Source organism: Ananas comosus, linkage group 24 (assembly GCF_001540865.1).
Source record: "Ananas comosus cultivar F153 linkage group 24, ASM154086v1, whole genome shotgun sequence".
Taxonomy (NCBI): domain Eukaryota; kingdom Viridiplantae; phylum Streptophyta; class Magnoliopsida; order Poales; family Bromeliaceae; genus Ananas; species Ananas comosus.
In genome coordinates, this window is record NC_033644.1 from 2,994,479 (window position 1) to 3,048,441 (window position 53,963).

General features: G+C 38.9%; 2 protein-coding genes and 4 long non-coding RNA genes across 7 annotated transcripts; all 6 read right to left on the reverse strand.

Moving 5' to 3' along the window:
* Positions 3,491–3,711, reverse strand: LOC109728556. The gene is made up of 2 exons (XR_002220995.1): positions 3,658–3,711; positions 3,491–3,575 (listed from the first exon to the last, which is right to left on the reverse strand). It is a non-coding gene; the product is annotated as an uncharacterized LOC109728556 (long non-coding RNA).
* On the reverse strand, positions 8,830–9,435 carry LOC109728523 (translation initiation factor IF-2-like). The gene has a single exon (XM_020258940.1). The coding sequence runs from the start codon at positions 9,433–9,435 to the stop codon at positions 8,830–8,832; it is 606 nt and encodes a 201-aa protein (XP_020114529.1).
* LOC109728848 lies at positions 22,283–24,554 on the reverse strand. 2 transcript variants are annotated; one of them, XR_002221137.1, is made up of 3 exons: positions 24,514–24,554; positions 22,505–23,242; positions 22,283–22,334 (listed from the first exon to the last, which is right to left on the reverse strand). It is a non-coding gene; the product is annotated as an uncharacterized LOC109728848 (long non-coding RNA). The 2 variants fall into 2 exon arrangements; XR_002221138.1 differs by lacking the exon at positions 22,283–22,334 and having other exon boundaries at positions 22,452–22,625; positions 22,729–23,242.
* Positions 24,580–25,770, reverse strand: LOC109728863. The gene is made up of 3 exons (XR_002221149.1): positions 25,704–25,770; positions 25,530–25,629; positions 24,580–24,619 (listed from the first exon to the last, which is right to left on the reverse strand). It is a non-coding gene; the product is annotated as an uncharacterized LOC109728863 (long non-coding RNA).
* On the reverse strand, positions 25,768–26,107 carry LOC109728864. The gene is made up of 3 exons (XR_002221150.1): positions 26,066–26,107; positions 25,889–25,969; positions 25,768–25,807 (listed from the first exon to the last, which is right to left on the reverse strand). It is a non-coding gene; the product is annotated as an uncharacterized LOC109728864 (long non-coding RNA).
* LOC109728741 (transketolase, chloroplastic-like) lies at positions 28,438–31,682 on the reverse strand. The gene is made up of 6 exons (XM_020259251.1): positions 31,528–31,682; positions 31,312–31,417; positions 30,891–31,173; positions 30,398–30,546; positions 30,153–30,306; positions 28,438–29,755 (listed from the first exon to the last, which is right to left on the reverse strand). Exons 3-6 carry the CDS (start codon positions 31,143–31,145, stop codon positions 28,799–28,801), a joined length of 1,515 nt encoding a protein of 504 aa, XP_020114840.1. The 5' UTR covers positions 31,146–31,173; positions 31,312–31,417; positions 31,528–31,682; the 3' UTR covers positions 28,438–28,798.

Here is a 53,963-nt window from a genome sequence, read left to right on the forward strand (position 1 = left end):
TGTTGTGTAGCTATTTCTGTTCATATATGGGATTAGGGACTATATGGTTCGCGTAGCTGCTTTATGTTTTTTCCCGTCTTATTTTTCTGCAGGCTGGAGTTTGAAGGCATTTTTTTTTTTTTAGCTTTCATTGCTTATTAAATCTTGAGCCGTTATATTTTTTTCCCCTGCCTTTTTTTCCTAACTGTTTTTTTGGGTTTTAACAGTATATACCATTACGTTGTTGTATGATTGAACTTGAACTCAATAATTTGAATTTGGATGTTGCAACTCTTAACCTATCATTTTGTGCCTGATTTTTTTACTCAATGATGCCTCCTTTTGTTTGACCAAAAAACATGCCAAAGCCAGTAATTGCCTTCATAATCTTCTATTAATAAATCTTCGGTCGTTGGAATACAGAAACCTTTTTAGAGTTCATGATATTATGCAAAGCTTGGAATGCACTAGGAATCAAAAACCATATTCATTCTGTTCTTCATAAATACTAACTAAAAAGCGGGCCTGTTGTTATAAGTATTCTTTTGTTTGACCAAATTCTTTTAGGTGTCAATATAGGTGGCATTTTTTATAGATTTTGATATGTAAAAGTTTGTTTGTAAGACGGTAGTTCTTAACTTTATAAGACAACCATCCAACTCTTCTTTGGTTTTTCTGCCGTTTATAATGATGAAAAAATAGTAGCTACCAGATCGCACAGCCTTACTCCGCTCATCTTAGCAATGCTTCTTACACACCTGGGAAAAAAAAGGTCCTGTTTTGATTGTTGAAAATAATTTTGTGGCCTTATTCTTGTTATAGGTACTCTATAGTGCATCAAGTTTGTCGACAACGTTTGGGACAAATTACCTGTGTTTTGGTGGAAATTGTTATCAGTGTGTTCATAAATAGAAACTTTTAGATTATAATGCTGAGTAAATATTGATGACAAGACCTTTAAATAAACCGAATATTTGAAGTCCTTTCTATGATATTTAACCAAGTAGAAAGTCAGTACCTGTCAGACTTTATAAGTTGTAGGCGTGTTTCTTGATGTTTGTTTTATTATTCTACAATTGAGTTGTGTTATGAAATTGTAAAAACCTCAATGGTTTCCTGCATTCAACCTTTAATTAATCATCGGAATAGTTTGTATTATGATCTTACTGCTATCATCTTTTGGATATTCGCACTTGTGTCGAATGTAGAAATGGTTTTTGTTATGGATATTATAGAATTTTTGTTCTATCATTTGATTTTTTTTAGCTAAAGCAAGCTGAGTATATCTGTGATTTTTATCTGAAGCTATTTTAAAAACAACTGAAACTGAACTATATCTTGACAATCTTATGAGTTAAGTTTGGGTACTGAAAGCGTGGAAACTTCCACTTCTTTTATCTTTTGTTTTGTCAGCCTAAAATTATTATCATTTTTTTTTCTGCCTAATGGAATGCAGAATACTTCTTTGTATTATGTTTGCGCCTTTCTTTTAGGTTGTCTTCATTCTTTGTGAGTTTATCAATCGGTTTTAGTTTGTGGTTAATTAAATGTATTTTATAATTTTTAAAACTAAGTGGCATCATAAACAATATAATGTTTGACAGTATTGTCTGTGCAATAGAATGTGAAATGTTTGATGTATTATCCGTTGCATCTTTACCTTTTAGGTTGCGCGGTCTTTTGAGTTTTATCTCGACTATCGTTTCGTGATTTTTTTTTTTTTGTTTTTTTCTTTTGTGGGCTATAATTAAACTTGCCAGTATTATTACATAAGTTTCCTACTTTTGTAGACATAAGGTGTGTAAGTAATATATCATTAGGTCATCTTTGATACTCTTTAAGTACGGGAACGGTATCCAATTTCTTACAAATATGGATTGCAGCACCTACACTGCGTTTTTTTTTGGCAATCAAATTGTTAATATTCTTATCTTTTTACATTGAATAGTGAACCTAAAGGTGCATCCCTTATTATTTATTTTTTTGTTTTGAGAGAGAGTCCCTTTATTTAATTGATGAATCTCAACTTTTTTTACTTTTTTTTTTAATGTTAATTCTTAAATTTTTTGCAATCCAAATATTTAAAATTACAGATAATTGCTTGGTTAGTATCCGCCTGTATTGCGCGGGTCCCATAAACTAGTAACGCATGATATTTTTGTAAATTAAACAGCTTATTGTTTGCTTGTTTCTTTTGCTTTATAAGCCTAGGAGAAGGCTCACCAAGTTCTTAGATAAAAGACGTAACCTTCTTTTTTTAATTAATGATTAGGGACGGTGTTTGATCCTGAAAAATCGTGAACAGAACAATATTTTTTAGAAAAGTAGTTTTCATGAGAAAAAATCTTATTACAACCTTTCTATAGAGCTCTGAATTTTTATTTTGTTTTCAGAACTACACATTCTCAGAACGAAATAGAGGAAAAATACTTTTCCAAACCAAAATTATTTTCAGAAATATTTTTCCCGGAATGAAACCCCCTTGATTAAAAAGTCACATAGTAGCTAGTAACACATTAATAAAAAAAATAAAAAAAAAAAAATTGTAATTCAAAGAATTGATGTTTCTGTTAACAAATTTTTAAAAGACCAATGACTACTGGTGGTGTAAGAGTCCTACAATTCTACAAAACTTAATTATTATAATCTCTTAATTATGTGTAAAAATGGTTAGTTACTTAACAGTTAATTAATTTATTACAGTTAAAAATTAATTTATAAGAGATATTCACCCGGTTTCTTCGAAAGTAACGGCAATGCTATCCATTTGATACGCGTTCTTACAATGCACATTCAAAGCTTCTGGGCAGCTGAGAGCATATTTCCCAAGTTCTGGCCAGCGTGAAAGCATATATCCCGAAAGTATTAAAAAAAAAAAAAAAAAAGAGACAGTAATGAAAGATACAGGGTGTGAACTGGTACAAGAGGGTGTGAACTGGTATAAGAGGATTCCTTGACATAATGGTGCGACGATGGCCGCGGCGCAGCAGTCACCGATGATCGGGCTGGCGACCAGCGACGGTGCAGGCAACAAGCGGCCGTTGGTCGGTCGGTCGGTCGTGAGAACCACGGGCATCATCCTTCTCTGATCTCAATCTGTTTTATTACAATAAATAAAAAATATATATATTCCGCAATTCAAAGTTAGTGTCGCGACAATTTTATAAAATAATATAAATACATTCGGATTAGTCGAATTAAAATAAAAAACAACATAACACCAATCCAGAACACAATAAATACCAGAACTAATGCTACCAAAACAACAGAATAAAAAAAAGAAAAAGAAAAAGAAGCATAAGCAGTTATAAAAGAGAAAAAAGAAAAACAGTCATCATCAAAGCGATTTCGCAATATCTTTCGCAGCTTCAGATGCACGGGAGGCCCTTTCTTTATCACAATCGCACCAACTGCGGCAGCCGACAAGCAGACATTCGTAACAAGCGTAACTTTTAGAATTACGTCTGCAGATTTTTATTTTCCCTCTCAATTGCTCGATTTTTTTTTTTTCTTCTCGTTGCTCGCTACTAAACTCTCAAGATCTTTACTAAGCTGATTTAGTTCTTCGGAGTCAGATTCGTGCTGCTCAATCTCGTCTGAAATAATAAGTAAATTAAGTAAGTAAGAAAGAGCCGAATTAGATAGAAAAAAAAAATTACAAATTACAATAAAAAATACCAGAATCAACGGAGGAATTCATTATCGATCGATCGAGTCTAAAACAAAAAATAAAGACAAGAGTAAAGATAAGTCAAAAAATATATATAAAGCCAAAAGAGTAGTAGAGAAATTAAAAAAATAGCATAATAATATTCCTCTTCTTGAGATTGGAGAGAAGCACGCCCAAGCACGCCCGCTGAGAGTTGGATTGGGAGAGCGGCTGAAGTTAGGATATTGGGAGAGGCGTGGGCGAGGAGGGTTAAAAGAATAGAGTTGGGATGGAGAGGAGGGGAGGAGGGGTTAAAGAATAAAGGAGGAGGATTTGAATTTATAGACAAGGAAATTAAAAAAAAAAAAAAAAAAAAAAATCTGCAAAAGTTTGCTGGCGGTCAACGTGAGTTGGTGAAAGGTGCCGTGTTGCCATTTCTTGCCCAGGACAGTGTTGTGTGCACCCGCAAGAGTTAAAAACATATTTTCCTTATATCAGGGGTAAAAATGTAATCTTATACTATCGCTACATCTTGTACCCTATTTATTTATAATAATCTATATAATCTCTGTGGCACACTGTTGTTTATGCTGGTGCAGGGGAGAGCTCAATCTCTTATTTGTTGAGCCTTTTGTATCTGTTCTTGGCTTGGATTACCGTGTTCAGTGCATGTTATATTACGCGATTCGCTTATATTGTATATTTTCTTTAATAAGTATATCTGATAATTAGGTAGGAGCCTTTTTTTTTTTTTCTTCTTTTGTTAAAGGAAAAGCTAAATACTATATTCTTGTATGTCGATTGTTTGTGCTTGAGAGTGATCGGATATTATAAAATTTGTGCTTGTGGAGATGCTAGGGTTGCCTGTACCGATTTGCTGATTGCAAGGAAAAGAGAACGTGTGAGTGGTTAGGATATGCATTAGTTTGCAAATTTTTTAAAAAAGATATGTTTAAATTTAAAAACAAATGATAGAATTCTATAATTTTGAAATAGTATGTTTAAATTAAAAAAAATTGATAGGACATTCTGTAATTTTTTACTCTAATCCCACATACGCTAAGCATGTTGCTGAATGGATTTAAATCAAGCCGAGTCAACTGAGCTGGCTTCTGAGTAGAGTCAGTGAGTTGCATGCAGAATAGGGTGGCAATCTAGCCCGTTGTTCGCCGGAGCCAGCTCGTGTTCGCTCGAAATGAGCTCGAGATCGGCTCGCTCGTTTAGTAAATAAGCCGAACCACGAGCTGAATTTTTCAGCTCGTTTAATAAATGATCCGAACACGATCTGGGGTAACTCGCTCGTGTTCGGCTCCGATAACAGCTCGAATACATATATTTTATATTTATATAATATTTAATTATATTTCATATATAAATAAATAATTATATATAATATATTTTTTTATTATTTATTTTAACAAATAAAAATATAATGCGAGTTTAATTATAAAAATACTATTTTATATAAAGTTTCAACTATTAGATCAAAGTCTAATGGATAAAATTTTATAAATTTATTTTTTATATATATTTAATCATTTTTTTTAATTTATTATTCATTAGTCAGCTTGTGAGCCAACTCATGTTCGGCTCGTTAATAAACGAGCCGAACACGAGCTGAATTTTTCGGCTCGATACTTTAAGAGCCAGCTCGTATTCAACTCGTTTATAAACGAGCCGACTCCAGCTCGCGCCGTGTTCGGCTCGTTTACACCCCTATGCACGAATATGTACTTACATGCACAATATGTATCACTAATGTGGGGAGGACAGATAATATAAGATAGTATTAACATCTAATTCATTCATGATTTATTAATATGTTATATTCTAATTACACTTGGTACAAACAAACTATGATTTATTCTAATTACACTTGAGTACAAACAAAACTATTCTCTTCATCAGTGAAAATACTGGTATATAACCGCTAGCAATAATAATTTGTGGCCCAAAATCACCGGCAAAATATTTAAATCTAATTATTATGTCTAATTCAATAAGCTTATATAATTTCATAACTAGGCATAACTATCTAATATAGGCTATTAAGGTTTAGATCCCCATCTTAAATTTGACCTCTCAACTATCTTTTTTATTTTTTATATTGGTATTCACCGCAACCATTTTACTATGTCTTCATGCAATATTATATATTTTATAGTTGATCTGAAACTCATCATAAGTTAACTGCTACATGAGATTGTTAATCCTATATATCGTCTTGTTAGCTAAGAAGGTACTATCTAGGCCTTAAATTCGATAGAATACTACTATTAAATTGCAGTCTAAGCTTTAAATAAGATCAAGTTAAAATGATTAATTAAAAGTTTAGAAATTGTTCAACCGGAAACTAAGTTTAAGGGCTCTATTAAATGGGCCTATAGTTGTGGAGATATCCGTACATTTTTTTCTGCTTAAACAAATGCCAAAGTTGTTTCAAATAAACAAAAGCTTTTCATTCATTTATTTTTGCAAACTATTTGTTATTTTCATCTTTTCTTATTTATTTATTTTGTAAAATATTATTTTCTGGTGGTTTTTTTTAGAATTTTTTAAAAATTTATTTCGCAAATATTTTTTAGAGTTTAATTAACATTTAATATTAGCATTTTATTTTAAAATATTGAAATATAAATTTAATTTAATATTTTTAATTTAAGGTTAATTTTAAATTTATATTCAAATATAGTTCTAAATCTTAATTTTTAATTCTAAATTTTAAGGTTTGAAAATTCTTTAAATTCAAATTTTAAAATTAAAATATAAAATTTGGATCCAAATTGAGTTTAAATTTTAATTTTAAATTTCAAATCTTAAAATTCAAAATGAAAGTTAAATTTCAATTTTTAAATTTTGAAATGTAAAAATTTTAATATTTTAAAACTCAAAAAGATTACAATTATACATCTTAATTTACAATTGCAAATTTAATTTTTTGCAATTCAACATTTAATTCTTTATTCAATTTGAATTTTGACTGTCGAATTTAGATCTTAAAATTAAAATTAAATTTCAAATAATAAAATTTCAAATTTTAAATTATAAATCCTAGTAATAAATAAATATTAGACATTAATTTGTAAATATAAACTAAATATTAAATTTCTAATTAAAAATTTAAATTTAGTTTTAAAATCTTAAAAATGTGCGAGTTCTCTAGAAATAATCACTTGAAAATGACTTTTAAAAACATTTCACATCACTTTTATTTTCTTGGGAGTTGGGCACTTCCGAAAATGAAAAAAGACAAGACTCTTCTCTCCCTTTTTATTGATCAATGTATGCAAGGCCTCATAGCAGCCAACCCACTTGACAACATTGCAACCAACCAACCTCACATTTATATACTAAAAACTAAATATACATCTTATTTTAAATTAAAAATATTAAAAAATTGAAAGTCTTATACATGGATAAATTTAGAGAAAAATTTTAATTAATAGGTTACACAGAGTACTTGTGACATTTTCGATTTTTTCCTTTCTAGAAACACTAAATCAAGTTTTTTTTCTAATGCTTTGGATTCTTATTGTCACGCCCGGAGTTACACGGTTCTCGGGCACCCGACAAATCCGCCGTATACAAAAAAAATTTTTCTTGTATACGAAGCGGTAGCTGTACCTGTAAATATACAATACTACAACAGTAGTATAAAGTTGCTAGAAGAGGCCAGTACAAAAAACAAACCGAGTTCCATATACATACGCCAAATCCGCAGATACAAAACTACTCGCCCTGGCGAGTTAAACGTGTATGTATATGAACTCCATAAAAACAACTACCTGGGTGTAGAGGGCACCTCTAACTCGGCTCGTCTAGTAGGGCTCTAACTCGCGACGCCTGTGTCTCGATCCAGATCGGCCACGCAGCAGCCGAAACATGACTCTGCAAAAACGGGATAACAACAGGGTCGTGAGAAACTACTGTAAAACAAGTATCCTCAGCGGTGCCTGCCCTCACATCATCGGTTAACCCACTAAGTCTACAGAAGGGAGCGAAGATAGTAATAAATGCTGTGAATAAAATCTACAGCTACGAGTTATTACACTATCATGCTCTAAACTAATCTACTGTATAAATGCACATCCTGACCCAATCTCTTAGGACTGTAAACATACCCGTCCCAGGGATGTGAATACACCCGTCCCGCGCTGTTGGGACTATCCAGCTACCTCCACACTAACATCCGTGAAGATAAGTCCAACCGTTAATGAACGACACCAACGCGGGAAGCACAACGCCTCTCCGAGTGGCACTCGTGGGAGCTACCCAACCGAGTATGCAGCGTATCTCTGTCGAGCTCAATCAGGCTCTTAACAAGCCAAAGTCAAGTTGTAAGGACTGAGTTTTTACAGTGCAACTAAACTCTCTGTTGACGAGTTTTGTGTGTAATTTTAATTACATGAAGCACTCGTCAAGTTTCAGGAGAAAATGAGCTAAAACGGAGAAGTTACAGATTTTTAGTTTTCACTTAGTGAATAGTAACTCCGATTTCCGGAGAAGCCACGCAGTAGAGTTGGCTTCTGTCGTGCGTATCGACCGCGTTCATAGCAGTCCAATAGCTCGTTTCGAAGGATGCAGGTATTCTGGAACTAATGGCGCGGCGCGATTTTGTTTTGACACATCGGATTTCGACAAAATCTGAAATACATGTTTCTTATGTAATTGTGCGTCATTGTGGCCTTTTGGAAAGAGAATGGATTTCGTCGCGAATCTATGGTCGATCGAGGTGAAAAAAAATCGTAGCTTTGCTATCTCCGAGGTGCTGATCGCACTGGTGTGATCCGTTCGAAATCGATGGACGGATCTGCGGAGATCGACGTTGATCGAAGAAGGTCGGTGTTGGCAAAATTGTAATTTCGCAAAGATGCGATATTTTAATGTGCCGTTTTGCATGGGATCGTACATGAGAGGGTTTCTCCGTGCTGTACACGCGCTGTGGAGGACTCGTTATGAAATTTTGAGTTTGGAGGACTTACTTGCAATTTGTCTCTAGTATAAGGCTAAAAGAGTTAGGGTTTTCATGTGAAACCCTAACCCTACACCATTCGAAAACCCTAGCTCCTAACCGCTTCACCTCCTCCTGCCACCCCATGCGCGCACCTTGCCGCCGCAAGCCGCTGCGGTCGCCGGAGGGACCTCCCCGGCTTCCCCCTCTACTTTCTATCTCCCTCCATCTCTATCCTCTCTCCTCTCTCTTATCTCGGTTGTGAGGAAGCCGAGACTTGCGCACCTCCAGACCCTCCGCCGGTGTCGCTCCTGGCTCCGGCGAGCATTCCCGCCGACCGCCGCGTCGCAAGCGCCGCGCGGCCGCTGCTGCACCGGCTGCTGCTAGGCGAGCTTAGTCGAGGATGACTCGCGGCCTCCCCGCGCAGCCACGCTGCACCGTTCGGCGCCATCCCGGACCTCGGCACCACCCGGCGGGTCGCCGGCGCTCCTGCGGCGCCGCCGCGCCGCGGCCACCCTGCGGCCATCCCAGGTCTGCTCGGACCGAGCAGACTTGGTAACTCCACCCCAGCGCCGCAGCGCCTTGGTCCACACCCGCGGCCTTCTCCTGTGTCCCACCGACTTTCGGGGGTCGCCGCCGCCTTCGATCGCCGCCGCCGCCCTGAACCTTGGGCGGCCGCCGCTAGGCCTGCAGACAAGCCTAGCTCGAGTGGCAACGCCCGAGCCGCGGGGCCGCCGCCGCTGTCGCCCGCCGCCTTCCTCCTCCTTCCTGGCCTCTGTGACTGCCACCGTCGTCCCCGACTGCCCCCCGGCCGTGGCGCAACACCCCCGGACCGTGCCCTAGCTCGTGCGGGCATGCCTTGCTCCGCCGACGCGCCGCCGCCACCCCGCCGCCAACGGAGGTGAGCATCGTGTTCCTCACTCCCCCGCACCCATCCCTGGCCCCACGCGCGCCGCCGTGCCGCCGGAGGCCGGCCGGAGCAACCTTGCTCCGGCCAAGCCGAAATAGGGCTTATTTGGGATGGTTTACTGTTCGGAGCTTCCTCGAGCCTCCCCGATCTCTGCGAAAGGGAGCACGATGATCGTAGAAAATTGCTGATCATCGTGCTCACCTTAGATTCTGCGGGGAGACTCCGCTCCGCTGTTTCGGCAGTGTCGACCCTGTCGAGCCTGTTTGGCTGCTGTTTTGGGTTGCGCACGCTATCCGGCGATCCGAGGCTGTCCTGATGCCTCCGGAGGTGAGCACAGTGATCGTGGGTCAGTTCTGATCACAGTGCTCACCTCACTTTGGATCAACAGTGTCCGGTTAGCCCTGTTTTGAGCAATCTTCCCGACTGCGCGCTGTTCGCTGAACCTTCGGGTTGCTCCGCCGCTCCCCACAGTGACCTGTTGCGCCTCCAGACCGTGAGCACGGCCTCCGGTACGTCGAGACCTATCAGTATGTGTCTCAGCAGAACTTAGAAGTCCTCGGTTTGCGTGTACGGGCTATGTTATCGCCCGATTACATAAAATATTGGGATTTTATGTAAATTCAGGGGCTTTTGTGCAATTGTGAGCCTTGTGCTACTGTGGACAGTGTGTAGAATGTGTGGTGTCCTCTGGACTGATTGTCCATGATCCGTTAGCTTTTGCAGAAATCGAAGAGTCGATTTCGATGCGTTTTTCGGCGAAATTCGCCGAAAGAACGCGGTTTTCGGTTCGGATTTCTTCCGACGTCGTTTGGTTGCTCTCTGTGAGTGTCGCTAAGCCTTGTTGGCTGGTCACTATCATCACTTTGTGGGTTCGTGTGAGCGGCGTGAGCGACGGTGGGTTCCGGTGTCGAATTTGACATTCCGGGAACCCGTGTTTGTAAATTATCCGGCGATATTGTGTAGTGGTTTATCTTGTGTTTGCTGCAAAACATCCAAATTGGAGTGTTTTAGGCAGTAGGTGACTCGTGACAAGAGTCGGTGAGTTGCGGGACACTTAGTGGCCCGACGGCGTCCGGTGTGGTTTTCGGACTTCCGGCGTATTACGACGATCGGTTTGGGGAACCGATTCTCGTGGGTTTATTTGTGGGTTTATGCTTTTAGGGTTTCTTAGCTATGGGTTAGACACTAACCAGTGGACCCTCCTTAGGTCCTGTTGACGTTCTTTTGAAGTCAGGAGACAGGCGCGACAGTTGTACAGGTGGGTAGTTCGATCCGACGTCGGTACAGTGTGCACGCTCGGTGATGGTTTCTTACCCTTGCTCCTTTGTTATTATCCATGCATATGTTATATGTTGAGCTTTGCACCTCTATTGATTACATTACACCCACGTTGTTTGATTATACTATACTCGTTGTTTGCATGCTTAGTATCCTGAGTAGGAGTAGAGTGGTTCTATCCGCATCCGTATCTGTTGACCTAGTTGGTCTGTTGTGCATTCTGTATCTGTTGACCTAGTTTGGTCTGTTCTGCATTCCTCTACTCAGTTATTTCCATGTTGATATCATACTTAGGAGTAGAGTTGACTTATCTGTCACTATATCTTGATTTGGTTGGGCGTTCCCCTATTGTGATATCTATGACCTATTCGGTCGAGTTGCTACAGTTCTATCTTGACTTACGTAGTCGATTAGTTGCTGATGGCTATACGGTCGGCGTGCCCTGAGGGGCTGATGATCGGCTAGTTGCGCGATGGATGATCTTGAGCATACTACATTGATCGCCACTACAGTACGCATTCACGAACCGACCAGCGGTCTGATCCACCGCAAGAGGGTGTTCTTTTCCGAAAAGTGGTTGGATTGCCAACCGTAAGCCCAGGGCTTTTATTGCGAGGGTATATGCTTCTGACCCAGGGGCTTCATTGCGAGGTCAGGTACTATGCTTATGACCCAGGGGCTTCATTGCGAGGGTCAGGTGCAAGTTGAGCAGTGTGGCATGGGCTGAGGTTTTCGGACAATAGGGCAGCGAGATTGGGTACTTTTGAGCTTATCGTCAGTTGGGGCTGCATACAGTAGTGTAGTGTTTATTTCCAGTACATCCTTATCTGTTTATTGTACGTACTGTTTTATTTACCTGCATCTATACTTGTCAGCTTCTTCATATCTCTTTCGTTTATTGTTTTTGCTACTATATTTCCACTGACCGTGTTGTTGTATAGCTCTTCCTGATCTGGTGAGTACTCCTCGCCTTCATCGGCTTGCGGTACCACTGGGGAGGGAGACATGTTTACATGTTCTCACTCCCCACCATTTTTCAGGTATCGGGGGCGGTGAGGGTTGAGACGAGGCGTGAGGTACGCGTGTAGCGTCGATAGAGCTTCCGACCGAGCGTTATTTCGGTTTAGTTTCTTACCCTTCTTACTTCGGTTGATGTATAGTTTAGTTGGTTCATGTGGTTCAGTGTTTATTTACATTTGAAAATGTGAATTCTGGATTTTGTAAATAAATTTTCTACCCCTCGTGGTAGCGTTTTTAAAGATAAAGGTTTCCGTGTAGGAAACAGTTTTCAAAAGAATTTTTCGTGGATTTCTATTTAAACATGAATGTAAAACTGTGATGTGAATGGTGAATGTATGAATGTATAGGTATTTTTATATTCATTTGTTGTGGTTGTGGTTGTTTCCTGGCTATACTCTTATACTGTGTTGACGCCGTGCAAATACAGGGGAGACTCTGTCCGCGTGAGCAGTGGATTCCCTGTATTTGTGGCGGATCTGGCATACCGGGTCAGGTTTCCAAAAAAAAAAAAAAAAAAAAAAAATTCTGCTGTGTTTTAACACTAAAAAGGGACCCCGGGGCATGACACAAGTAACTAGGGTCAAACATGTCTAGAAACCAAACCACGTGCCTCAGCACAATCTGAGACCAAAAATAAGTATCTGGGTCCACTGTCCACCCGACAGCACCCAACAATCCGAAACAGCCTAGATTTCTACTGTAAAATATGCTAGGCATCCCAACACGAGCGTAACTGAATTCTAAACTACCTGGGGTATCCATCACACCAATACTGCGATGATTACAAATTTATAACGGTCCTAGAGCTAAATCAGGTAGTGTAAACAGGTGACAAGTCCAAATCGCCGGTTTTCTCCTAATTTCATTTCAAGTCCAACATGTATAGTTTAACTAGATTCTATACATGCTTCAAATCAGATTTCAGCCACTATGTACTCAATGAATTTAAGCTAGTACGGAGTATAAACAATCGGAAACTATACATGTTTACTAAATCTTACTTAGGAGTAAACCGATGAAAACTCACCTCACAGGCTAATCCGCGCAGCGAAGAGGGTCACCGGAGTCCTTGCTAAGCTCGACTGCAACTCACCGAACCACAAATAACAACACTCCAAGAATCTAGACATAGAAACCCACAATAAATACAAATTCTACTCAAAACAATATCAGCAGAGAGAAATAGAGTTTCGACCAAGCTAACCTTCACCAAAATCAGCAATCTGGACTTCGTGGATTCCTCTCGAAGTCCTAAATCACACGAACCAAGTTTCGTCGTAATCCGACACTCCTACGTCGCGTACGAGCCGCAACCACGACGGTCGACTGTGGAAATTCTGCAAAACAACATCTTTGAGCTTGAAGTAGTAAGGACTTGCAACGGTTGAAGGAATTGATGAACACCTCAGCTCAACCTCTATCGAACTCCGGCGCGACGTCGAGAACAGTTGAAAATCCACACTAGCCCTGCCTCCTCGCAGCACTAAACAACGAAGACACGCCGACAGGCTCCACGGCGCGACGTTGGCGAAACTCAAACTCCACCGAGGCTCCTCTACAATCGGACCAAGCTAGAGAGAGAGAGGAGAAGAAGCCAGAGAAAACTCTCACTCTCTCTGCTCTACACGTCTAAATAGAGAGGAAGGGAAAGGGTGACACGAACGAGTAGAAAAAGCAAAACACCCTCTCACCTACCCTGGTGTACCGGTACACGGGCCTGTGTACCGGTACAAAGGCAACCCGAGAGCAGTCTGCGTACAGCCCTGTGTAGTGTACCAGTACACCATACTGGCTGTACCGGTACAGCAAGCAGAGAAAACTGCTATTTGCAGATTTTCTTGCCAAAGGCTGCTCTCGCATCGCGCAGAGTCCGTTTTGCGTCTATTTCGCGCCAACGAGACTCAGACTCGTCCGACACTCTCCAGAGCTGTCGACAAGCCTTTACCGCCAAACACCAGGAATTCACATATCTCTCCACTACAAAAAGTTTCGTCCGCGAAACTTAAGTATACCTCAGGCTCTAGGCATCGAACAAATAGTGATCTATATTATATACATGTATATATACATACATAGTCTGTATACATACATGTCTGTATATATAATGTATATAATAGTATATATATAATATTATATATATATATATATAATATATATATATATATATAATATGTATTATATGATAATATGTTATATATGCTATATATAACATGTATACATGTATATACAATGTATATATACATGTATTATAATATACATATATGTAATATATAACATGTATATATACATATATGTATATATTATATATATACATGTTATATACGATATATGTATATATACATGTATATATACATGTATATATACATATATATATATATATATATATATATATATACATGTATATATGTATATATACATGTATATAATATGTATATATATGTATGTGTATATATGCATTATGGTGCTTGTAAAAGCACAAAGAATTTGATACTTATAAATTTTTTACCGTTAGATATATCCCTTCGATTATTTTTATATAATACGGTTATGGTGCTTGTAAAAGTATCAAGCACTTGGTGCTTGTAAGTTTCCTACCGTTAAATCTACCCCTTTGATCATTTTCAGCCATTAAATCATACTTTTTAACTAACCAACCACCCACTCAACCCTAAGGTCCTATGTTATCCTAACAGCACATCCCTTAATCCAAATGCCAAAATCCATAAATACCAATAACTTGGTATTTTTAAAAGGACAAGAGCTCAATTCTATATATATTTTAAATATGGTATTTTATTTTTAATATAAATATATAATATTTTATTTATAAATATTATTTATAAATATCTAGTAATTTATTTTATAGTATTAAATATGTACTATTATATATTATATTACATATTTAATTTTTGCATAATATATTTTAAATATATTTCATTTATAAATATAAACTATAATACTAATATATGTAATATAATAATTATTATATATTAATAATATAAAATATATAAAATAAAAAAATATATAATAATTTTTATTTATAATTTTTTCCTTTCAACTAAATAATTAAAAATTAATTTTTTTCCTATAAATTAATATTAAATAATGTAAAATTTTTTTCACTAAAAATATTTTTTCTATGCCGACCATCCCTAGAGTAAGTCGCAAAGGGCTTGCTGATTGGTACTCAAGATCCGAGTTTGAATTCTATTTGATTCACATTTTCAGCTAAATTTATTTTTAAATGAAATAAATAAATTGGGTAGCGTGCTACCTATCTCTAAATAACAAAAGAATTCTATAATTTTATGTGTATCCGAACGCATCCTTAGCACGAAGATCTAATTAGATGCAACACTATATTAAAGAGGGGAAAAAGAGCTTTTTTTATATTTAGCCTCCTGATAAATTTTTATTTTAAAAATAGCTCTGTCAAAATTTAATTTGCAAAAATAGTTCTGGGCCTACCACGCAGGCGCCACGTCAGCACCACGCGGGCAGGGCCGTGTGTTAAGTTGAATACGGTGAACCATTCACCGTGTTTGAATATAGTGAATGGTTTACCGTGTTTAGTACGTATTTTTTGTATATTGAAAAGAGGAATAGGGAGTAGGGATGTCAATAGATATGGATATCCGAAATATTATCCGAATCCAAATCCGAATAAATTATGTATATGTACATAATTTATTTTTATTTATTTATACAATATATAAAATATTTAATAATTTTTATTTCTTAGATCTTCATCCAACGGTATAGGTTTTTAAAACTCACTGGGTTCAGGTTCAGGTTTCAAGTTTTTGGTCAGATATGGATATATTTATATATTGTATAAATAAATAAAAATAAATTATGTATATATATATAATTTATTCGGATTTGGATTCGGATAATATTTCGGATATCCATACCTATTGACATCCCTACTCCTTATTGCTCTTTTCAATATACAAAAAATACGTACTAAACACGGTGAACCATTTACCGTGTTTAGACACGGTGAACCATTTACCGTGTTTAGACACGGTGAATCATTCACCGTGTTCAACTTAAATATCCTGGCCCCAGCCCTGCCCGCGTGGCGCTGATATAGCGCCTGCGTGGCAGGAATAGGATTATTTTTATAATTTTAATTTTGATAGAGTTATTTTAAAATAAAAATTGCTCAAGGGGTATTTGCAAAAAAAAGAAAAATCGGGGAAAAATTTTATGGACACAGTGTCCATAAAGAGCAATTTAGGGATGCCCGCTGTGGGCGCCGCGTGGCACGTGCCTCGTGAGGGGAGCAGCTTTAGTTTTTTTGGGTGCAGATGGTGCACTACGTTTTGCTTTAATATTTTTTTTACTTTTTAAATCATAATTTGACATAGTATATTTTAAAAATATATATAAACAATTAAGAGTTTACGATTTAAAATTAATTTTAAATAATATTTTTAAAATATATCATAAATATATCTCTATTATATTATTAAATTATAATTAAAAAATAAAAATAAAATTTAAAGCAAAAGATGGTGCACCGGGTGCACCGAAATAACCCCACTGTTCTCCCAAAAAGCAGAGTAGTGGGGGTGACACGGCGCCCATCTGGAGCGTCTGGATGCCACGCGGCACTCATCCAAGTCGTCCTCAAATTAAATTTTACAGACACTGTGTCTGTACAATTTTTGCCCGATTAGGGCAAAGACGTGTTGTTTTGTTTCCCGAAGAATCTGTAGCACAGTGCATAAAACACGTTTTGTTAATTTGGAAATCACGTGTTTTTTCACAGGTTTTCCCCAGGGCGAGTCACAGTTTCCAACAAGGCAACAAACATCACATCACATTTATGATGGAACAGAGCTATTTATTCTTGACGGCGACGAAAAAGTGGGCCCCACTGGAACAGCGCAATTTATTGTTGATGGCGACGAAAAAGTGAGCCCACTCGTTTTTTTTTTTTTTTTTTTTTTTTTGAGAGATAGATAGAACGCTATCCGCTTCGTTTATTTCATTAAGAAATAAACTTAGCTGGAAATGTGAATCAACTAGGATTCGAACTTAGGATCTCTGGTACCAACCATCAAGCCCTTCGCCACTTGCTTTAGGGACGGTTGGTAGCCCACTCGTTGATGGTCCAACGTTCACGAAATTCGAAGGTACACACCACCCACCCCATCCGATTATAAAACTGGACAACATGTAATTCTACATCTATTTTATTAAAAACTTTATGAAAATTTTAATTATTTTATTATTTATGCAGTATAATGTATGTTTAAATTTTAAATTTTGAACATTCAAATTTTTAAATTTTCAAATTTTAGATTTTTAGCTTCAAATTTAATATAAAATTTTAAATTTTAAATTAAAATTAGATTTTAAGAAATGGCTTTTTTCTATTTCTGAATTTAGGTATTGAAAATTAGAAAACTTATTAAATATAACAATTCAGGTCTACGAAAAATAATAATTCGTTGGGTCCAAACCACTGACCTAAAATACTTAAGTCCAGTTATAATGACTAGTGGCTAGGTCTCTTATATATCCAGTGACAACCCTAGTTAGTTAATTCGCGAATTATTCGCGAATTATTAAAAATCCGAATTAAACGGTCCGTTTATAAATTTTTTTCCAAAGAAAGAGAATTATTCGCTAATTTTTATGCTAGCCGAATTATTCACGAATTATTAAAAATATGAATAAAAAATTTATAATTTTTATTTTTAAATATAAATTATCTTATATTTTATATTTTGTATTTCATATTTTATACCGAATTCGCTTTTTAAGCCGAATTTTTCAACAAATTTAAAAATTAAAAAACGAATTTTATACATATTATATTCGTGCCGAATTTTTGTCGAATCCGAATTAACTAATTATGGTGACAACTCAATTCCCATTCGATGGATGTCATATACGTCCCCCGTTTAGAGCCTCGCTCTCCCCGCTATATAACATGTCTCAGTTGAAATTTATCTCACATTTCGTCTACTATCAATAATAATTTGCCGGGTCCAAGCCACTAGCTCAAAATGTTTAAGCCCAATTTTCATTATTAGTAACTAGATTCTTATATATCCAATCATAAACTCAATTGGATGTCATATTATAAAATTTAGAATCAAATTTCGAAAATGAGATTACTAAATGCTATATCAATGACCTGGTTGGTTTAAATTCTGGAAATGTGATTTGTCATGTAACTGATTTTCAATTGTAAAATTGATTTTGATTAAAGCTCTAAACCGATTGGCTGAGTTTAGATAAAAAGAAAGTTTTCTGAATTCTACAGTTTAAAAATTTAGAATTTATAAATTGAAAATTAAAAATTATAGATTAAGTTTTAAAATTTTAAATTTTAAATTTTAAAAATTAATTATTTTAAAAATTGATATGACGTGCATACAAGATTAATTTTTAAAAGTAATTATTTTTTAACTTTAATGCATTAGTGCTTATGGATTGTTGGCCAATAAAAAAGATCTTTTAAAAAAGAATATTAGAAAATTTTGCTTTGTTTTTCTTAAATGGGTACTATGTGTAGGACGGCAGGACGCACACTTGGTGACGGATATTTTGTATTTCAACCAATTAATATATACATATTAATTAAAATTTTAAACTTATAAAATTATAACTTTAAAAATTATAGCTAAAGAAAAATAATATTTTTGAAGGAGCTTTGTACACTACATTAATAATTTTATAATACTAGTTCATTTGGAGTATGGTGGCATGATAAATACTACTTACCGAAATGTCTTGGTTTCAAATACCACCGTTAACGAGAAAATTTTTTTGTTCATTTATTTTTGCAAATTATTTTGTTTCTTTGGTTTTTTTCTTATTTGTTTATTTTGCAAAAAAAAAAAAAAATTTTTCCGGAGCTTTTCTTAGAATTCTGTTTATAAATTTATTTTGCAGAATATTTTTTAAGAGTTTAATTGACAGTATAATGCATTTATTTTTCAAAATATTTTAAATTTATAAAATTTAAAATATTTACTAGGATGCCTACCCTCCTAGTCCTAGGTTTTGGGAATCTCTGGAAGGAATCACATGAATGCATGTATCATTTACTCGTTTTATATATAGCCCGTTTGTTGTAACTTTACCAACTGACACACCCAGTTTGCACTTTTGCACCACTTCAAAATAAAATAAAATAAAAAAAAGAAAAAAAAAGAAAAAGAAGGTGGGGGAAAGAGAAGAGACCCGTTTGATCAGTCCTAGTTCAGATCAAAGGGACAAAATTGACTAAAGAGATCCCTGGATTTGGTAAGATATTTCACTGTCTCACAGGATTCGATCAGTGAGCCATCCCCTGTATTTATTATTGTTCTCTTTTTCCATGGTAAATGCTTTGGATCTCCCAACAAATTAAAGAGCCACCCCCTTGTACAATGTTAAATGTGTTGATAAACTACCTTACTCGTGTTTCGAGGCAGATACATAAATAAACCAAAATAATTAGGACATGCACAATAGCACATTAGCAAGCGCCCTGGACATTCAATAGATAGATTAGCTTCTTCGATCTCAACAATATTTCAGAATAAATGATCTAATTCAACTGTCACATCAAACACATAAAATACTTAATTAGAGACTTTGTTTTGTGACGATGGGAAACCAGTTAAAAGAGCTGAGTACTTTCCATTGTTTGGTTGGATGATTGATTTCTCAAAGCTGTCTATTTATTTCTACGAGGATAGTTTGGCTGGGTTGTTTGGGGCCCATCTTTCTCCCTATATAAAAGGGATGAAACCTTCCACTCCATTTATCCCATCACTCCGAACCCTTCCACTCCATTTATCCCATCACTCCAAACCGCTCCATTTATTTTATTTCCACTCCACTCCGAGCCCTTCTCTTTCTACTACTATATTTATCCTCTTTCGTCGATTACTAATGGGACTTTTCTCCTGTTTTTCATGTGGAAAACAAGGAAATTTTTTTATTTTCTTTTTTCTCTCTCCTTTTTTTTTTTTGATATATTTTTGTTTATTTAATTTATTATTGTTTCATGCAGGAAAAATTAACGAACAAAGAGCTAGAACCAAAAAGGAAAAAGCTAAACTGAAAGAACGACGCGATGAACTGACGGGGCGATATCGGGCCGAGGAAATAAAGTCCGAAGTTCTACAAAATTCCGAAGATTTTTTCACGGTGGAAAATGCAAGGAAGCGCAAGGAGAATGCAACAAACTACTCTGTTCAAGCGGGAAAAATTGCTACTGCAATTGCAGCTCTAAAACGATATTTAAAATAAATTATACTTAATTATGTTTAAATATTTTTATTTAGTTTGGAGACTATAAATTTATCTTGTTGTTTTCGTAATTTAGGTAATTTAATTTTTTTGGCAACTAAACTTAGTTACGCTTTTTGTATAAATTATTTTGGCCGTCTTATGTGAGATTTATCCCGTCGTTGATGCTGTTGATTTGGCGCGTTTACTTTTGTTCACGTCTTCGTCGCCGCCCATTCCAAGCTCGAAAGGAGGGACTTTTCCAACGAGGAAGACAAGGACTTGGAGCTATTCACTAACGGGGACGATGATGTGCTCAGCGAAACCTCGCCCTTTGCCGAGGCCTCCTCACCCCAACATCTTCTTAATNTAATTTTTTTTCTTTTTCTTTCTTTAATTCTAGTTTGCCTTTCCTCTTGTAGATTTGGATTTGTAGGAAGTGCCCCGGATTTTTTTCTTCTTTTTCCTCACTTTTTTTTTAGACGAATTTTCTTCCTGTGATTGTTCTTGCTTGCTACTCGCTCGAGATTTTGGTGGGAGTGTGGAGTGGGGGCATTAGAGAGGAACTTGATCAGCAGCTATGTTAATTCAAGGGGTTTCTGTTGTCTAGTGTTTATTATTATGATAAGATTTCCGAAAGGGCTTTATTGTCGAGTCCGCAGGAAGAAGATGAATTTGAAGAAGAAATGGCCTTCTTGTTTATATCGTAGGATCGATGAGGAAAAACGTAAACAGGAAGAATGATGTAACATTTCGGTTTTGAGAAATAATATTTATATATATGTGTGATATTAGATGCTAATTTGATTGGAATATTTCATCTCAAATTTCTTCCTTTTTTGTGCTTCATTCTTTGCTTGCTGGATTGCAGATGAATATGAACTGATGCAGTACTCTGTTCCGCGCGCGTATAACATTTGTTTCCTCAGCATCAATCACATTGGTCTTAATGCTGCTTGTAATTAAAAAAGCTCAGTGAACTACTACTGCATGTTGAACTCCCACCAATGTCTATGTATATTCAAAAATGCCCTGCTTTTTAATCTCTGCCTTAACAGGACGGACAATTAATGAAACAGTTTGCCAAATCCACTGTATGTTGTTGAACTACTGCTTCTTAATCTCTGCATTTTTCCACTTCTTCATGTTTTCTTCCCCCATTCACTCTTCTTCCAATGGCTTGGTATTATTAATAACTAATTTTTGACCCGTGCGTAGGGGTGGAACTGGGCCCGGGCCTAAACAAGGCCCGCCCCGATGGGCCATGTTTGGGCCGGACTTTGGGTATTAAAAATACAACTTTGGGTTTGGGCCGGGTTTAAAAATTTAGGCCTGAATAAATTTTGGGCCTATTTGGGCATGTCCAAGCCCGACCTGAGCCCGACCCAAAAACCCGATATATTAATTATCAAAATAAAATATTTAATTATACATATTATTTATCTATAGTATATCATATATAGTATATATTGTTATTAATGATATGTACTTATATATATGAGGATATATTATATATTAACAAAATATTTAGTTCTATATTATGATATATTTGATGTTAGATATTAATTTCTTTGATGTGATAAAACTAAAAATAGGTATTTTATTTTAATTTTATACAAATAAAAGTATTTATGTATTATATGATAAATGCATAAAATAGGCCTCCACAAAGGCCGATGGGTATTGGGCATTGGGTTTGGGCTTGGGCCGGGCCTTAATTTTTTTAAAAAATTGGCTAAAAGCCCGACCCGAAGCCCAACATTTTTTTTGGGCCGGGCTTGGGCATAGTAATACCCGACCCAAGCCCGGCCCAGTTCCACCCCTACCGTGCGATGCACGGATAATATAATAATATAAAATAAAAAAAGTTATTATGTGATGATAAAAAAAATATTCTAATTAATATTATATTTTTTTAACAAATAAAGAAATATACTATCAATCTTAATTATAGTACATATTAAAGTACAAAAGTTAGAGAAAAAAATTATGGACCAAAGTAAATACTCAAGTAAAAAGCAAAATTCAACCCTACTCTATTATCTATAAATTGGTGTGCAAAATAATTCACATTTACATATTGATGTGCAAAACAAAATGATAACTAAAATTGATATGAAAAATTACTAATGACATTAATATTTAAGCATATAATGAGATCAACTAAATTTTCATATTTGACACAAATTAGAGTAAGCACATGTATATGAGAGACATACCAACTTTCAAGATTCAAAAATATATAGATGTTGGTCTTCAAGAAAATATAAAGAAAAAAAACTTTGTTGCATGAAGATGGAAAGTATCTGCTCCAATAACAATATGGATAAATTGTTAGATAAGTGAAATGATAAATATCATAATATTAGTGAATTTTTTTTAGAAAAATATCTAAATTTATTTAAAAAATAAAATGACAGAGTTCAATTGTAAATTATAAATTTTGAAATAATATGAAGAAAAATAAACCGCTCACCTATTTATAATTATGAGCACCTACTTGTCATCCTCAAGTAGTATCGTAATCTTTTTTGTTTCCTTACCGTCCTTACAACTTTCTTCCATTCTACTAATTTCAGAAAGCTTCCCAATGACATCTGATAAATTAGAAAAATGAAATGTAAGAATCAATATAATAGGTACACATATTAAAAATTGAATTTTAAAAATCAAATATTTGATGCATGTAACAACTCTTACCTACTAAATATTTGTCATCAGCGACATTAGCAAGTATTTCATCAAAAGGGATAAATATAAATCTATACTTTGATATTGTCAAAACATTTTCCATCTCACGTGCAACCGTAGAATATTGAAAATTGATTTTGTAAGGATGTATAGTGGTCCTGTAGGAGGCATTGCTCTGCCCCACTCCAAACTGGTTGATCACATAAACTTTTCTTTCCGTAAAAAGGCCTTTAAATTTGTTCAGGAAAGCTTTTCTTATCGTTGCATGTATCCTATCTCCCTAAAATAGAAAATAAACAAATTATGTAGTACCTTTTAGTAAAAACAAAGCAAACGTATGTTCAATTTGAAAATGAAAGTCGTATCTTATATTTTGATCAGAAAAAACTAACTCTAGGCTATTCACAACTTCTGGACGATGAAATTCAGGTATAGTATACAGACAAATCACTCTGACTTTGATCTTCCATTTGTCTCTAAGAGGAGTGATGTCATGTATAGAATCATACTCAAGTGCCATATCCTGAGAACAATAAGACATCCAAGAAAAAAAATTAAGACTTGCTTCGTTCTTAAATAATAAAATAAAAATATATTTTAAAGCATCGACATCTAAGAACTAAGAAAATTACAGGAGTGATAGTAGGGAAAAAAAATTACGAAGTGAAAATTACAGAAGGAGTGATAGTATGGAAGTGACATGCAATATCTATAATATTTATAAAAGCGTGAGTTTTGAATTTTTTCCTCTTTCCAAAAATGTCTCTATCCTTTTTTACTAATATTTTTATGTTCAGTAATTTTCAACCAATTATTTCAAATAATTAACTAAGTAATAATTTATTCTCAAATAAATATATTAATTTTTTGCCATTAGATCTTATCTAATGATTGAAAATAAAAGTATCTGTCACTTTTTGTGACAATAATACCCTCGCATTTATATCATATTTTCTATCTACGCGTTTCTCAATTTTTTTCCTTCTCACACTGCCAATTCTTTCGCAACGTAATATCCGTGAATTTCTCAAATATCTCATTAATCCACCTACCATACACATCCACCACCTACATAATATCCAGTTAACCTTTCTCATACGTAATATGACCTATCATAATTTTGAATTAAACATATCATCGCATTTGAATTTAAATATTAAAATGATTCAAAATTAAATTTTAAATCAAATATGAATTTTATTGCGAAAATATCTTTATCTTTTTAACTAATTTTTTCATGTCCAAAAATTTTGAACCATTCATCTCAAATAATCCATTAAATTTTAACGCATTTGAATTTAAATCTTAAAATAGATCAAAATTAAATTTTGAATTTTGAATTAGTATTTATGGTTTAAGATTTAGATAATTGTTTAATTGGTATAATTTGACTTAATTTGAACTAATTTGAATTAATTTTATTTAATTTGGTTTTAATATAATAATTAACTAAGTAATAATTTATTCTCAAATAAAAATATTAATTTTTTGCCATTAGATCTTATCTAATGATTGAAAATAAAAGTATCTGTCACTTTTTGTGTCACGCCCCGGATTACACTTTCCCCGGGCACGCCGACAAATCCGCCGTATACAAAGGAATTTTCCCTATATACGAAGCGATAGCTGTACCTGTAAATCAAACACTACTACGAACAGTAGTAGAGAGCTGCTAGAGTAATCAGAAGCAAAAGAAACTAAGTTTCATATACATAGTCCAAATCCAGAATACAAAACTACTCGCACTGGCGAGTTGAGTCTACTATGTACATAAACTCGAAACAAAATATCTACCTGCAGTAGGGTGCCTTTAACTCTGTCAGTCGGGTAGGGCTCTAACTCGCGACGCCCTTGCCTCGATCCTGATCCGCGGAAGGCGCAGCAGCCGAAACCTGTGGCTCTGCAAAACAGGAGTAACAACTGGGCGTGAGAACTACTGTAAAAACAAGTAGTCCTCAGTGGGTACCGCCAAAACAACATCGGTCCACCCACTAAGTCTACAGAAGGGAGCAAGAATAGTAGGAAAAGCAGGAAGTACACTCTACCGCTATCAATCACTACACTATCATGCTCTACACTAACCAACTGTAGGAAAAGTCAAGTCTGACCCAATCCAAATCGGACTGTAAGCATACCCGTCCCCGGGACTGTGAATACACCCGTCCCTACCCCGTTGCGACTATCAAGCTCTATCCACACTAACTGGTCCATGGAGAGCAAGTCCAACTGGCATGAGCGACACCAACGCGAAAGCACAAGCCTGACTCCGGAGTGGCACTCGTGGGCGCTACCCAACCGAGTATGCAGCGTATCTCTGTCGAGCTCAAACAGGCTCCAACTAGCCAAAGTCAAGTGACCAGGGTCAAAACAGGTCTACAAACCAAACCCACGTGCCCTCGGCACAATCTGTGACCACAACAGGAATCTGGGTCCACCGCTAACCCGAACGGCACCCAATGACCCGAAACAGCCTATACTTTGCTGAAAAATAAGCTCGGCACCTCAGCACGAGCGTAAATGCCATCTAAACTACCCCAGGTATTCATCGCAACGATATTGCAACGATACAATCGAACCACGGCTCCTAGAGCTAAATCTGGTAGTTTAAGCATATGACGGGTCAACACGCAGGTTTTCTCCTAAGTCAAAATCCAAGTCCAACATGTATAATTAAAATATTCATTTCAGCATTCTTCTACATTCATATTGCAGTCAAGACGCTAATCGATGAATTAAAGCATGATATACAAGAACCGAACTATACACGTCGACTAAACATGCACTTAGGAGCGAAACCGATGATAACCCACCTCTAATGAAATTCCTGGCAGCACGGAACTTCCTCGGCTGCGGCACAACCTGCTGGATCGACTGAAAATGTCCAAGTCTCAAAATCAAGCTATCTCCAAGCTATCAACATCAAAATCCACAATTCAGTCCAAATACACAGCAGTAGAGAAGAGAAGGGTTTCGACCAAGCTAACCTTCACCAAAATCCACAAGTAAGGATTTCGTGGATTCCTCTCGCAGTCCCGAAACTAACGAATCAAGTTTCGTCGAAATCCGATGCTCCTACGTCGAGTATGAGCTGAAATACTAACAGTCGACGATGAATTTCAGCAAAACAGCATTTAAGCTTAAATATCTCAATTCCAATGTCAAAACTCACCAAACGAACTCCAAATCAGGTGGAGAGGATCCCAATTCCAGTACTGGGTGATAGGGAAAATGACTCAACTCCACAAAGCCCCTGCTTCCCAAGTTCACCCCAAGAAAACATCAAAAATTGGCAAATTCTGTACAAAGCAACAGCAGCAGAGGAAAACCTGAGTTCGACTGAGCTAACCTTCACCAAATCTGGCAAATGAGGGCTTCGTGGATTCCCCTCGAAGTCCCGAATCCAACGAACCAAGCATCGTCGCGATCCGACGTTCCTACGCGGAGAACGAGCTGAAATACGAACAGTCGACGGCGGATTTCAGCAAAACAACTACTAACCGAGTAGAAATAGTAACACTTGCCCAGAAAAGACGCCGAATCACCCACCTCGACAGCGTCGAATCTCGGCGCGATGTCAAGAACAGTGAAGACGCTCTCTTGCCCGGCCTCCTCGCAAAGCTCCGGCAGCAAGTGCGCTCGAACGGCTCGCGGCGCGACGTCGGCAACGAAAGCTCCAACCGAGATCCACCTATTCGTTCAATGCTAGAGAGAGAGAGAAGGAGAAGAGTAGCAATTAGCTCTCCTTATCTCTGCTCCTACACGTATAAAGCAAGGGATGGAATAGGTGATACAAACAAGGCAAGGTGAAATTACTAAAAAAATCCTCACCTACTCAAGTGTACCGGTACACGGGCCTCTGTACCGGTACACATGCCAACCCGAGAGCAATCTGCGCGCAACCTGCTGAAGTGTACCGGTACACCTTGATGGCTGTACCGGTACAACAAGCAGAAAAACTGCTATTTTGCAGATTTCTTCGCTGAAAGCTGCCATCGCGTCGCACGGAGTCCGTTTTGCGTCTATTTGGCGCCAACGCGACTCAGACTTGTCTCGACACTCTACAGAGCTGTCGACAAGCCTCCACAGCTGAACACCAGGGATCTCACATTTTGTGACAATAATACCCTCGCATTTATATCATATTTTCTATCTATGCGTTTCTCAAATATTTTTCTTCTCACGTGTAATATCCGCACCCGCCAATTCTTTCACAACGTAATATCCGTAAATTTCTCAAATATCTCATTAATTCACCAACCATATACATCCACCATCTACATAATATATATACAGTTAACCTTTCTCATACGTAATATGACCTATCATAATTTTGAATTGAACATATCATTATATTTGAATTTAAATATTAAAATGTTTCAAAATTAAATTTTAAATCAAATATGAATTTTATTGCAAAAATATCTTTATCTTTTTAACTAATTTCTCATACATAATATGACCTATCATAATTTTGAATTAAACATATCATCGTATTTGAATTTAAATATTAGCGTAATATCCGCACCCGTCAATTTTTTCGCAACGTAATATCCATGAATTTCTTAAATATCTCATCATTAACCACCTACCATACACATCCACCACCTATATAACTCATCATTAATCCACCTACCATACACATCCACCACCTACATAATATCCGGTTAATCTTTCTTATACGTAATATGACCTATCATAATTTTGAATTAAACATATCATCGTATTTGAATTTAAATATTAAAATGATTCAAAATTAAATTTTAAATCAAATATGAATTTTATTGCGAAAATATCTTTATCTTTTTAACTAATTTTTTCATGTCCAAAAATTTTGAACCATTCATCTCAAATAATCCATTAAATTTTGACGCATTTGAATTTAAATCTTAAAATAGATAAAAATTAAATTTTAAATTTTGAATTTGATTTAATTTGATTTTTAATAATATAGTAAAAGAATAGAATTTGACACGTGGCAAGCATATAAAAAGCCATGTGTCAAATTCTCACAAAGGATTTATAAAGGGTTCTACTTCAGTATGTAGTAATAGAAAGAATAGATATTCCAGACTAGTTCTATATATATATATATATATATATATAATTCGTTAAGCATAGTTTTCAATTGAATAATTTATTCTGACATCCAAATAGAAATTTACTTTTAGTATTCATAAATAACAAACATTATAAAGTAAAATACAAGGGGTATGGCCAATATGTATAAGTTCCTTCTCACAGAGAAATAAAATTCAATACAGCTTAAAAGTTCTACTTGCAAAAACATTCAATTACGACACATGCAGAAGAGCTAAATAAGCCACATAATAATTCAAAAGAAAGCACATTTTGGAGATATATACACTATGAATTTCACAGCATATCTCGTTATTATCTGCATCAAGCATGCAAAAATTTAAAAACCAACAGAAGAAAAAGAGTCCGATGAAAACATAAGTAGTATTTATCCAAAGATTAAGCAAATCTTCACAAGTAATAAAACGGAATATCAAGTAGAGAATTGAATGACATGTGATAGCTTTAATTAAAGCAGTAACAATGTTCCAAATACTAGTTCGAAACACTGGAGCAAATAAGCTTAAACCAGGACAAGCATATAGAAGTGCAGAGAAAATTTTATTTATATGCGTCAAAGAAGCAGAGCAGAATATAAAGTTTAAAAAATGAGTAAAGGAAACAGAATAGAGAAAACAAAGATCACATGCAAACTGAATCAAACTGATCACACTTATGCAGCATAAATTCAATACAAACTGATCACACTTGCGCAGTATAAAATTCCATGCCCCTCTCAGAATGTTATTCTAAACTATTGCAAAAAAAATTGAGACTTCAAACAGAAAAAAGAGTTTCACACAAGCGCGACTAGTAATCCTCTCATAAATCAGGTACAACTCAGCGACACATACAAAAAGAAATTGCAAGTGGAAAACTCAATGACATAGGGCATCCTTTATTACAGGAAATAGAACGGTCCGGACTCTTTTATGTTAACTTCTCCCGTACTAACTTTCCCTCATTAAGCAGGAGAGGGGCAGGGCATTTAAATGATTTAATCTTATAAGCTTTTCGCAGCTGCGATGACGTTTTCCGCAGTTATTCCGAATTCTTTGTATATTCTCCCGGCAGGAGCGCTCGCTCCGAACCGATCAATCCCTATGGCCTTCCCCTTCTCACCCACATACTTCTGCCACCCAAGAGTTACCCCCGCTTCGATGCTAACCCTAGCGGTCACAGAAGCAGGTAGCACACTCTCCTTGTATTCGTCCGGTTGCTCGTCAAATAACTCCCAGCAAACAAGCGACACAACGCGAACCGCCTTCCCCTCCTTCCTCAGCTCGTTAGCTGCCTTGGCTGCAATTTCCAGCTCCGACCCAGTCCCGATGAGAATGAGATCAGGCTTATTTCCGGATGAATTATCTGAGATAATGTAACCTCCCTTCTCGACCCCTTCAACAGACGTTCCAGGAAGTTGTTGAAGCTTCTGCCGGGAGAGCGCTAGTACCGATGGCCTCTTCCTGTTGAGGACAGCGACCTTGTAGGCCCCGGCAGTCTCGTTACCATCAGCCGGCCGGAGCATCAAAATGCTGGGCATGGCGCGGAAGCTGATCAGATGCTCGATGGGCTGGTGGGTCGGGCCATCTTCTCCGAGCCCAATAGAATCGTGGGTCATTACATAAATGACGCCAGCCTCAGACAGTGCCGAGATCCGCATGGCTGCCCGCATGTAGTCGGTGAAGACAAAGAAGGTAGCACAGTAGGGGATGAGGCCAGGGCTGTGGAGGGCGATTCCGTTGCATATAGCGCCCATCCCGTGTTCGCGGACTCCAAAGCGGACGTTCCGTTCTTCAGGTGTGTCCTTTTGGAAGTTCCCGTACATTTTAAGTAGCGTCATGTTGGAGGACGCGAGATCGGCACTGCCTCCGAGAAGACCAGGGAGGACTTTAGCGAGCGCATTCAGACACTGCTGGGAGAGGTTGCGAGTTGCGTCGGCTGGACTCTCGGGTGTGTATTTCTGGATGGAAGGAAAATAGAGCGCCACTCAATACGTTTTATGCATAAAGCTACTAGAACATAAATGAATTGAAGGGATTGGAAAGGACTGAGGATTATCTTTTGTAAAACCAGTCCAGCTTTTTTCGCAACTTCTGTTCAAAATATTCACTTTTGCACCTCCTAACAAAAATATCTTCTAGTGGATAGAAATGCCCCTGACTGAGAAACCTAGTGCAGAAATGCATCTTGTGTCAGCAGGGGCACTCCAGTCCAGGAAAAGAGGTTCTGACCAACAATGACGAAAGCCGAAAATAATGGGATGAACTAGCAAAATTGACAAAAGTCGACTTCTTTGTTTGTTTGTTTTTTTTTTTTTGGTCAAAAACACATAAGATGAAGATAAGAGATAGATTTACCGGAAGTGCGTCAGCCCATCCAGCAGGCAGTTCTCCCGAAATGATACTCTTCAACACTGCTGCATCCTCCTTGTACTTCTTCTCATACTCTGCGAATTTGGCATTCCATTCCGCTTCGAGAGCAGCGCCTTGAGGGATATGGCGGCTCCAGTGCCTGAGATGGTTCGTGTGAGCGATAAATTATCTCAATATGATTCAGTTTGCTCTCGCAAGTAAGATTTAAGTGCTATAAAGTTTTAACAGACCTCTTCACATCCTCAGGCAGATGGAATGGCTCATAGGGCCACCCAAGGTTCTGCCTAGTTGCATCAACTTCCTTCGCACCCAAGGCGCTCCCATGTACACTATAGCTGTTTGCCTTGTTCGGTGATCCATACCCGATGGTGGTTGTTACCTAAGGAACAGCCAATTAGCAAACTTTTAGCACTCCAAAAGACTCGTAAGCATGGTAGAAGGCTCGGCGCATGAATGAGCGTGATAGAGTAAAATCAAACACACACTTGAAGTATATAAAACACCATGGTTCTGAATACCACCCTGACGTCGCCGTTATGGTTGTTTACAAGAAACTAATGATTAAAATATCGTGCTCAATCTCAGCAATATTAGCACAACAAAAGGCAACATCAGGAGTGGCAAAGTGCTACATTCTGAACCACTGTATGCTGAATGAGAAATCAGGCTATACAGCAGAGGGCTACGTGAGCTTCTTGCAAAGTAACATCCGATTAAACTAACCTTGATTAACGTTGGCTTGTCCTTGACAGCCTTTGCTTCCTTAATCGCAGTGCGGATCTCATCGTATCCTGTGTTACCATTCTTGACCCAGATCGTGTGCCACCCGAGAGCCTCAAAGCGCGCAAGCACATCTTCGGTGAACGCAATTTCTGTGTCTCCGTCGATAGAGATGTGATTATCATCGTAAAAGGCAATCAATTTTCCCAAACCCCAGTGGCCAGCAAGTGAGCACGCTTCGTTCGAAACGCCTTCCATTTGGCAACCATCACCAAGTATGGCATACCTGTAAACGAACAGAAATCCATCTTACAGTTCAGTGATAGGAAATATCCACGAGGACCAGACAAGGAGTTGGTTAACAAAGGAATAATAATAACAATAACAATAGAGCACAGAGAATATGTTTAAAGAAATTCTTTACGTGTAATGGTCGATGATCTCGTTGTCGGGTTTATTGAAACGGGCCGCTAAGTGTTTCTCAGCAAGTGCTAAGCCGACAGCATTAGCGATACCCTGACCAAGAGGACCTGCCCCATTCGACAAGAAGAGGGAAAAGCAACAAAAATAAAAAATTTGTTAACAAGTCACTCTCCATTATACTAGAAATGGTTCATTATCTTAGTTTCAAGAAGAATACCGGTAGTAACTTCGATCCCAGGGGTTTCGAAATTCTCTGGATGACCAGGAGTTCTGCTTCCCCATTGCCTGAAGGCCCGCAAGTCTTCTTCCTACAAGACCGAAAGAGAATCATTTTTTTCTTTTCTTTTTTTTTTTTTAAGACAAAGAAAATTCAACATAACAGAGAAGACTGTTTTTTCTAATGTTCTTCCAAGATGATCAAATCAGATCTATCAAACCTCAATGGTTATAGATCAAGTGATGCTGGTGACAAACTGACATAATAGAAGAAGTTCCGCCCAAGCTCTACGAGAGCTCCCACTTGAAGCTTCTTCAAATACTTGATGGCAAATGAGAAATATCCATCCAACAAATTCCTAGAGCTCCAAGGGAAGTGGAATTTTGGCTTTACCATCTCTCTCGAAACAATTTTATTTATCCAAATGGATGGATATATTTCTTTGTTTTTACTGAATTGAATTGAATTCAATTCAATTCAATTCTTCAGAGCTGAAATCAATTGAAGCATAACTACGATTCGATTCCAAATAATTATTTAAGAGTTATCTCTCAGTTTCTTTCTTTCTTTCTTTCTTTTTTTTTTTTTTTCAAAAAACTTTTATATATATTGGGCCGGTCAATAACAGGCTTACTACGGTGACACACATTCTGATTTCTGCCCCAACCAAAACTGGAAAGGGCAATAATAATAGCAATAATACTAAACATAAAGCAACTTTTTGCGTGAAAAGCAGGGAAAAGCTACGAATTAGGAGCCAATCAAATTCTTTCTTTCTATTTTCGTTGAGCTGATATATATATATATATATATATATATATATATATATATATATATATATATAGAGAGAGAGAGAGAGAGAGAGAGAGAGAGAGGGTGTTCGAAGTAACCTTTGACGGCTGTCGTAGTGCCGCGAGTGTGAGTAGGGCGTAGTGAGCATGCAGCCGTGCCGCGGAGAGGACGTAAGCGGATCGCGGTTTGAACCAGAAAGGCGGTGTCTGGTTGACACCGCATCACCTCGTCGAACACGCACGTGCCCCGTCGGCGCCAGCACGCCATCGGGAAGCCCCGGGTGCCCGAATTCGCTCGCCCCATCCGGCGTCGATAGCGCCACGAAGCGCTGATCGTGTTCACCGACTCTCATCCCGTGACTCCGACGCTGATCCGCCGCCGCGCCTGCCGCGCCACAAGCCTGACTCCGCACGCCGAGCCGACAGCCGTACGCGAGGCTTGAAGCCTCGCACTCCGCCGAGCGCGGCCGGCGCGGGGCTGCGCGGAGGGGGCGCGCGGAGTAGCGATGGCTGCGGGCGCGGGACGATGCGCCCGGCGGGGCAGGCGCGGCGCGGCCGGGGCCGGGATGCGCGACGGGCTCGGCGGCAGGACGCGACAGGTTACGGCGTGCGGCGGCGGCGGTGGGCCATGGCTTGATTCGTCGCCGACGTTGACGGCTCCTCTCTCTCTCTCTCTCTCTCTCTCTCTCTCGGGGGCTTAGCAGGCCTTTTGACCGAGGGAGGAGCTAACGAGGAGGAGGAGGAGGAGGGGAAATGGGACGGGGGTGTTGAAATACCAGGGAGAGTACCCTTTAATATATATATATAATATAATAATAATAATATATAGAATATAATATAAATAAAAAAATTAATTACATCAGGCGGTAGGTACGAGGAGGAGTGGAAGAGCGCGAGAGGCCGTTGGATTGGATTAGATCGGGAAGGCCGAATCGTGGCCGTTGGAGGGCGCCTGCCTAAAATTTGTTCCAACTTTGACGAGTTGAGTTGAGTTGAGCTGAGCGTGAGCTCATCCTGATCGGATCGGCCGGTGATCCAACCGCGCTCTCTTCTCTCCATTACAAGTATACAACAACATCACCGTTCGAACGACAGTTGTTGTTGTGGCGTACCAGTAATTTTCTTTTTTCAGGAGAAATTTGGGTGGTTCCTTTTTTAAGTTTCGTTTATTTAAAACTTTTTAATTCAATAAATATAATTTTTGTTTTTTAAAAAATAGTTCTTTTTAATTTTTTTTTAAAAAAATATCAATCAATTATATAAAATTTGGAAAACGGATGGGAAGATTTTCATTCTATTATTTATTATTATTATTAATTAATTAATTAATATAGCTAGTTAGCCCAGTTTTAATTAAAAAGGCCAATTTGCATAAAAAATCCACTTATTTTGGGCTTTTGCAAAATCGGGCCACCTTTTTCGTTTTTGCAGATTCGGTCCACTTTTTCAGCAAACTGACCAAAATACCCTTTTTACTTTTTCTCTTTCCTCTTTCTCTCTCCTCTTCGTTTCTCTCGTTTTTTTTTTTTCTCGCCGGTAGAGCGGAGGCGGAAACGGTCCGTCTCGCCTCTCACCCTCATTCTCTAGCCCTCGCCCTCGCCCTCGCCCTTGCCCTCGTCCACGCACCCCCAACCTTCCTCGCCTCCAACCCCGCCAAGGCCGCGCCGCGACTTTTTTTTTTTTTGCTTTTTTCTTTTCTTTTCTTCTCCGACTCTTCTCCACCGTCTCCGACGACGATGCCTCTCTCGTCCTTCTCGTCCTTCCCCGCCCTTCTCATCTCTCCCTCTCCCTCATTCTCTGCCGCCTCCGACGACGATGCATCTTCGCCGGCGCCGACGTCGACACCGTGGAGGTCACTGCGGCGCTACAGGCTCGGAGCGGGGGTCCTTAGCGGTGTCGTCGCCGGCACCGTGGCTGTTGGCAGAGAAGGTGACAAAAAAAAATTATAGAAAAAAAAAAAAAAAAAAAAATAAAGATAAAAAATTATATAAAAAGAAGGATGAACATCAAATTGTATCGTTAACTGCAAAAAAAATTATAAGTTGCACTATTTAAGATGTAAACTGCAGCTTTAAGATGAAAACTACACTCTTTAAACGAAAATTACACTCTTTGAGAAATATTTACACTGTTTCTCTTCTTATTACACTCTTTCAGATGTAAACTGCATCCATTAAGATGAAAGTTACACTCTTTAAACAAAAGTTGCACTGTTTCTCCTCTTGTTGCACCATTTCTCCTCTTGTTACACTATTTTTTATCTTAAACTGCACCCTTTTAAGAGATATTTATACTGTTTCTCCTCTTGTTGCACCATTTCTGTGTAAATAAGAGGAGAAATAGTGCAACAAGAGGAGAAACAGTGCAAGAAGAGAAGAAACTGCACTGTTTTAAGAGATATATATACTGTTTCTCCTCTTGTTGCACCATTTCTGTGTAAACAAGAGGAGAAATAGTGCAACAAGAGGAGAAACTGCACTGTTTTAAGAGATATATCTACTGTTTCTTCTCTTGTTGCACTGTTTCTCCTCTTGTTGCACCATTTCTGTGTAAACAATAGGAGAAATAGTGCAACAAGAGGAGAAACAATGCAATAAGAGGAGAAACTGCACCCTTTTAAGAGATATTTATACTGTTTCTTCTCTTGTTGTACTGTTTCTTCTCTTGTTGCACCATTTCTGTGTAAATAAGAGGAGAAATAGTGCAACAACAGGAGAAACAGTGCAACAAGAGAAGAAACAGTATAAATATCACTTAAAAGGATACAGTTTAAGATAAAAAATAGTATAATTTTCGTTCAAAGAGTATAATTTTTATCTTAAAGCAGCAGTTTACATTTTAAATAGTGTAACTTATAATTTTTTTTGTAATTAACGATATAATTTCATCTTCATCCTTCTTTTTATATAATTTTTTATCTTTATTTTTTTTTCTGTTTTTTCTATAATTTTTTTGTCACCTTGTCTGCCAACAGCTACGGCGCCGGTGACGGCGCCGGTGACGGCGCCGCTAAGGACCCCCCGCTCCGAGGCTGTAGCGTCGCAGGGACCTCTACGGTGTCGACGTCGGCGCCGACGCCGGCGAAGATAAATCGTCGTCGGAGGCGGCAGAAAATGAGGGAGAGGGAGAGGGAGAAATGAGAAGGGCGGGGAAGGGCGAGAGGCGTCGTCGTCAGAGACGGTGGAGAAGAGTCGGAGAAGAAAAGAAAAGAAAAAAGCAAAAAAAAAAAAGTCGCGGGGCGGCCTTAACGGGGCCGGAGGCGAGGAAGGTGGGGGGTGCATGGACGAGGGCAAGGGCGAGGGCGAGAGTATGAGGGTGAGAGGCGAGACAGACCGTTTTTGCCTCCGCTCCGCCTCCGCTCTACCGGCGAGAAAAAAAAAAATAATGAGAGAAACGAAGAAGAGAGAGAAAGAGGAAAGAGAAAAAGTAATAAGGGTATTTTGGTCAGTTTGCTGAAAAAGCGGACCGAATCTGCAAAAATGAAAAAGGTGGCCCGATTTTGTAAAAGCCCAAAATAAGTGGATTTTTTATGCAAATTGGCCAATTAAAAATATAAAAGAAGAAGTAACGTTACCAAACTAGACCTAAATTAAAAAAGTTTTTTTTTCTCCCAAGTACTTGGATTACTCTTATTAAATTACTTTAAATTAAGGGTGCGTTTGGTTCGCATTATGAAAAATTACTAGGAATAAAAGATATTCGAGAATCTTACTCCTATTCATCCTATTATTAAGGATGTGGAATTCCTGTATTTGGTTCGCACGGTAATATTAATTAGCCATGTTATTTAATATTACAAAAAATATACAATTAATTAATTAATTAATTAATTTAATTTTAAATAATGTTATTAAAAGTTTCAATATTTTTTTTGAAAAAAGGGAGAGAGAGTATAAGTTAGAGAGAGAGAGTATAATTAAAAAAATAAAAAGAAAAATATAGTCAAAATTAGAGGGAGTGAGAGAGTTGAAATTTTAGAAAGAGAGAGAGAGAGAGAAAGCTTAGTTTAGAGAGAGAAANGTTGTGGAGGTGATGAGAGTGGGAGAAGAAAAAATGAACGAAAGAAAAAAAAAAAAGAGCGAGAAAAAAACAGAGTATTTTGATTAATTTACTAAAAATTTGGAATGAATTTATAAATTTAAAATAGTGACTTATTTTTATAAAAACACAAAACTAATGAATTTTTTATGTAAATTAGATGTTTTAGTACAAAAAAAAAGCGCTCCTATCTTTTACCATTCGTCTTTTTTATTCTATATAAATATATGAATTCTCAGTTGGGATCCATGTGACAGCAAGGGGCGGAGGCACTGGGGAGAGCAAGGGCGCAAGCGGGTGCGAGCGCGTGTAGGGTGGGCTTGGTGTCGGTGGGGCCCAACCGGGGAAGGGGAGAGGGAGGGGAAGCTTTTTTTTTCCTTTTTTTTTTCCCTCTCTATTAAATTTTTTTCACTTTTCATATACGAGGAAAAAGATTTGTAATAGTTTTTTAAAATCCAATCTAATTTTTTATTATAAAAATTTAAAAATATATAAATAATTTTTAAATAATTTAGATTATTTGTATTAAATATAAATTTTAATTTTATAATATTGAGCATTTAGATACACATTGTACAATAAAAAATAAAAAAAAGATTTATGGGATTTAAATTAATTTTTTATTTTACAAAATGTAATAACTGAGATTTTTTGATTTATTGAATAAACCCTTTTGTTTGACGATGTTCTTGTGTGTAATATAATTATATGTGTACTCGTCAAATTTCAGGAGAAAACGAGTTAAAACGGAGAAGTTACGCGACCCGGAAGTCTGACTTAAGTGAATAGTAACTCCGGTTTTCCGGAGAGGCCGCGGAGTAAAGTGGACTTTCGACGCGTATCGGACTCCGAATATAGCCTTCCAATAGCTCGTTTTCAACCGCTCGACTATCCTGGACCCTTTGGCACTGACAGAATTGAATTTGGAGGCACGGATTTCGAGAAAAAGGGGTTTAGTGGGTTTGTGCATATAGTTGTCTATATGTGGTTTTTGGTGGAACCTAGGAGGGAAGGTTTTGTCGCAAATCGGGAATCTTTTCGGGCGAAACGAGATGCTAGATTCGATGCCTCTGTCGTGCTGATCGCGCTGGTGCGATCCGATCGGAAATCCGACGGACGGATCTTCGGGAATCGCAAAAAGTCCGCGAAGGGGCTGATTTGAATAATCGGATTATTCGCGAAAAGGCACTATATTTTATGCGTCGAATGGCGAGTTTTCGAACTTAGAGGGACTATCGCGCTTTGTGCGACTGCTGGTTGAGAGCTGGGATTAATTCGACTCCTTTCGAGGGGGGTTTTCCGCAAGTTTTTCATACCTATATATAGGATGACTTAGGGTTTCTTGAGCTAACCCTAACCCTAGAACCCCCCCAGCTGACCCAGCCGCCCCTGTCACCACAGCACCTCCCTGCCCTGCCCGTGCTCACGTTCCGGCCGCCACCGAGCAGCCCCGGCCGCCGGAAACTGCTTGCGACCAGCCTTCCTCCTCTCCTCGGCCATCTCCTAGACCGAGGGTTTGTGGGAGGGTCTCCACCGCCTCTGGAAGCAAGCCCCGACCTCCTTCCACCTCAGGTGTACCTCTCCCCTAGCTCCGGCCGCCCCCGAGCGTCGTCGGAGCCGCCGGAAGAGACGGTAGCCAGCCGGGTCTGCCCTGAACCGAGCCAGGCCGAGCTCAGGTTGCAGGCTTCGGGACCGCACCTCCCCTGCGGCCAAGCCCCCCTGTCGACCCCGGCGACCTCCAGCAACCCGGCGCGCGCGCCCCCGGCCGTCCCCGCGCCCCGCCGGCCGCCGCCAAGGTCTCCCGCCGCCGCTGGGGTCCTGTGCGGGCCGACCTGGGAGCCGCGCCGCTCCCGAGCGCCGCCGTTACCCCCTGAGGTGGGCACCACCACCTCCTCGGTCTCCGGTACCGGTTAATCGCCGCCCCGACCTCCCCCGGTCGCCGCCTCGCCGCCGGCAAGCTCCAACCCGAGGGGAAGTCAGCGGGCCCGTTCTCCGCCGCCGCGCCACCGGCTGATGCTCGCCGCCGGCCAGCACCTCCCCCGGACCTCCCCGACCTGCTGCTCCCATCACCGGCCGGAGTGCCCGCCGTCCGATCGCCGGCGGCCATCCCTAGCTCCCACAGCTCCGGTGAGTAGTTTACTTTGGTTCCAGCACTGCTGTTTTGCGTTCCGGTCACTTGTCCGGTGATCCGATGACTCCCTGGCACCTCGGGAGGTGAGCACGGTGATCGTGGGCTCGTGCTGAACACGATGCTCACCTCCATTTAGGTTAGCGGTGCCCTGGTTAGTGAGAAAAGGATGTTTTCCACAGTGTGCGCACTGATTCGCTGAGGTTCGCGTCGCTCGTGCGCGCGTGGTTGCTGCCGGCAGTGCTCCGAAAGGTGAGCACGGCCTCAGGCATGCTGAAACCTTGCAGCAAGTGCGATGGCAACCTCCGTAGATCCCTGGTTTGCTGGTACGACCCGTTAGAGCCATGAAATCACATAAAATAATGTGATTTCATGGGCCATTAGGGATCCGTTTGCGTTTCGCTTCGTCGTGGCTGCTGTTGGCAGCAGGTAAAGGCTTAAGATAACCTCTGGACTGATCGTCCAAGGCCCCAAGCCTTTGCGGAAATCTATCGGTCATTTCCGGAGCGTTTTTCGGCGAAATCCGCCGATAGAACGCGCGTTCGACTCGGAATTCATCCGACGGTGCCTCGTGGTTGACTGTAGCGTCGCTGAGCCTTGTTGGCTGGTCACCCGTGTCGTCTCGAGGGTTCAGAAACGACGGGTGAGCGACGGTGGAGTTCCGGTACGGTTTTCGGGACTTCCGGCTGGTTCGGAAGTTGCGTTTGAGAAACCGATTTCAGTGGGGTTATGATTTTGGGATTTGTGTGAGAATGGTCGTGTTATTGTGTTCGTGGGTTAGACTCTAACCCGGTGGACCCTTCGTAGGTCCGGTCGCTTCGTCTCCGCCTTAGCGAGACCATTTCAGCTTTATACAGGTGGGTACTTCGATCCGAAGTCGGTACAGCGGTGCACGCTCGGTGATGTCTTCCTTTACCCTATCTTTTACATCGTCTATTCATATTGTTTACTCGTTACATATTGAGCCTTGCACCATACTGTCTTTATTTACTCTGCCCGGTTGTCCTATGCGTAGTATTCTGTGTAGGGGTAGAGTAGATGGCATTAGTATATACTATACATGTGACCTGATTGGTCGGTTCTCCTGTTGCATCGGTGACCTATTTGGTCGTTCACTACTTTACGTACTTTGACCTATCTCGGTCGGTTCACTTTGTACTTGATGACCTATACGGTCGGTGTCGGCTGGTTGCCGACGGTTGGCTATTGAGCATATCAGCATCGATCGTCACCACTCGTTCGCATTTCACGAACACCAGCGGTCTGATCCACCGCAGGGGGTGTTCTTTTCCGGAAAAGTGGTTGGGTTTGCCCACCCGTGAGCTCAGAGGTTACGACTGGGTATATGCAGGTTGAGTGATTGTGGCATTAGCCTGAGGTCTCCGGACCAACAAGGCAGGTTTAGATTGGGTATCCTTGGACTATCCACCAGTTGATGCATACATACAGTAGCAGTAGTTCATTACTTGTACATCAGTTCCTTACTTGTACTTTCTGTTCTTATATCATAGTAGCTACTGTAGTTGTTTACCTTTACTGTTGCTTAGCCTCCTTTGCTGGTGCGTACCCTCGCCCTCGTCGGCTTGCGGTACCCACTGGGAGGGGAGACATGTTTACATGTTCTCACCCCCCGCCCCCATTACAGGTGACGTCGCAGGTCCGAGTGGGACGGCAGGTGAGGAGCGAGTCTAGCGCGCGTTAGAGCTCCGTCCCGTTTGGTTATCTCTCTTCCCTTGCTTGAATAAATAGTAAACTTTCATTACGGTTCAGTTTCATTCGGTACTTGAATATTCAGTTTTCTGCTGGGTTTTCGTAATAAAAAGAGATTTATGAGCTTTTCAAGTAAAATGGTTTTCTACCCCTCGTGGTAGCGCTTGTTTTAAAAAGAAAAAGGATTTTCATATTCAATACAGTTTTCGATGGTTTTCTACCCCTCGTGGTAGCGTTTTAAAAGATAAAGGTTTCTGTGTGGGAAACATTTCAAATGATAGTTCTGGATTTATGTTTAAAACTTGGAATACTGTCGCGTTGTGAATGGTGAATGTATGAACGTCTGCATGTACAGTTGTGATTGTGTGTTCATATGGTTGTGGTTGTATTATGGTTGTACTCTGATTGCGTATCTGTACTTGTGCGATGCCGTGCAAATACAGGGGAGACTCTGTCCGTGTGAACAGTGGATTCCCTGTATTTGTGGCGGATCTGACATACTCTGGGGTCAGGTGTTTCAAAAAAAAAATTTTAGTCGTTTCCGCTGTTTTTCCAAACTAAAAAGGGACCCCGGGGCGTGACATTATGTTATAAAAAATATATTATATTCTTAGAGGGAGAGAGAGAAAAAATAGGTGACGAATGGTTGGTTAAATGTGCTCTCACTTTTTTAGTCGAAAATTACACATAGTTTTGGCCCCTATTTCATTTTACCCCACCAGTACACGGGATGGAATTGAATTGGTTTGTTACATTATATATTTCTAAAAAAAAATTGTTTGAACTTTGAACAACTTTTTTTTTTTTTTTAAAAAAAACAACAGTAATCCTAATATCCTCTTTTGAACAAATATCTCACTTTTACAAATTTCCTTAGCAAGATCAAATATTATGTGTTGGTTTGATGATAAATATAAATATATATATAGAAAAACACTACTTACCCATCTCTTGTTGAGGATATAATATATATATATATATATATATATATATATATATAAATATATATATATTATATATATATACTTTAATAGGCAATTTCTTACAAGATTCTAAGGCGTAGACAATTTCTTTTAAAATTTTAATAATGAAATAAAAAAAATAGAATGATAAGACTAGTCTAAAAAAAAAAAAAAACAATTAGATGGTGATACTTCAAAATGCACATCAAAAAAATACTGTACATGTAGCATTCTTCAGTTACATAATATGTTTAAACAATATGTTAGAACTAATTAAAGTTTTACATAATTTAAGGAATACTGTTTATTATCTATTTTTTTAACTATTGGATCAATCCAAGATATCCCAAAGCTAAAATATTGAAACTAATAGGTGTTCATCCTATTTCGATACCCTTCTAACATTGATAATTCACGAATGTCTTCCAATATATAAAAAATTATTATAAATATCCCGCCATTTAAAGTTTGAGAGTTAAAGTTTCAAAATATCATTTTTTCCTTTCATCTCTTCTCAATAGTAGGGATACTAATAGGTGTTTCAAAACAATTTTTGCAAATCTAAATCTGACTATTGAATATCCTAAATATTAAATTAAATTATTAATATATATTAATTATTAAAAAATATAAAAAATTGTATTATATATATATAGTATGTTTTTATATGGTTGTGGTTTTATTTCTAGTTTCGATTCCGGTTCATGTCCAATTTGGGTATAGACTAAAACCGTAATCATATTTGAATTCGTTGGATTTTTTTTTTTTCCTTATACCTATGACTGGAACCATCCATATTAGCAATCAGTTAAACTCACCCTATTCAAAATCGAGTTCAGATAAAATTATGGATACCTATATTCACCCTATTCAAAATCGGGTTCAGATAAAATTATGAATACCTATATCCATTCACATTCCTAATCAATAATAGTAATTTTGAAATAAATGAATGATTTAATTATTTTATTCTATTTAATCCAAAATAAATAACATAACTATATACATATTTTTTTGTCGAATGAAAAAAAGAAGAGAGTATATATTGTATTTTAATTTTTTTTAGGTATTTAAGACAGATAAGAATATTGAGAATGATTTGGTTTAAAAAAAAGTTGTTAAGCTTTAAAAATTAAAGAAAGATCGGAAAAGTCCTTAACTTTTTTTTTCATTTAAATTTGTATACATAGTTATTTATTTGCTAAAAAATAAATAGAGCCATTATATTTGATGAAATCGTCAACAAATTTGATAAAATTATCATTTTTTATACATTAAAATTAGTTACTGTTTAGAAAAACTAAAAATTAATGGGATGTCAATTAAAAAAATGAAAGTTGAGGGAGAGCTGTTTAAAAATGGCATATAGTTGAGGGGATCTTCATACATATTTAACATAAGAGATAGCTGAGGGTAAGCTAGTCATTTTAAAAGTTAACTCATCTTTAGCCATATGGTAAATCTAACGTCAACTAAACTAACGGTAGAAATATTGGTAATAATTTTTTATATTTATAGAAGCATATATGATATTTTAGACTTAATTTGGAACGGATGTGTATGAAATTGCCCCAATAAATAACGTATAAAATAATTATCGCATAAAACTTTGGAAGCAACAATATATATCAAGAAAAAGAAAATGTTTTCATGTAATAGCATGTTATATAAAATTATGCCAAATTAAATTTACTATTCATTTGAATTGTTGATTAATTTAATTGAAGATAACATGATTTTTTATTAAAAATATTTATTTAAAATTAATATTTTTGTACTTTTATATGAGATGAAATTTTTTTAATCGATGGTAAGTTGTTGTTGTTGTCATGAGTTGTGATAAAGAAGACTTTTTATTGCCCAACAAGAGATGATATGGGAAAATAGTTACACTAGACTAGAAGACGCATCTAAGTAAAGAGGCACTCTTTTTTTATCGTCAAATAAAGCTCATTTCTCAAGTTAATAAAGAAAATTATAACTAATGAAAAAATGATTGTTGTCCTCAAATGGAGAACGCACAAAACGAACTCTCAATATATATAATTACTGAATATAAAATATAATCTCATTATTCTTGAAGTTACAATATTTACATAATTACATTCTAGAAATGTACAACATTTAAATTCAAATATTTTCTATTTGGAGTGATTACCATACTTGAGAGATTGTCATTCTTGAGTTTCCTCAGTTGCTCATGATTTGAATACTTGTCATAGTTGGTGGATTCTTGATTTTGAAAATTTGATTCATTCACTTAAGTTCCTTTTCTTCTGGTCAGAATGGCTCCCCTGGGTCCACTTCCTCCTCGTCCACCTTCTTGTCCCCTTCCTAACCCTTCCCCCTTCTGCCCCTCTAATCCTTCCCATCCTACCCCCGCATCCGTCCTCAAAGTGGTCCCTCGCTCACATGGGGAGTCACGTGTCTGCCAGGGGGTCACCTTTAAGGATGCCTTCTTAGCCCCTCGTCCCTTCAGCTTTTCATCCCACCTCCCCCCCCGAGTTCACCACCCCACCTCCCCCCTTCCCTCACTACTTCCCAAGTATCTCCTCAATCCCTCCCTCAATGGGCGCTGCTTTAGATGTTTTGAGCGGGGTCACAGAGCTGCCCATTGCAGAGAGCCGAGGCGTTGTCTTCTTTGCATGAGGATCGGCCACCTTGCCTCTCGTTGCAGGCACCCGCCTGGTCCGCCGCGTAGGCCGCCGGATCCGTCGCTTAGGTCCATGGAGCCGGGTCCATCTTCAAGTAGGCCAAGCTTCTCCCGGGCGTTCCTCCCTTCTCGATCTCCTCCCCCTGGCCTCCCTCCGCTCTCGGCGTGTGTCGTCTTGGTGGAAGTCCTCGGCCCGGTTGATGGCAACGCTAAGACCGCCCTCTCAACGGGTCTCGCAGCCAAGTTTGGGGGGTCCTGCAGGGATTTCTTGGTGGCAGACTTTGATGGCCCTCTCCTAGCGATGTTTTTCCCCAATTGGGTTGCTAGAGAATCGGCCATCAGCAGGAACCCTTTTCGTTTTGAGGGTTTGAACTTCAAGTTTTCAAACTGGACCGAGGTGGCCGAGCTAGATAGGGGGCATCTTCGCCATAAAGTTTGGGTTCGTCTTTGCCATTGGCCGATTCTATGCTAGAATGCGGAGGATGTCAAGGCTGCTGTCAGCGGTTTCGGTGAACTTTGGGAAATTGATCCACTTTCTGAAAGGAAACTCGATGTCTCTTTCTTTCGGGCCAACGTCAGCTGCCAGGACGTTCACTCCATCCCCGAGTTCATCTTCCTGACGGTGGACGACAGGAGATTCCGTATTCCTATCAAAATCGAGTCGTGGGAAGATGCCAACCCCATCTTTCTAGGCGAAGACATGGATGAGCGCTTGGGATTGGAGACGTCTGAAGCTCAAGACCAGTTCATCAGGCTAACGGGCTTCAGCTCGATCCCCGGTCAGGGAAGTCTGGATGGGCCCAGCGACTTCCGGGAAGGCTTTCGTTCTGCTGGTCGCCGCATTCGCCCGGCCTTTGACCGTGCTACAGGGGTTGTTCATCCGGTGACGCCGGCCGTTGTGGGCCCTTCGATTTCAAACCCGCCAGAGCTGTTACCCCGGTCCTCGCGCCACCCGCTGTCCACCCCCCATGTGCGGACAGTGACAGGATAGCTGGGAAAGCGCCCGTCCTATCGCTGTCAGCTCCACCTCCCTCGGATGCTACCCTGGTTGACCCTTCAACTTCGGTCGGGTCGCAGGTACCGTTTGGCCCTGATCCCAGCAGGCCTGTGGTAGGTCCATCCAACCCTGTGTGTTTGGCATCCTCTTCTGGGGGCCTACTCGTTTACGCGGGCAACCCGCCGCCACCCTCAACTTTGGTCCGGTTCCAGGTTCTGCTTGGCCCTGATCCTAGCGGGCCTGTGGTAGGTCCATCCAACCCTGTGTGTTTGGCATCCTCTTCCGAGGGCCCACCCATTAACGGGGCATTCCATCGCCGCCCTCCCCTGGATCTGGTGGGCCTCAGTTGGGCTCTTCCGACCCAGTGAGCTTGCCGCCCTCTTCTGGGGGCCCTGCCGTTTCTGACTGTCTTCCGCCCCCACCCACACCTGTGGACCCTCCTTTTGAAGTTGCTGCCTAGTTGGATCACTCGAGTCCGGCTGCGTGCACGGTGGGTGTTGATCCTATCGGCTCGAGCTTGACCCCCCCTCCAACAATTCTGGCAACTCTTCTCAGGCTTCCTTCAAGCTTGGGTCCTTCAGACGCAGCCTTCGCATCGCTTCGAAGAGCATGGGAATTAAAAAAAGCTCCATCCAACGTGCTCAGGACCTAATGTGCTCCAAGTTCAAATCTATGAAAGCCTCCTATAATTCCCCGAGTTCTGCTATCTCACTCCCTGTTGATCCCCTCCCTCTCGGCCTAACTACTGATGCCCTTTCGTGCGTCGCTCCCAATGTGCCTGCAGTGAACGAGGTTGCCATTCAAGACTGTCCCGCGGATCCGCCAATGGTCGATATTGCTTCCTCTCGCCCTAGAGACCCGGCCCTTCCACTCTCTACTCAGAGAGTCGGGCCCTTCTAAGCCGATTGTGGAAGGATCGCGGGGTTTCAGACCTGCTCCGGAAGGGGTCTAGGCCCACGTTTCTTCGCTGTGCTGTGTGCTGTTGTTTTCTATATGGCTAGAAATAAAGTTTTTAGATTTCTGTCCTAGAATGTCAGAGGCCTAAACGATCGGGCCAAATGTACCGTTGTCCGTTCCTTTTTTCATTTTAGTAAAGCTTCGGTGGTTTGTCTCCAAGAAACCAAACTCTCCTCTGTCTCTTTGGACAAATTCCGTTCGTTTTGTGGTTACCATTTACAAGAGTTTCGCACCTTGGATGCCTCAGGGACTTGAGGCGGTCTTCTCACAGCTTGGAACAACCTTATGTTCGTTTGTATTCGGCACTGGTGCGGTTCTCACACGCTCACTGTGCTACTTCAGAGAAAGGTTGACAAGCAACTATTCTTGATTAAAAATGTTTATGGCCCCACTGGTTCTATATCCAAAGTCAACTTCTTCCAGGAACTGAGAAACATTGGACGTCATCCTGGCAGTTTGTGGGTAGCACTTGGCGACTTCAATGTCCTTCTTTCCTTGAACGACAAAAATGGGTTACCGTCTAATACCTCGGACATCCTGGCTTTTAGAGAGGTTATCTCGGATTTGGGACTTATAGATTTACCTATTATGAATAAATCTTATACCTGGTCTAATGGTAGGAGGAGCCCCACCTTAGAACGTCTCGATCGTGCTCTGATCTCGTAGGATTGGCTTCTCCGTTTCCCAAGATCCACCCTCAAGGCTCTTCTGCACCCGAGATCCGATCACACCCCGCTGATCCTATCTGCCTTTACCTTTGTGCCTACTCCGAGCATCTTCAGATTTGAGTCCTTTTGGCTCTGTTATCCTACCGCGTCTGAGATCGTGACCAGTGCCTGGAACTCGGATGTGTCTACTATGAAGCCGGTAAATCGCTTCAGCGCTAAGCTCACCAAAGTGCGTGAGGATCTCCAACTTTGGTGTAGGGGTATTTCTTCTACTCTCAAACAGCAATCTTTCTCGTGCTTACAGTGGCTTCTTTGGCTTGACTCTGCTGAGGAAAGGAGAGCACTCTCAGCCTTGGAGCGTTCTATTCGACCTAAACTCAAAATCAGATATGAGGAAATATGCCTAATTGAGGAACTAAAGTGGAAGCAACGATCGCGTGTTCAATGGTTAAGGGAAGGCAATGCCAACGCCAAGTTCTTCCATCTCCGTGCTAGCTGTCGGAAAAGTGCGAACAATATCTCCCAGTTGTCGGACGGCACCGCCACTCTCTCCTCCCAATCAGCAATTGCGAACCACCTGTTTTCTTATTTCTGTAACATGATTGGTTCGGTGCAACTCTCTAGCTCCACTATTGACTTCTCTACTATTTATGGTATCGAGACGGTTGATCTATCCTTGCTCCATGTTCCTTTCTCAGTCGACAAGGTCAAGTCAGCCATCTTCGCTTGTGCGCCGGATAAGGCCCCTAGCCCGGATGGCTTCCCGTTGCTTTTCTATCGCAGCTTCTGGTCGGTGTTGCAGAATGATGTTATGGATATCTTCAATGCTTTTCATAATGGCTCTACGGATCTAAGTGGAATAAACACCAGCTAGATTTGCCCTGTTCCCAAGAAACCCAACGTGCTATTCGTGACTGACCTTTGCCCTATCAGCCTGGTTCACAGTGTGACTAAAATCATCTCAAAAGTCTTGGCCTCTCGCCTTCAAGCCGTCCTGGATCAGTTAATTAATTCGTATCAGGCTGCCTTCATCAAGAGGCGCCACATCCTCGACAACTTCTTTTGTGCCCACATCCTCATCCACCACCTCCATGTTACTAAAAAGCCGGCGGCCTTATTCAAGATCGATTTCGAACGTGCTTTCGACAATGTTAATTGGTGTTTCCTTACCGAGCTTCTCACTGCCAGGGGTTTTTTCGACTTGTGGATACGCTGGGTCTCCGCTTTGCTTGCATCTTCCTCGTCGGTCGTGCTTCTCAATGGAACTCCCGGTCCTTCGTTTCATTGCAGGAGAGGGTTTAGGCAAGGCGATCCGCTATCCCCTCTTCTTTTCAATCTTTGTATTGACATGCTTTTCAGGCTTATCGATAAAGTTGTCAGCACTGATATTCTGCCAGCTGTGGGTATCAGAGAAGTTAAAATCCACTCCCTCTAATTTGCGGATGACGTCCTCTTCTTCTTTGATGGCTCGGTCAGGTCCGCGACTATCATCAGGTGCATCCTCGATGCCTTCTCCTTAAACTCGGGCCTCAAAATAAACTTTGCCAAAAGCTCCTTGTCTCCCATCAATCTTCCCTCGGATTAGGCTTCAGCCCTTTCGGTCATATTCAGCAGTCCGCTTCAAGCTTTCCCCTTGTCGTATCTGGGCTTGCCACTCTCCCCGAAGGCTCTCTGCCGAGCTGATTACCTTCCTATTATCGAGAAGATTGACAAGCGCTTGGCTGGCTGGAAGTGTTCAACTCTCTCCCGAGGAGGCCGTCTTATCCTCCTAAATTCGGTACTCTCTTCTTTACCTATCTATTTTTGCTTCGTGTTCGCCTTCCCTGTTTGGGTACAAAGAGCGATCGATAGGATCCGTCGAAGTTTTTTTTGGAAAGGTAAGAGCTTTATCAACAAATTCCACTACCTTGCAAAATGGGATCATGTCTGCCACCCTAAAAGGGTGGGGGGGATCCGTATCTGTAACTTTCAAGCCACCAACTCGGCCTTGTTGATGAAGGGTCTTTGGAAATTTTTTTCCTCTAATTCTTTACCTTGGGTTCAGCTGTTGAAACAAAAGCATTACAAAAGGCGCCCGATTGCAACTGCCGCATCTCCCCCTAATGGGTGCTGTCCAATCTGGAGAAACATGGTTAGGTTAATTGTCCTTTTCCTCAGCTCGGTTGACTTCATCTTAGGAGATGGCAAGGATACACCCTTTTGGAATGCGAGATGGTGTGGCGACATCACTCTCAGAAATCGCTTTCCGCTCCTTCACAAGGCTTCCGCTAACTTGAATCCTACGGTCAATACTTGGACTCTTCGCTTTGCTAACCTGCCTAACTTGGGCTTTAACTCCCTAACCAATCCTCTTGAACACCGGGAACTGTTGCTGTTATCTGCTGTGTCTTCCAGTATCGTCCTATCTTCTAACACAAAAGACTCGTTAAGCTGGAGATGGACTAGCTCGGAAAGGTTTTCGGTCAAAAGTGCATATGCTTTTCTTCTTTTTGATAGAGTCAATAGTACTACCTTGCCTTTCCTGTGGAAGCTTAAAATTTCGTGAAGAGTCAAACTTTTTCTTTGGCTAGCGGAGAGAAATAAGATCCTGACGGTCGACAATCTACTCAAGCACGGATGGCAGGGACCAACGATATGTGTACTCTGCAACGCCGATGCTGAATCCCTTCAGCACATATTGCTTCAATGCAGTTATGCTTCAGTTTGGAATACTCTAAGGTGCCCAATTGCTACTTTACAAGCCTCGTCAATCTCTTCGACAAATGGTATCGCAGCACCTTGGTGCCGACTAAGGAGGTATGTCTCTGCTGAGAACAAACTCAACATCGATATAGGAATTGTTGCAACCTACTGGGAGATCTGCAAGGAGAGAAACAGAAGAATTTTTGACAATCGGCAAGTCCGGTCAGATGTCCTTGGTAGATGTATCCTTGAAACCGTGCTCTGTTGGAAGTCTGTGTTAGGCCCTCCTAGCAGCTAGATGTTTCTTCTGCTTCTGTTTGTGCTTGTTATGCCCGTGTCCCTTACGGTTGTGTGAAGGACTCTTTGTTACTTGGTCGTCTGATGGGCTTTTTGTTACTTGGTGTATAGACCCATACATTGCCCCTTCTCTAATCCTGCCTCTGTAAAACAGGGTTTACCCCTGTTTAATAAAAAAAAATTTGATTTATCCATAGTTAATTTCTTAATTGTATCATCACTTAATCCTCCGTTAGTTAATTAGCAAAAAATTTTCTTATTGCAGGATTTCAAGTAAAAATTATTTATTATACATGCTTGCAAATATTGAAAATAAAAATGAACGGTTATGATCAATTGGTTAAAAATATTGAAAATAAAAATAAACGGTTATAATCAATCTGTTAAAAAAAGAACTTCTATCCGTTCATTTTACATTAAAATTTAAATTTGAGTTTAAATCGTAAATTAAATTAAATTTTTTATTTTTGATATCAAATCTATCCATATATTTTATATTAAAATTTAAATTTGAGATTGTAGATATTTTCTAATAAAATATAACATATAAATTTACAAAATATTTTATTCTAATTTTTTGAATAAATATGATTTGCAAATTATTATTGATTTAAAATAAATTAAATAATTGTTACGTGCATTTCTACGTACGCTCAACTAGTATAAATATGTACACATATAGAATTGAGCTTCTATGCTTTTAAAAGTACCAAGTTATCGGTGCTTGTAGATTTTTCGCCATTGGATTAAGGAAACTTGTTGGCCATAACTATCCGATGTGGGACTATTGGAGTGTCACAGACTCCTCTCGTTTAGGGCCTGACATCCTCGTCAGCCCTAAACACACACAGCTAAAGATCACTAAGCGATATGAGACTTGTCTTGCTAGTCCAAAGATTACTAGGCGATATGAGACTTATCTAGTGTCCAAAGATTACTAGGCGATATGAGACTAGACTTTGTCATTCTGATCCTGACTTAGCCTGTCGATCACTGACCATGACTTAGTCTGTCATTCTGACCCTAACTCAGCCAAGACTCATCTCACACTTCCGGCTGGTGAACTGGCTCTAATACGAAATATGACGACCCAACCTGCTAGCTATAATAACTTGTTGGGCCCAACCATCGGCCCAAAATGTTTAAACTCAGTTATTATGTCTAGCTTAATCAACCTTATATACTCCCACATCTGGCCATTACTAACCGATGTGGGACTATTGGAGTGTCACAATAGTCGGACTTAGTTATATAATATATATAGTTATATATATATATATATATATTATATATATATATATATTCAGGCGTATGTGCTTGTAAAAGCACCAATCACTTTGTGCTTGTAGGTTTTAACCTGTTTAGATCAGCACTGTTTGATCATTTACACCCGTTAGATTATACTGCATTCAACCAACCACCCACTCACCCTAGGGGCCCACATCATCCTAACACATATTTTTAATCTAAAGGCCTAAAAAACTTACAAGCCACCAATGTCTTGGTACTTTTAAAAGCATCGCAGCCTCAATATATATATATATATCGCTCTAGGGCTACTATGCCATCGGGAAGTACTATGAGTGCATCTAGGCTTTTTTTGACATTTTTGACTTTGTAATGCATCAAGAGTTATCGGTCTGGGATAAACTGCGGTCGCTCCTAGGATAAGTAGGAAATGATCAAAAGGGTTTAATCTTAAGGCCAAAAAGTTGGAAGCATTATATCTCTATTGCTTCATTTCCAAAAACATAATAGCTCTTATATATATATATTATATATACTATAATTTATGCTACTATAGCTATCAATAGTACCAACCCTTTGGTTACTATTTGGACTTCTTCGACCGTTGGATAACAAGGATGTATGCGTAGGATTGATAGTGTGTCCCGTTAAATATGATAGTGGATCCCTTAGGGTTGAAAGTGGAGGGTTGGTTAAAAGTATATCTTAACGCGGATGGAAAATGATAAAGGGTAGTTAACGGCTAGAAAATTAATAGTTACCAACGGCGTCGGTACTATCAGATAGTATAGTAGCCGACCTCTCTCTTCTCTCTCTCTCTCCTCTCTCTCTCTCGTCTCTCTCTCTCTTATATATATAATTATATATTATATAATATATATATATAAATATATATATGATATGAGTGCGTCTGTATGCATCAGGAAGCACAGAGCGCTCCGTGCTTCCAAGCTTGTTTTCGATGTTCACATCTTCGAATCAACATATCGCTCTCGTTAGCACTGATCTAGGAGTATTTGAAGTTTTAAAAAAAAAATAAAATTTGCGATTTTACTGATATCATTTGCGTTGGTGATCGAAGTGGCCTCAAAATCCAGCGGACTGAAAATAAAAATCTTATAAAATATGATGACATGACATTAAAATTTTAGATCAAATTATTAAAGTCTTGTTTATATGGGGGCGCGTATAAAGAATTTTCTATCAAAAATATTAATGTGATTTAGGATATTTGCCTACACTGTTTTAAAAACTTGCAAAACGCATCGCATGGCCATATAAAATTATTGCATTTTGACCCCCCCTTACGATCACTAGTGACCAATGATATTAGAAAAATCGCCAAAATTTATTTCATTAGGTACTTCAAATACTTAGACAATCTTAATAGAGCCGATCGTCGATTCCGAAAGTCAAACATCGAAAACAACTTGGAAGCACGCGAGGGCTTCCGTTCTTCCAGAAGCATACCAAGCACCACCATATATATTATATATATAATTATATGATATATTATATATATATATATATATATATATATATAATATATGAATATATATCTTATATATATATATATATATATAGTCTAGCTATAGTGCTTGTAAAGCAAAGTATGAGTGCCTTGTAAGTTTGTTTAGCCGTTAGATTCTAATTCTTAGATCATTCAACCATGTTAGATTATACTATTCAACCAACCTCCACTCAATCCTAGGGGGCCAGATATCCTAACCGCATATCTTTTGTCACATGGCTTAAAAATCTACAAGCCACCAATAACTAGTGTTACTTTTAAAAAATAGGAGCTCATTATACATATTATATATAATATAAATATTATAGAATATAATATATATATATATATATATATATATATAGAGTCCGGCTACTATACTCTTATGAGTACGATCGCCCTCGTACTCATAAGTTTATTTCGATGATAGAGCTTCTGAATCGACAATCCATACTGTTAAACATTATTTAGAACATTTAAAACTTCTAGAAATTAAATTTTATAATTTTTCGACATCATTTGCCTTATGATCAAAAAGTCACAAAATTGTCAATTTTTAACGGCCGGTATGAGATACTTGCTAGTTTAACGGTGAAAAAGAATCGAAATAGGTTGAATTTTTGATAAAAAATTCTATTCATACCCAAATAAAGATCAATAACTCTGATCTTAAATTTAAGGATCCGATCATCCATTTTTAGGATGTCATTCGATTTTAACCGTTCATTTTATACTCACTTGATGGACTTTATAATGATTTCGAAATTTATGAAATTTATTTTCTAGAAGTTTCAAATACTCTAGATCATGTTTAATGGTATGGATCGTTGATTCAAAAACTCCAATATCGAAAATAACTTATGAGTAGTAAGGGTTCTATACTCATAAGATTATGAGTATAGTAGCCCTACTCTCTCTCTCTCTCTCTCTCTCTCTCTCTCTCTCTCTATATATATATATATATATAGTCCGGCTACTATGCTATTAATAGCACGAAGCACTTGGTGCTACCAAGTTAATTTTCTACCGTTAGATCTACCATTTTGATCATTTTCACCCGTTAGATCATACTATTCAACCAACCACCCACTCAACCCTAAGTAGGCCACATCATCCTAACCACACATCTCTTAATCCAATGGCCAAAAACTTGGTAGCACCAATGACTTTGTGCTATTAATAGCATAGTAGCCTAGTTATATATATATATATATATATATATCGAGCTAGGCTCCTACACTATTTATTGTACTGGGGCTCCGGTACTATAGTCTTATTTTCAACCTTAAAATATTCAAATCAATGATCCACACTATTAAAACTAATTTAGGGTATTTAAAGTTTTTAGAAATAAAATTTTATATTTTTTCAATATAGTTTACTTATGATCAAACCGTTTCAAAATTGTCAAATTTCAATGGCTATTATGACATGTTTGTAGTTTAACGGTGTAGAAGAATATAAAGTTATTCAAATTTTGATAGAAAATAATTTAAACTATCTAGATCATGGTCAACATCCTTGATCTCGAATTCAGAAGTCCTATACTCAAATTTTAAAGATTATTCAATTTTCACCGTTTATTTTGAAATGATTTACTTACTAAGTAGACGATATCGAAAAAACAAAAAATTTATTCCTAGAATTTTTTATATACTAGATCATATATTAACGGTGTGAAAATACTCTAAAATGGAAAACAAGATTATAGTACAGGAGCTCCGGTATTATGGATAGTATAGTAGCCTTATTCTCTCTCTCTCTCTCATTTGTGTGTATGTGTATATATATATAT

Coding starts and splice junctions, on each gene's coding strand:
- LOC109728523 (XM_020258940.1), bottom strand. CDS start 9,435: ATGCCCGCACGAGCTAGGGCACGGTCCGGGGGTGTTGCGCCACGGCCG.
- LOC109728741 (XM_020259251.1), bottom strand. CDS start 31,145: ATGGAAGGCGTTTCGAACGAAGCGTGCTCACTTGCTGGCCACTGGGGT. Junction 30,547..30,890: donor ACAAGCCAACGTTAATCAAG/GTTAGTTTAATC, acceptor GCTGTTCCTTAG/GTAACAACCACCATCGGGTA. Junction 30,307..30,397: donor CTGCCTGAGGATGTGAAGAG/GTCTGTTAAAAC, acceptor GAACCATCTCAG/GCACTGGAGCCGCCATATCC.